Below are 72089 nucleotides of genomic sequence, written 5' to 3' on the forward strand. Positions count from 1 at the left end.
ACCCGTAACCACCGCAGGTTGCCCGTAACCACCGCACGTTGCCCATAACCACCCCAGGTTGTCCGTAATCACGTCAGATTGCACGCAACCCCCCAGATTACCCGTAACCACCGCACGTTGCCCATAACCACCGCACGTTGCCCGTAACCACCGCACGTTGCCCGTAACCACCACACGTTGCCCGTAACCACCGCACGTTGCCAGTGACCCCCTCCAGATTGTCCGTAATCACCCCAGATTGCCTGTAACCACCCCAAATTACATGTAACCACCCCAGATTAGCTATAAGCACTTCACTCTATCCGTAACAATTCTAGATTGTCTGTAACCCCCCCAGGTTGCCCGTAACCACCCCAGGTTGCCCGTAATCATGCCAGATTACATGTAACCCCCCAGATTGCACGCAACCACCGCAGGTTGCCTCTGACCACCGCACCTTGCCTCTAACCACCGCACGTCGCCTCTGACCACCGCACGTCGCCTCTGACCACCGCACGTCGCCTCTGACCACCGCACGTCGCCTCTGACCACCGCACGTCGCCTTTGACCACCGCACGTCGCCTATGACCACCGCACGTCGCCTATGACCACCGCACGTCGCCTATGACCACCGCACGTCGCCTATGACCACCGCACCTTGCATCTGACCACCGCACCTTGCCTCTGAACACTGCACCTTGCCTCTAACCACCCCAAATTGCCAGTGACCCCCTCCAGATTGCCCGTAACCACGCCAGATTACAGGTACCCACCTCAGATTACCTATTAGCACTTCAGTTTATCCGTAACCACAGCAGGTTGCCTGTAACCACCCCAGATTGTCTGTAACCACCCCAGATTGTCCGTAACCACCCCAGATTGTCCGTAACCTCCCCAGATTGTCCGTAACCACCCCAAATTGTCCATAACCACCCCAGATTGCCCGTAACCACAGCAGGTTTCCTGTAACCACCCTAGATTGTCTCTAACCACAGCAGGTTGCCCGTAACCACCCCAGGTTGCCCGTAACCACCCCAGATTGTCCGTAACCACCCCAGATTGTCCGTAACCAACCCAGATTGTCCGCAACCACCCCAGATTGTCCGCAACCACCCCAGATTGTCCGTAACCACAGCAGGTTGCCTGTAACCATACCAGATTGTCTGTAACCACAGCAGGTTGTCCGTATTCACCCCACGTTGCCCGTAACCACCCCAGGTTGCCTCTAACCACCCCAGGTTGCCTCTAACCACACCAGTTTGCCTGTAACCACCCCAGGTTGCCGTAACCACAGCAGGTTGCCTGTGACCACCCCATGTTGACCGTATCCACCCCAGATTATCCGTAACCACCCCAGATTACCCGTAACCACCTCAGACTGCCCGTAACCACCCCAGATTACCCGTAACCACCCCAGACTGCCCGTAACCACCTCAGACTGCCCGTAACCACCTCAGACTGCCCGTAACCACCTCTACATTACCCGGAACCACCCCAGACTGTCCGTAACCACCTCACATTACCTGTAATCTAATTTTTTTTATTGTATTTTAGTAACTGCGCTATTCTAATAACTGTTACTAGCTGCGGTTTTGCTCCAGCAAATTGGCGCTCCTTCCCTTCTGAGCCCTGCTGTGTGCCCATACAGTGGTTTATGCCCACATATGGGGTACTCAGGAGAACCTGCGTTACAGATTTTGGGGTACATTTTTTCTCCTGTTCCTTGTGAAATTTAGAAATTTCAAACTAAACCAACATATTTTTGGAAAAAGTTTTTCATTTTTACTGGCCAATTTTGAATACTTTCCTCTAATACCTGTGGGGCCAAAATGCTCATCCTACCCCAAGATGAATTCTTTGAGGGGTGTACTTTCCGAAATGGGGTGACTTTTGGGGGGATTCTATTCTGTAGACATTACAGGGGCGCTGCAAACGCACCTGGTGCTCAGAAACTTCTTCAGAAAAATCTGCAGAGAAAATGCTAATTGGCGCTCCTTCCCTTCTGAGCCCGGCTGTGTGCCCATACAGTGGTTTATGCCCACATATGGGGTACCGTTCTACTCAGGAGAACCTGCGTTACAGATTTTGGGGTGAATTTTCTCTCCTGTTCCTCGTGAAATTGAGAAATTTCAAACCAAAGGAACATATTATTGGAAAAATTCGAGTTTTTCATTTTTACTGTCTACTTTTGAATACTTTCCTCTAATACCTGTGGGGTCAAAATGCTCACCACACCCCAAAATGAATTCTTTGAGGGGTGCACTTTCCAAAATGGGGTGACTTATGGCGAGATTTTACTCCGCTGGCACTACAGGGGCACTGCAAACACACCTGGCGCTCAGAAACTTCTTCAGCAAAATCTGCATTGAAAAAGCTAATTGGCGCTCCTTTCCTTCTGAGCCCTGCTGTGTGCCCATGCAGTGGTTTATGCTCACATATGAGGTACCTTTTTACTCAGGAGAACCTGCGTTACAAATTTTGGGGTACTTTTTTTCTCTTGTTCCTCGTGAAATTGAGAAATTTCAAACTAAAGGAACATATTATTGGAAAAATTCGAGTTTTTCATTTTTACTGTCTAATTTTGAATACTTTCCTCTAACACCTGTGGGGTCAAATTGCTCATCCTACCCGAAGATGAATTCTTTGAGGGGTGTACTTTCCAAAATGGGGTGACTTATGGGGTTTTTTCTCTCTGCTGACACTTCAGCAAAATCTGCAATGGAAAAGCTAATTGGCGCTCCTTCCCTTCTGAGCCCCGCTGTGTGCCCATGCAGTGGTTTACGCCCACATATGGGGTACCGTAGTACTCAAGAGAACCCGAGTTACAAATTTTGGGGTGCTTTTTCTCTCATGTTCCTTTTGAAAATGAGAAACTTTAATCTAAATGTATATATTATTGGAAAATTTTAATTTTTCATTTTTTTACGGCCTAATGGTGAATACTTTCCTTCAGCCCCTGTAGGGTTAAAATGCTCATTATACCCCTAGATTAATTCTTTAAGGTGTCTAGTTTCCAAAATGGGGTCACTTATGGGGGTTTCCAGTATACAAACCTCCTAAATCAACTTAAAATAAGAACTGGTCCCTAAAAAAATCAGTTTTGGAAACTTTCACGAAAATGTGGTAATTTGCTGATAAATTTCTAAGCCCTGTAACACCCTAAAAAAGTAAAATATGTTTATGAAATGAAGCCAGAATAAAGAGGACATATTGGTTATGTGACTTAGTAACTAATTTATGTAATACAACTTTCTTTTTTTAGAAGCAGAGAATTTCAAAGTTCATAAAATGCAAATTTTTAAAATTTTTCATGATATTTTGATGTTTTTCACAAAAAACACACAAAGTAGTGACCAAATTTTGCCACTAATATAAAGTGCCATATGTGACGAAAAAACAATCTCAGAATCGCTAGCATACGTTAAAGCATCACTGAGCTATGAGCGCATAAAGTGAGACAGGTCAGATTTTGAAAAATGAGCCTGGTCTTTTAGGTGCAAATAGGCTTGGTCTTGAAGGGGTTAAATGAACTATCTGACATAAACACAGTTAGGGTATATTCACACGAACGGGCTCGCAGCGGGATTCTCGCTCCGAGTCCGGCAGGTCCTGGCAGTTCCCATACACTCCATACTTGCTGCGGTCTAAAGGACCGCAGCGAGCATGTAATTCTGCCGCCCTTAACCCCTACTGCTCCCGGCCGGCTCCCCCGCTGCAAGCATACTTTACCTCTCCTCACTGCATGGGTCCGGCGTCCTGCTCTCCCGTCCGGCCAATCAGTATGTTGCCCAGCCGCAGCCACTGATTGGCCGGACGGGAGAGCAGGACGCCGGACCCGTGCAGCAAGGACAGGTAATGTATGCTTACAGTGGGGGAGCCGGGAGGGAGCAGAAGAGGTTAAGGGCGGCAGAATTACATACTCGCTGCGGTCCTTTAGACCGCAGCAAGTATGGAGTGTATGGGATCTGCCAGGACCTGCCGGACTCGCAGCGAGAATCTCGCTGTGAGCCCGTTCGTGTGAATATACCCTAAAGGAACATTTTATCGTATATAGAAATGTAGACACAACAGGAAAGCGATTGTCTAATTCCATTCTTTAGTTTCTGAGTGAGAGAGATTTAGATATTAATGACTATAATGGTCAAGGCTATTACAACGGTGCAAACATGGCCGGTAAACATAACGGCGTTCAAGTTCACATTTTAGAGTGCGCATGTGCGCGCGACTCGAGACGGACGTGCGCCGCTGAGCTCCGGGCCGCACCTGCCCCCGACAGCCATCTGAAGCTACAATAAGCGGGCCACCCGGTCTCTGCAGCTGTAGGAAGGTACCCTGATACCCAGGGGAGAATGTGGCAGCCCGAATGGCCTCAAGAACGGGCAGGAGAGGTGGCGGACAGTCCCAGGTTGGTGTGGGCCCGGTGACGTCACAGAGGAGGACGGAGCAGAAGCAGAGGGAGACGGCTGCCGCCATTACAAAGAGTAAGAGCCGCATGTCACAATTCCGCTCCCCGCAGCTACAGTCAGCCCTCACCCCAGAACCCCCAGCCTCAGTCTGATATTTTTGGAGACAATTCACAGACACACAGACATCCTCCATGGAAGAAGATTTGAGGCCATTGAACACAAAGTTGACTCCACTATTGCTACGGTGAATTATCATTCTGCTGAGATGGATAACTTTGTGGATCAACTGGAAGTTACAAACTCCAAGATAGAGGACCTTGAAAAGGCCTAGAAGAGAAAACATTCGCATAAGAGGCCTGCCAGAGACGGTCACTGATCTAGATGAGGCGACTAGGGAGCTGCTGCGTAGTCTGCTACCTGACATGTCTGACCGTTATTACAACCTTGATCGAGTGCATCATGCCCTAATGGCCCCTAGAGCGGATGGCCTCCCCAGGGATATTATCGTAAAACCACATTATTATTCTACGAAGGAGAAACTACTGCGGGCTGCCTGTGATACGCCGCAATTGCAGCTCTGAGACATCCCTATACAAATATATGCGGATTTGGCACCATCCAGAGGAGACGAGAATTGAAACCGCTACTGCAAATCCTCCAACAACGGGACATACACTATTGCTGGGCATTTCCCTTTCGTCTGGTGCTTCTCTATAAGAATCGCAATCACAGCTTCACTACCTTTTCTGAGGGAGAGACGGTGCTAGAGTCGCTGGGACTTCTAACTAGAGATCCGCCCTCGTCACCTAAAGAATCCTCTGTAGATGCTATCCATCTCGCCGCTATGGAAAGAAGCGGCAGACCAGTTCCCCCATGACTCTCTAACCACTGGATTAAGATTGGTCAGTTGTGTAATTGACGCCAATTGACGCTGATTGTTGAAGATACCTTTCCAAGGCCTTCCTGGGACGTGTCCGACATATGTTTTTGCTAGACTTCAGGGTTACCTGTACGGAAGTTTACTTAGTTTTAGTTGACCGGGACTGCCACTTTAAGCAGGGCTGCGGCGAGCCGGTGCGGATGTGCGCCTGTGCTCTCCACAACTCCAAGAACGGGTTCCCTTCTGAGTAGCTGGGTGAGCCCTGACCCGGGATCCTGTCAAGGGGCTCTGGCCCTTTTGGTCCACTGGGACCGTAATGAGTGTGTCTGTATGGTGGTTGTCTTGTTTGGTGTGTTATGTGTTTTTGTCTTTGTCCTTCCCCTTCCCTCTTGTGTTTTGCTGGTTTGCCCCTTGCTCCTTTCAAGGGCTATGTCTGATAAACGACCTCTTGATTAGTTATGATGGCGGATAAATCTATATTTAAAATAGTTTCTCATAATGTGTAAGGACAGAATAGTCTGGTAAAAAGGAAAAAAGCGTTCCAATTATTTAAGTCCATGAGAGCGGATGTGGTGTGTCTACAGGAGCTGCATTTTTCTAAAAATTCTGCCCCAAAGTATATGTATAATCAGTTCCCTTTGTTTTTTCTTTCTTTACCAGAGGAGAAGAAGAGAGGAGTGGGTATCTTTTTCTCTAAGACGTTGGACTTAGTGTCGTCTGGCATGCATTGTGATCCAGATGGCCGATACTTATTGGTAACGGGTACGCTCCAGGGCTCACCGGTCTCCTTTCTATCATACTATGCTCCTAATACAGGACAGGTAAAATTCTTTCAGGATATGCTCAAGACACTTGCCCCTCACTTTGTGGGCCAGCTCATATTTGCTGGTGACTCTAATTTAGTGTTGGACTCCACTTTGGATAAAAAAGCTGGAGAACTTCCTAAAAGTAGAGCCCCCACCAAAGCAGGATTGTGCTTGGCCAAATTATTTCATGCATACGACCTGATTGATGCTTGGCGGTCAGCTAATCCGACATCTAGAGATTACACATATTTTTCTGTAGCACACTCTTCGTATTCCCGCATTGATCATGTTCTCCTCTCTTCCCAACTTGCTTTTAACTTAACTTCTGCCAAAATTATCCCGACGACCCAATATTAGTGACCTTGGAGTCCTTTTGGGTCACGCCCACTCGCTTACCATGTCGCCTTAAAGGGGTGCTCCAGCGTGGGGGCACTTTTTCCGGGGACCACTTACCTTCCCGGTTCCAACGTCGGGTCCCGCATCACTGCGCTCCAGTGCCCGGTTCCCGGCCGCTTTCGGGTGTCTGAGGCGGGCCAGAGACGTGACGTCTCAGGTCCGCTGAGCCACTCAGTGAAGGAGGCGGGATCCGTTTGAAGTCCGCTCGGATCCCGCCTCCTTTACTGAGTGGCTGAGCGGCCCTGAGACGTAGCATCTCGGGCGTCGTCAGACACCCGGAAGCGACCGGGCACCGGGCACCGGAGCGCCGTGATGCGGGACCCGCCGCTGGAACCGGAGAGGTAAGTGGACGTCTTTTATTTCAGCTACCTCCTCCCCGGTCCCCCCAAAAAAGTGCCCCCATGCTGGAGCACCCCTTTAATGAAACGTTACTAACTAATCCTGTGCTCTGCTCAGAAATCCTAACTGAATTGAAGATCTTCTTTCAGGTTAATCTAGCTTCTGACACGTCCCCATTTATAAATTGGGAAGCTCATAAAGCATGTCTTAGGGGAAAATTAATCAGCATTGCTTCTAGGTTGAAGAGGGACAGGGAGGCCACTCTGATTAAAAAACATGCTTAATACGCAGCCATTTTTTTGCGGCATAAACGGGATCCTCAGGCCAATGTGTTATCGGCTCTAGAGGCCGCCAAGACGGAGTTAAATATGTTTGACTTCGGTGGCGGAACGCAGTCTGAGATGGACGCAATTTAGATTTTTTAGTCAGAGTGACAAACATGGAACTCTTTTGGCTCGTAGGCGGACCCCTAGATTAAAAGCCTCTGCTATACCCTCCCTTAGGTTAGGAGATGGGTCACATTCCCAGCACCCTCGTCAGGTTTTGGAAGAGTTTTGCTCATTTTATACCACTTTATATGCCAATACGCACACTTTCAATAGACAGAAAGCAGATGAATTGTTTAGAGACATAAATCTGCCAACTCTTTCACCAGCCCATAGTGATCTGATGGACAAACCTATCTCTTTAGAAGAGGTCCTTTCGACAATAAAAGTACTTAAAGGGGTCTCTGCCCCTTCTCTAGCCTATATTATAAAAAATTTGCTGATGAGCTTGCCCCACATTTGAAGGACATGTTCAATGCACTACGGGAAGGGAGTCTGCCGTGCCCGGAGACTTTGAAGGCTTTTATTTCAGTTATTCTGAAACCTGACAGAGATCATACCCTGTGTGAGAATTTTCGCCCCATCTCACTGATTAACATAGATTGAACTCGGTTGAACTCTTTCTTAGGAACATATATTCATCCAGATCAGGTAGGGTTCGTTGCTAATAGGCAAGCGCCTGACCAAACAAGGAGGGTTATAGACTTGATCTCTCTAGTGCAATCCCAATGGGCCCGTCTTCCTCCAAACAAGCTTTATGTTTGTCTTTGGATTTACATAAAGCTTTCGATTCTCTGAACTGGGATTACTTATTTTATGTTCTTGAGCGATGGGGATTTGGCTCTAGGTTTGTCACGATTTTACGTGGACTTTACTCTGCTCCCTTCGCCCACGTTAACATAAAAAGCCATCTGTCTCAGTCGATCTTGGTAGCTCGGGGCACGAGGCAGGGATGCCCGCTGTCGCCGGCACTGTTCATACTAGCAATTGAGCCACTGGCACATTTATTTAGAGCAAATGGTGGCATCAAAGGGATCGAGGTCAATGGGGCCCAACATAAATGCATGTTATACGCGGATGATATATTGCTGATGCTAACCTCCCCATTGACCTTTCCTCCTAATGTATATGATGTTTTAGACAAGTTTTCCCAGATTTCTGGCCTCAAAGTGAACCACAATAAATCTGAAATTCTTAATATCAATATCCCAGTAGAGGATGCTAAATTTGCTAAAATTAAATTTTGATGTACAATGGAAGGAAGATAAACTTAAATATCTGGTAATCTTTCTTACCCCCTCTTTGGCCACTCTCTTTCCTGCTAATTATGGGTGGATGAGACGGAAGTTGAAGCCGGAATTAACCTTGTGGTCACCCCTCAATTTGTCCTGGTTAGGTCGTATAGCTGCCATAAAAATGACCCTGTTGTCCAAAATTTTATATTTATTTAGAACTATTCAAATTGACGCGACGGTCGCGTTTCTACAAGCCTTTCAAAAGGAGATACTTGCATTTGTATGGGGCCCACGGCGCTCTCGGGTGGCTAGGAGGACCCTATACACCAGCAAGACTAATGGAGGGCTGGGATTGCCCAACCTCACAAAATATTATTATGCTGCACGCCTAGCATCAGTCATTGTTTTGCATAGAAGATTTGCCCGTCCATTATGGGCTGACATTGAGCAGCAAGCTTGTCCAAAGACTCCCATAGATTTATTGCCGTGGATGCCTATGCGTAATAGACCTCCAATTCTCTGCCCGCTCCTCTCTTCTTCACTGGCACTCTGGGATGGGCTGGGCAAACCATTTGGTCTCAGCCCTAAACACACGCCAGCTGCTCCGATTTTTGGTAATCCAAATTTCTGCCGGGGATACAGTCTAGACAGTTTCAGTGGTGGGTGGATAAGGTTTATATAGGATTGGAAACTTTTTTTGCCAAAAGGGGGTTCGACCTAAAGAGCATTTTATTTCTCTATATAAGATGCCATGGGAAGAGTATTTTAGATTCAACCAGATCTTTCATTTCCTGTCAGCAGTGCAAGATAGGACAGATGATGTGTCAATCTCCACGTTATTTGAAACTTTATGTATGAAGTATGCTTCTGGGGGACAACTGTTGCCCAATATATATAATATTCTCATAGCCCCTCCAGATAAGCTGAGTTATATGGCCCAGTGGGAACGCGATCTCTCCTTATCCTTCTCCACGCGAGAATGGCAAGATATGCCTATGAATACAGCCAAGGTTTCCATCAATGCCGCCCTGGTTAAAGCTAATTATAAAGTATTCATGAGATGGTACCTACTCCCTGCTTGGATAGCAAAAATGGTTCCTAATTATTCAGCTAATTGTTTTCGGAACTGTGGTTTCGAGGGGACAATGTATCACACATGGTGGACCTGTGTGAAGGTTAAAAGGTTCTGGAGAAGGATTTTTAACATGTTATTCTCGCTATCTCAATGTAATGTGAAAATGTTACCCTCTTATGCATTGCTAAATGTGAAAATTCTAGGGCTTTCCAAACCTTCTCAACAGTTTGCTTCCTTTTTGTTTTTAGCGGCCAAGATTGCTATCGCAACCTCTTGGAAAAAGGCACTGGTGCCCTTAGATCTAGTCAAGTCTAAACTGAATTGGATCATGGTCAATGATCGACTCCAGGCGATCCTCAATGATAAAGAAAAAATGTTCCTTAAAGTTTGGCGGCCCTGGATGTCATATTTAGATCCGACATCTGATATTGAGAGAGTTGCTTGATTGGTATGAGGGATAGGGGACAGGCTGACTGGTCTTTGTCCCACCTCCTTCCCCTGCCCCTTCCCCCCCCCCCCGTCCCTGTCTCGTGGGTGTGTGTGTGGTGTATTTGTGGTTGTTCTATGTGGTTTGTCTTTAAATTTCTATAGTTATGAGGTTGAAGTTGAAGTTAGTAGAAGTCTATAATACTGCATCTGAGATTAAAGATTGTAGTTTGGGATTGGGACTTCTCATAAGAGCGATTGAGTGCTGATGTTTACTGTGTGAACATTGTTAATACTTCTAAGTTGTATTCGCATAATTGGCCTCCGTTGGGCCTTATTTTACAGCCTATGTTGGGCTTCTGTGCTGTATGTCCTTAATCTGAAAAAATTTAATAAAATTCTTTGAAAACCAAGTTCACATTTTACAGAAAAATGCTTTGCTGTCTTTGTGCCAAGTGGATGTCACTGTCTTCAAGGAGAAGTTTGGCCAAAAGTATTTTTTTAATATGTAATTACATAAGGAAAGTTAGACCAATTTCTAATATACACTTATAATGGGAAATGCACATTTACTGCTTTTTTCCTCAATTTAGTAGATAATGCAGACTTCAATTTCTCCCAAAAAAACGTGACATCACGAATCATTGCAGAGCTGGGTGTAATTCCTATGAAGCTACGAGCAGGGGGCGTAGTATATGGAGAATTTACATTGTAATTCCGCCACAGGTTTCAGTCATTCATAGCAGCTTGTGCACTGACTATCCCCCCCAAGGTCCCCCCCACACCGGTCCATGCCGCCCTTCCTTAGCCCCCCTGCTCCCATTCATGCTGCTGGCCAACCCCCCCCCCCCCCCGCACCTATTCATGCTACTGGCCGCCCCCCCCTCCTGCTCATGCCTAGCTGCCGCCCCCCCGTACCTGTTCATGCCTGGCCCCCTCCCATACCTGTCCATGCCTGGCAGCCCCACCGCACCTGTTCGTGCCTGGCCGCGCCCCCGTACCTGTCCATGGCTCCGCGCCCCCCCCCACACCTGTCTATTACTCTGCCCCCCCGGACCTTTCCATGGCTCCGGACACCTCGGGGAGGTGGCAGCTAGGCATGAACAGGTACGGGGGGCGGCCAGGCATGAACAGGTGCGGGGGGGGGGGGGGGCAGCCAGCAGCATGAATGGGAGCAGGGGGGCTAGGGGAGGGTGGCTGGCGGCATGGACCGGTGTGGGAGGGACCTTGGGGGGATAGGGGAGCCTCTTCCTGCCACCCAGTCAGTGCACAAGCTGCTATGAATGACTAAAACCTGTGGCCGAATTACAATGTAAATTCTCCATATACTGCACCCCCTGCTGGTAGCTTCATAGGAATTACACCCAGCTCTGCCCTGATTCGTGACTTCACTTTTTATTTGGAGAAATTAAAGTCTGCATGATCTAATAAATTAAGGAAAAAAGCAGTAAATGTGCATTTCACATAATAAGTGTACATTAGAAATTTGTCTAATTTTCCTTATGTAATAACATATAAAAATATACTTTTGGCCGAACTTCTCCTTTAATCTTGTGGTTGGAGATGCAGCAAGGTCAAGTAAAGACTCAAAGGATCTTTTTGGCCTAATACAATGTATTTATGTTCTTTTCTCTGGTTCCGTTTAAAGGTGGAAAATCTTGACTGACCATGTTACAGGTCTAACTTTAAAACCCTTGTCTACTACAATGTGGGAATGCAGGATTGACTGCCTTCGCTATCAGTTAGGAGAAATAAACAAGGCATCTGAGGAAAATAACATTGAGCCAAATGTGTCTTTTGAAGCCGGGACCCTTTCTCAGAAGATCACTGATCTTAACTTTATTATGTCATTTATTATATGGTATGATATATTGTTTCAGATAAACATTGTTAATAAAGCCATGCAAAGACAAACTTCTGATCTCACTACAGTGACAGAAGTAATTCATAAGTGTCTCAATTATGTAAGGAATTTCCAGGAAAATGGATTTAACATGGACTGCAGAATGCAAAAGAGATTGCTGACAACTTGAATTTGGAGCCGGTGTTTAGGTCACACACCCGCATCCGACTGAAGAAGTCTTCCTTTAAATTATGAAGGACGGGATGAAGCAATAACTGTCCCTCAGACTAAATTCAAGGTAGATTTTTTTTGCCTTTAGTAGACACAGCATTGACATCTTTGGCAGAGCAGTTAAAAAAATTAGAAAGCCACAACAAAATATGGGGATTTTTATACGACATCAAAAGTAATAGTTTTTCTAGAGAAGACCTGAGACGGAGTTGCTTAGATCTACAGGCTGCGCTGGTAAATGGAACCAAATCTGATGTCAATGGAGAAGAGTTGGCCCAGGAATTCTTCCACATTCTAAGTATTCTACCTCATGATACCAAAACTCCTCTTAATGTGCTAAACTTCATAAGCAAAAATTGTCTGACTGACACCTTTCCTTATCTGTGGGTAGCACTTCGTATCTTATTGACAATTCCTGTCACTGTGCCTTCAGGGGAACATAGTTTTTCCAAATTAAAACTGATTAAAACTTACTTGAGGTCATCAATGTCAGACAACAGACTAACAGCTTTAGCAGTGCTGTCCATTGAGAATGAAATTCTCCGAACTCTGGACATGAATACCACTATTTATTAATTTGCAAGAGCGAAACCACGTAAAGTTATATTCTGAGCAGCCAGGGAGTTCATTTATGAGTACTAAATGTGTACAGTTGAAATTGATTGCTGCAGTTTGGTTGTTATTATTTAATTATTATTATTTATTTAATAAATAAAAAATGCTGTTTGTGGAAGAATTACTTGCATTTTTTTTACAACTATACATAAATGCCCTTAGTCTTTTAAACATGTGAACCCCACCATTAGCACCTAAAAATAATGATATAACTTGATCAGCTGTGGATTTGCTGTGGCATATATATGCATTCATTTCAACTGATTAAATCAGAAGCATCAAAACCGCAATGGATTAGATATGAACGTGCCCTTAAAGGGAACCTGTGAGGTCCATACCAGGTACACAGCTGTAGATCCCAGGGACTGGACCTCTAGTCCAGTGTAAACTTTTATAATAATTCTTTTCATTACCTGCTGAAATGTCACAGAGGCGGAGCCAAGCCACAGCAGCACCTTCTGCCCCCGCCCCCTTCCTGCTTTGACAGATTGACATATAGGATGGTGCTGCTGCTGCGGCTGCTGTTGTTAAACTTTAGTTGGTGATAAAAAGGACAATTATAAAAGTTTACACTGGACTAAAGATTCTGTCAGTGATATCTCCCTCACACCTGTCTGCTGAGATCTACAGCCCTAGACCTGGTATGGACAGGGCAGTATTTACCACTAGGCACCCGTTGTTCGGTGCCTAGGGCAGCACCTTGCAGGGGGGCAGCACCAGGGAGCAGGGGAAGGAAAAAACTATTTTTTTTTTATTTTTATTTTTTTAGTCTCCCACCTCCTGTTCAGACTTGCCAGTAAATCTGGTGTCTTTTCCAGGGGGGTGGGGGGCATGGCGGTATTGGTCAGGTCTGGTAAGGCCAATCGGTGTGTGAAGATGGGGCGTCTTCAGGTTTAGTGCCTAGGGCAGCAGCAGTTGTTAATACGGCCCTGGGTATGGACCACACAGAATCCCTTTAAAGGACAAAAACATGGCCACTTTCTTCCAGAAACCACACTGCCACACTCTTATTCAGTTTGTGTGAGGTATTTGCAGCTCAGTTCCATTGAAGTGAAGGACAGGGTGGTGCTGTTTTTGGACAAAAGTTACTATATTTTTTAAATCCCTTTTATCCTGACTATGTCTGCACTCCATATAATAGCGGTATAAGTAGTAAGGTTTTAATTGTTAAAATGTGTCTGCTGGTTGTGATCTCATGCGTAATCAAAGCTACATAATGAGCTGCTAGATAGCCATTTCCTACAGGATATCTATCTATCTGTCTATCTATCTCAGGTATAAGTAGGGCCCCAGGACAAATTTTAGGATATATAATGGTTACATAGGTAAGAATTCTCTGTGCATGATAATACGATCATAGTTACGAAATAACACCAGTATACAGGAAGGAAATATTATCGCCATACTGTACACTTTACTGCCATACTGTTACTAAGCAAACACACCAATATTGCCAATACTACCAGTATATAAGTAACAAATAATATCACCACACCATGACCACGGCCATTATCACCACATAATGACTAATACCGCTACACTGTGACTGAATACAATCCACCATATAAAACACTAATATTACCAATAATACCAGAATACACAGGACAAGTAATACCATCACACCATGCCCACTGAGTAGTGACTGAATAATACCACTATACTGTCACCATATAACAGCCACTATATAAAGACCAATATTCTCCCATAGCAGTGACAATAGAACACAGGTGTCAAACTCAAGCCCTCCAGCTGTTACCAAACTACAATCCCCATCCTGCCTGGACAGCTAAAGCATGACGGGAATTGTAGTTTTGCAACATCTGGAGGGCCTAAGTTTGACACCGCTGATACAGAGGTAGATCCCATCTGTATAAAGGTTCTGCAGACGTTATAAGTTATTATAGTGCACTTACATCCAGTAACTCACAGTAGGCGTCTTCTCTGCATGACGAGAGATGTTCACTTTTTCCTTTCTTCTCCATCTGGCTCTGGCCATCATGAAGACTTCTTTGGCCATGACTCATCTCCACAGGATCTGCCAGACAAACATTTTAGGCTCCAGCAACATCCTCATTTATACATCCCTCCATATAGAATAGCCCCCCGCCCTGCTGCACTTCTCTCCATATAGAATAGCCCCCCTGCTGTACATCGCCCCATATAGAATAGCCCCCCGTTGTACATTCCTCCATATAGAATATCCTCCTCCTCTACATGTACATCCTCCCCATATAGAATAACCCACCTGCTGTACATCCCCCCATATAGAATAGCCTCCCGCTGTACATCCCCACCATTATAGAACAGCCCCCCTGCTGTACATCCCCTATATAGAATAGCCCCATTCCTGTACATGTACATCCCTCCCATATAGAATAGCCCCCCCAAGCATCCAACCGTTCCGGGACTGTGCTTGTAATTTAAATCCACTCTTAAACCAAAGCAAATTTTCCCATAAGAAATCATTGAAATGCAGACAACTGGTTCCACACCCCAAAAATAATGATTTTATATTCTGAATAACATGTAAAACAAATGAAACTAACATTTATAAACAGCTGAATATGTCATACTATAAGTTACTGTACAGTATAGCCACCAGCATGAGGAGTATAATGTATAGTAACTGCATAACCCTGATAACACAGCAGCAGTTTGTAGATGGAGGATGGGACTGCAGATCCCCATAATGCAGTAGCGTATTATAACAGGCTAGAATAGAGAAGCAGGACTGCTGTCAGAGGTCTGTGTGGTCACATGACAGCAATGGAGAAGGGGTGCGTGTTCATCAGGACTGACAAAGACTGCAGTGAGCATGAAGGAATGAGCAGGACATATGTAGGCACATGTGGGCATATGTCCGGAGAGAGAGGGGTTACAGCTATGAATAGATTAGCTTCACAGTCCTGTCCCCTGATATAAGCCCCAGCCTGAAGTGGATCTGCTATGATTTGGAAGGTAAGGGAGACTTCCTGAGTCAGAGTACGGTGCTGTAGACCATTTTATGCAGACCCTGCCCCTCAACAACTCGCGCTCCCACCCAGTACAGGGAGCTCTTAAACCAAAACAATGCTCTTAAACCAAGTCACAATTCTGAAAAACTGTGAGCTCTTAAACCAAAACACTCTTAAATCAAGTTACTCTTAAACCAAGGTACCACTGTATAGAATAGCCCCATTGCTGTACATGTACATCCCCCCATATAGAATAGCCCCCCCGTGCATCGCCCCATATAGAATAGCATCCCCTTGTGCATCCCCCCATATAAAAATAGCCCCCTGAACATTCTGCCATATAGAATAACATTCCCCTGTGCATCCCCCATATAGAATAGCCCCCCTGTGCATCTTCCTATATAGAATAGCCCCCCTGCTGTACATCCCCCCATATAGAATAGCCCCATTGCTGTATCTGTACATCTCCCCATATAGAATAGCCTCCATGCTGTACATCCCCCCATATAGAATAGCCCCCCGTGCACCCCCATATAGAATAGCCCCCCTGTGCATCCCCCTATATAGAATAGCATCCCCCTGTGGATCCCCCCATATAGAATAGCATCCCCCTGTGCATCCCCCCATATAAAATAGCCCCCTGAACATCCCGCCATATAGAATAACATTCCCCTGTGCATCCCCCCATATAGAATAGCCCCCCCATGCATCCCCCATATAGAATAGCCCCTGTGCATCTTCCCATATACAATAGCCCCCCTGCTGTACATCCCCCCATATAGAATAGCCCCATTGCTGTATCTGTACATCCCCCATATAGAATAGTCCCCCTGCTGTACATCCCCCATATACAATAGCCCCCCAAGCATCCCCCTATATAGAATAGCCCCATTGCTGTACATGTACATCCCCTCATATAGAATACCCCCCCGTGCATCCCCCATATAGAATAGCCCCCCTGTGCATCCCCCTATATAGAATAGCATCCCCCTGTGCATCCCCCCATATAGAATAGCCCCCTGAACATCCCGCCATATAGAATAGCATTCCCCTGTGCATCCCCCCATATAGAATAGTCCCCCGTGCATCCCCCCATATAGAATAGCCCCCTGAAAATCCCGCCATATAGAATAGCATCCCCCTGTGCATCCCCCCCATAAAGAATAGCCCCCCTGTGCATCCCCCCATAGAGAATATCCCCCCTGCTGCACATCCCCCCATATAGAATAGCCCCATTGCTGTATATGTACATCTCCCCATATAGAATAGCCCCCAGTGCATCCCCCCATATAGAATAGCCCCCCATGCATCCCCCATATAGAATAGCCCCCCTGTGCATCCCCTCCATATAGAATAGCCTGCCCTGAACATCCCCCATAAAGAATAGCCCCTCTGCATCCCCCCATATAGAATAGTCCCCCCCCTGTGCATGCTCCCATATAGAATAGCCCCCCTGCATCCCCCCTTATAGAATAGCCCCCCGTGCATGCTCCCATATAGAATAGCCCCCCTGCACCCCCCTTATAGAAAAGCCACCCCGTGCATGCTCCCATATAGAATAGCCCCCCCTGAACATCCCCCCCATATAGAATAGCTCCCCCCCCCCCCGTGCATCCATCCCCCCCCATATAGTCCCCTGCTGTTCATCCCCATATAGCCATCCCCCCCCTTGCCGCTGTGTGGCCACATGTGAAGGGGTTAAAAAAAAAATTCTCAGCTCTCACCTCGCTCCCCAGAAGCTTCTTCCTCAGCCCAAATCTTTAGTCCACTGCAGCTGTTTCCTGCTGCAGCGCGGCAGCGCCTCTCCTCTCTCTCCTCCCAGGTTCTCAGCGGCACGCCAGGGAAGTGCGTCAACCGCTGGAAGCAAGGTGTAGGTTCCTGCAGACGTGCTGGGGGCCTGCTGTAGGTTCCTGCAGACGTGCCTGCGCGCGGCACTTCTGCAGCCGCGGCTCTGACACCTTCCAGCTGTGCCCGCTGCTGGAGGGGGCTGGAGGTTGGAGTCAGCGCCAGAAATCATCATCATCCTCCTCCTCCAGCCCGATGCCTCATAAGCAGCTGCTGCGTGGCCCTGTGACATGGTGGTGAAGACCAGCCCGGCTAAGCCCGCCCCTGCTTACAGTGAATAAGGATAAAGAGCAGTGTAAAAGGCTTATACATTTCACATATAGAACCACAAAAAATTAAGGGGTTATCTAAGGGCCCTATTACACCAACAGATTATCTGACAGATTTTTTGAAGCCAAAGTCAGGGATGGATTTGATAAGAGGAGAAATCTCAGTCTTTCCATTATCACCTGTTCTCTGTTTATAGTCTGTTCCTTGCTTTGGCAGAATTTTTTTTTCCAGATAATCTGTTGGTGAAATAGGGCCCTAAGATTAAAAAAATATAGCTGCTTTCTTTCAGAAACAGCACCACTTTTGTCCTTAGTTTGGGTGAGGTATTGCCACTCAGTTCCACTGAAGTGAATGGAGCCAAGTTGTAATACCACACACAACCTTAGGGCAGGGGTGGCGCTTTTTTGGAAGAAAGCAGCTTTTTTAAATTATTTTTTTCTAGAGAACCCTTTTAATCAGATTATCTTTGCCTACAAATAATAGCCGTTTAAGTAATAAGCTTTTAGGGTGGGTTCACACGTGAGACCCGCTGCGGATCCCTGCCCTGTACACCCTATGGGCAGACAAACTCACAGCAGGATGGACATCCCGCTGCGAGTTTGTCAGCAGCCCGCCCCGTTAACACCCGGCCACCGGAGCCTATACTTCACCTGGCCCCCGCTACAGCTTGCTTCGGGGGTTCCCGACACATCCCGTTCGGCCAATCAGTGTGCTGCCCCGCCGGAGCCTATACTTCACCTAGTCTCAGCTCCGGCTTGCTTCGGGGGTTCCCGGCAAGTCCTGCTCGGCCAATCAGTGCGCTGCCCCGCTGCAGCGCACTGACTGGCTGAGCGGTACGTGAAGATACCGGGAGCCCCGAAGCAAGCCGAAGCTGGACCCAGGTGATGTATAGGCTCCAGCGGCGGAGGGTTAACTAACAAACTCACAGCAGGATGGACATCCCGCTGCGAGGGCAGGGCAGGGATCCGCAGCAGGTCTCTCTGCGGATCTGTTACGTGTGAACCCGACCTTAGACATTAAAAGGGGTCAACTGGTTGTAAACATACATGTATGTACAATCCAAGATATGTGATGAGCTGTTAGATATCCATTTCCTTCCTATCTATCTATCTATCTATCTATCTATCTATCTATCTATCTATCTCCATAGCTGATAAGTACTGGAAGTAATTTACAAATCTATATAAGTTTCTGAAACCAGTTGATTTGGAAAAAAAATTGCTAGGGTACCCCTTTAACTGACTTTAGCGTAAGGTGTATAGGTATCTGCAACTGCAACTACATGATGCAAGGGGGACAAATGTGTTGGGGCGCTTGTGAAAATGTGGCAAGGGCTAAGCAGTAGAGGAAGGGAGAGCATTCAACATGGTAGGAGCTCTCTAAAGGGACACAAGCAGTGGCTTAGCTATAGGGGGTCGCCACGGTCGCCATGGCGACCGGGCCTCTAGCTACAGGGGGCCCGCTGGGCTCCCTTGCCACTTCCTGCCTCTCTGTTCTCCTGCATCAGCTGTGATATCAGCAGCCGATTTAGGTGAAGTGCACTGTTATCCTGCAGGCAGCCTAGGCTGCAGTGTGGGGTCCTGATTCCTCCCGATCACCTGTTTCCTGCTCCTCTCTGCTGTCCGTGTGGAGGAGGGGGAGGGGCGGGAGAGCATGGTCCGGCACCAGGAGGAGGGAGGCCAGGAGCTGCTGACAAAGTGAAGTTTCCTCATAATAAGTAAGAGTCTGTGCTGTGTGCTGTGTGTCAGTGCTCTGTGTGTGTCTGTGCTCTGTGTGTCTGTCTGTGCTCTGTATGTGTCTGTGCTCTGTGTGTGTCTGTACTCTGTGTGTCTGTGTGTGTGTCTGTGCTCTGTGTGTCTCTTTGTGCTGTGTGTCTGTCTGTGCTCTGTGTGTGCTGTGTGTGTCTGCTCTGTGTGTGTCTGCTCTGTGTGCCGCGTGTCTGTGTGCCACGTGTCTGTGTGCCGCGTGTCTTTGTGCTGCATGTGTGGGGCGGTGGGGGCCCAAGCTAAAATTTTGCACCAGGGCCCATCAGCCTGTAGCTATGCCCCTGGACACAAGTTAGCATGGCCTCTGAAAGAGTGTAGATGCTGCATGAAGAAGAAGGCTAGGGATCAGAGTGGATGTGGTTGGCCTTTGGATTTGTGACCCATTAAGATACCTTACCCCCACTGCAGCATGATCCATACATACCTGCAATGAATAATGGCTGTGTGTCTCCTGTGCAGGCACTCTGACAGGGAAAGGGAGTGCAGTGTCCCAGAACAGCCCTTCTCATGCTCGCACTTGTATTATAACCAGTTCTGTTCTGGAAAGCTATGGCCCACTTCAAACTGCGTGTATTGTGTTACCCTTCTCAGTATTCAGGTCTGCTATTCCATTCATTTCTTGTATATCTATTCAGGTATCAGTGCCTAATGATATTATGTCGCCCCCCAGTGTTCAAGTATGGTACTTCTCATGTATATTTCTCTGTATGTGCCTAATGGTGTGATGATGCAATGGCTGGATGTCACGTGACTGCCCCTGCTTCCATGGTAACTCCAATGGTCATCGAGCTTTGGCTGGGGTTACCATGTGACTTCCTGTTCTACCTCAGTCTTGTCCTCCACCTTCAGGAGACAAGTTCTGTGTCTATTCCTTACCACAGAGGGTATGGGTTGTGTGTCCGTCCTCTCTCTCTGCTAAGAGAGAGGCCTGCGTGTGCTCTGCTGCTCCAGTCCACTGTTCCTGTCTCAAGATTCTCATCTGGGTGCCGATTCTTTAGTCATTCCTCTCATCATCTTCTCTAATCATCAACAGCAAGTATTTCCTTCAAGTCTCATTCCACCCAGCATCTCAGCCTCAGTTTCACTACTACTCCCATCATTCAGCACGCTACTCTCACAGCCTATTGCAGCATCACTCATTACTCTGCTTTATGCAAGTCTGCCTTATATCCGGTTGCATCCGGAGAGACTGTTGCTACCAGTTACCCCCTTTACAATAAATATACAACTACCGTTGTTTCTGAACCTTGGCATTGGTGTGATAATTGGTGCCCTGACTAAGGACAACGAGTAATAGCATGCCCAGTATTCCCGCATGGTTAGGAGTCCGGTTTCCATCTGTATCACCCTTGTGCCTTCACCGTGACAATGCTATACCCTACAGCTGCCCCGGTTCCTGCCTGTTAGCACCATCTACACTGCGGAGTGGCCCCTAGGGGCCTGGGGCATCGCAGGAGCTGAACTCATTAGAATTTATAGCCCATTGCTTTCTATTGGGCTATTCACGAATTCCATTTTTTCACGGATCTTAAATCCGATCTGTGAAAAAATATTCACAGGGCGACTAGAAGGCTCAGCATGTCATATAAAGGGGATTACAAGGCTTAGCATGTCATGTACAGGGGTCTACAAGGCTCAGCATGTCATTTACAGGGGTCTGCAAGGCTCAGCATGTCATATAAAGGGGATTACAAGGTTTAGCATGTCATGTACAGGGGTCTACAAGGCTCAGCATGTCATTTACAGGGGTCTGCAAGGCTCAGCATGTCATATAAAGGGGATTACAAGGCTCAGCATGTCATGTACAGGGGTCCTGCTGGTCACTGCTGTATACATGTATATGGCTCCTGCTGGTCACTGCTATTTACATGTATATGGCTCCTGCTGGTCACTGCTATATCTATCTATCTATACAGTATATATATATATATTTATATTATATATATATATATATATATTTATATTTATATGGCTCCTGCTGGTCACTGCTATATACATGTATATGGCTCCTGCTCGTCACTGCTATATACATGTATATGGCTCCTGCTGGTCATTGCTATATATATCTATATGGCTCCTGCTGGCCACAGCTATATATATCTATATGGTTCCTGCTGGTCACTGCTATATACATGTATATGGCTCCTGCTGGGTCACTGCTGTACGTATATAAAGCTCCTGCTGGTCACTGCTATATACATGTATATGGCTCCTGCTCAGGGCCGGCGTCAGCACCCTCAGGGGGCCCCCGACACTTGCCCGAGCAGTGAGCCAGACGCCCGCCTCATCACCAACCTCCGGACACCTGTGGGGGGGAGGGTGCTGCCGACCCTGAGTCCGGGGGTGTGTGTGTGTGTGTGTGTGTGTGTGTGTGTGTGTGTGTGTGTGTGTGTGTGTGTGGGGGGGGGGGGGGGGGGGTTGCTAGAAAGACCTGCTGTGTTTGCTGCAAAGCAATGGGGAAGGACCTGTGGTGACATCATAAGGGGGCGGGGCTGAAAACGGGAGAGGCTGCATATGGATGAAGGACCTGTGATCATTGTCATGTGACATGAGGGGTCGGGGTTCTTTTATACCTTCTTTCTGTATGCTGTGAGTTGTAGGCCTCCTCTTATACCTCCTCCTGTAATGGCCTCTGATCTCCCATAATAACAGGCTGGACATGCTGGGAGTTGTATTCCTCCTCTTATACCTCCTCCTGTGATGTCCTCTGATTTCCCATGATAACAGGCTGGACATGATGGGAGTTGTAGTTCCCCCGGTATACCTCATGTAATGAGGACCCGTCCCCCACCCGGATTAGTGAGTATGTGTGATGGAAATGGACAGCCCAGTCCCTATTGTGTGTACAGTTATATTATATGTGGTATGAAAGTGTTTGACTCATTCAAACACTATAGACTGTTATGTGTATTCCACTCACTATACCTTGGCTTGTCCAAAGATCATAAACTCTGGGCAGTTTATTGAGGGTCGCTGGTCAGGAAACACCATGTCTGGTTTATTGAGGGTCTCAGGAAACCTGGAGTTCTTATCTACTTCAAAGAATGGATAGACCCACTCAAACACAACACCCCCCAACCATACGACAATGGTTTAATTACAGGACTTATGCAATGAGGTGTCCCTGGTCCTTCTCCATTATCACCTAATGAGCCAATTAGGGACAACTCATTATCCTAATCGCCTGTTGGGTGGCTCGGAAATCTGAGCTGAGTTTTGACTGTATAAAACATTGTGCCAACAGCAAAACTTGGTGGCATTGGAGGGGGTCAGTCTGACTGAGCTGCGATCCATGATTTCTCCTACCCCCTGGAAGGCAACAACTATTGTAAGTGTTAGATAGTTTCTGCTTATTTCTCCCTTTTATTTTATACTGTTATTGTTAGGAACAGCAGGACAAGACAAGACAGTGAGCTCTAAGCTCAGTCCCGCCCACTGTCCTCTACCTACTTGCCACAATCCGCCCTAAGATGGCGGCGAGCAACTGGGCGGCAGTCCCTGCACTGGCTAGGTGGGACACAAAGACAAGACAGACAGACAGACAAAACACAATGAAGAATAGTCGACAGTCCGGGTCAAAACAATCGGGCAGCACAGTACAAAATCACAATCCTATAATCAGAGTCAACAAACAAGCGATATGGTCAGGGGCAGGCAGCTAGCAAGGATAGTCAGAAGGGAGAAGGGTCAGAGAAAGACAGATAATAGCAGAACCACTAGCAGGCAGAGACAAGCTCAATAACCAGCAATAAGTGCACAGACTGAGGTTGGTTATATAGGAGGCCAGGGTTCTGGTCCAGAACGTAATTGGACCATCCCCCTTATCTCCATGCACAGACAGCTGAGAACAAAACAGATCCACTGGCAGGATGACCTGTCAGTTACAGCAGAACCAAGACACAGGTTAACCCTGACATGGCCAGACAGAACTAAGCAGGTGAATTCGGGTGTGTCTTCCAACAAAGGTGAGCATATAAACCAGTGTTCACACACTGCAAACAAAAACACAGAAACAGAATACAGGAATATCAGCGCCTTCTCGAGCTGCACAGCACGAGCTGAGGGGCGCATAATGCTCTGCAAAGATACCATCCTGACAGTTATTGCATGTATATATGTCATCTTATTTACCTTTATTTTTGTAAGCACTGTACCTTTTGTCTATTAAAGCTTAAAACTTTAATAAGTTTAGTCCTTGTATGCTCTAAGAATCCATAGCCTTTGGACGTAGTGCTTTAATCCTGTGAGTGCCAGTGAGTGGTGTTGTGGGTTGACAGGGTCCTTTCACACTTAATTTGAAGGTGGTGGCAGCGTGTTTGTTGAGGTGCTGGAACTGGGTTGGGGTGTGATTTATGCTCAATTTGCCACCTGAAGGGTAGGTGAGTGCAAGATTGAGTGAGTGGAAATACATTAACCCCTTGCAGTGGCATCCACGTCACGTGCTAGTAAGTGTGTACGTGACAATTTGGTGGCAGAGCGGAGGGATATTTTTACTTCTATTAGAGCATTAGTGCTTGGTTTAAGCAATTATTCCCTGCACTAAAGGACTGGCAGTATCCTTGCGAGGAGTACACCAGTTCTACAAGGACTAACTCAGTGCTTACTTGTGACATACGTGCAAACAATTTTCCCTTCCCCATTTTTCTTTTCTATCTTTTATTTGGCAAAGGGTGCTGTGTGATATGGCAACCCAGTACAAGAAACAGAACAAGGAGGCTTTCATTAACCTCTGTGAGCAAAGAGGGATCGATCCTGCTGATAAGACAAAGGAACAGCTGATCTGTGACCTGATGGAGCCCCTGGGATAGCTTCCCCTAAAAATCCTCACAGCAACAGTTCCAAGGAGGGCATGAGCTTATCATTTGAAACGGCTTTAGAGCAGTTGGGTGACTGTGAACCTAATCTGCGCCTGCAACTGATCCTGCAGTATAAACAGGCGGAGAGAGAGGCTGCAGAACGCCAGGATAAGGCTGCCGAAGCAGACAGACAGTTCCAGCTGCAGATGGCACAACTTGCAAAGGATAGCAATTCCCCACAACCCCCAGACGAGAAAACTTTCCTGTAATGGAACCGAATGGGGACTTGGACATTTTTCTACGGGGATTTGAAAAAACCTGTAGGCAGTACCAACTACCCCGAGATCAGTGGGCACAGTATCTAACCCCAGGATTAAAGGGCAAAGCCTTGGAGTTTTTTTCTGGCCTTCCACCTGAGCAAGATGGGGACTATGATGCAATAAAGCAGGCTCTAATCCAGGGCAGTTTCTAGGTAATTTTGACTACAGGGCGAATCTTGATAGAAGCGCCCCCCCCCCCCCCCCCATCCAGTGACTCACAGGTGACGTCTTCTTTGATCTGAGGCGTCACTTTCCTTTTCCTCTCCATCTGGCCCAGACCACCGTGATGATTACTTGCAGCCACAATTCATCTCTTCTGAACCTGCCAGACAAACATCTTAGAGTCCGCACTTACAACAACTTCCTTCCACATTTTTGTGTCATGTGCAGTAGAGTCAGTAGGTATGTGGGTTGCCCCCTGTATGTAGCATCCCCTGCTGTGTCCTCATATAGTAATACTGCCCCCTGAGCCCTGTCTCCATTGTAATACTGTCCCCCGTGCTCTGTCCCCATTGTAATACTGTCCCCTGTGCTGTCCCCACTGTAACTCTGTCCCCACTGTAACTCTGTCCCCCTGTGCTGTCCCTATTGTAATACTGTCCCCATTGTAATACTGTCCCCCTGTGCTCTGTCCTCATTGTAGTACTTAACCCTGTGCTGCCCCCTGTGTAATACTGTCCCCTGTGCTGTCCCCATTGTAATACTGTCCACCAGTGCTGTCCCCATTGTATTACCGTACCCTGTGCTGTCCCCATTGTAATGCTGTCCCCCAGTGCTGTCCCCATTGTAATACCGTCCCCTGTGCTGTCCCCTGTGCTGTCCCCATTGTAATACTGTCCCCCAGTGCTGTCCCCATTGTAATATTGTCACCTGTGCTGTCCCCACTGTAACTCTGTCCCCCTGTGCTGTCCCCATTGTAATACTGACCCCATTGTAATACTGTCCCTTGTGCTGTCCCCATTGTAATACCGTCCCCCTGTGCTCTGTCCTCATTGTAGTGCTGTCCCCATTGTAATACTGTCCCCCAGTGCTGTCCCCAGTGTAATACTGTCCTCTGTGCTGTCCCCATTGTAATACTGTCCCCCAGTGCTGTCCCCAGTGTAATACTGTCCTCTGTGCTGTCCCCATTGTAATACTGTCCCCCAGTGCTGTCCCCAGTGTAATACTGTCCCCTGTGCTGTCCCCATTGTAATACCATCCCCTGTGCTGTCCCCATTGTAATGCTGTCCCCCAGTGCTGTCCCCATTGTAATACTGTCACCTGTCCTGTCCCCACTGTAACTCTGTCCCCCTGTGCTGTCGCCATTGTAATACTGACCCCATTGTAATACTGTCCCTTGTGCTGTCCCCATTGTAATACCGTCCCCCAGTGCTGTCCCCATTGTAATACTGTCCCCCAGTGCTGTCCCCATTGTAATACTGTCCCCCCCTGTACTGTCCCCATTGTAATACTGTCCCTTGTGCTGTCCCCATTGTAATACTGTCCCTTGTGCTGTCCCCATTGTAATACTGTCCCCCTGTGCTGTCCCCATTGTAATACTGTCCCCCTGTGCTGTCCCCATTGTAATACTGTCCCTTGTGCTGTCCCCATTGTAATACTGTCCCCCAGTGCTGTCCCCATTGCAATAATTACCCCCGTGCTCCGTCCCAATAGTAATACTGTCCCCCTATGCTGTGCTGTCCCCATTGTACTACTGTCCCCTTGTGTTCTGTCCCTATTGCTATACTGTCCCCTGCATGGCCCAGCACAAAAAAATAAAATTATACTCACCTAATCTTGGCATGGATCAAGTCCCTCTATCTTCGGATCTTCTCCAGCCTGTCACCGCGGGGATGGATCCTGCTGGAGTGAGAGATGACGTCCAATGGCGGCGGCGGCCTGTTTATGTGATGTGCGCAGGGGATGCTGGGCGGCCTGAGCTCAGAAGCTCGCAGCCAGGTTGCGGACGGCGGGGACGGCAGCAGATGAGAGCGGTTGCCGGCAGAAGCGGGTGATGAGCGCAGTACAGGGGGGATGCAGTCGGGAGGCGGGGGCGGGGGCTGCGGCAGCAGAAGAGCGCAGTGGGCGGCTGCCTGGCACGCTATTTACCCCGCTGGGTGAGGTCCCGTAGGATACCCACTAGCGCCCCCTAGCTGGCGGCGCCCCGTGCCGTCGCCCGGCCCGCCCAGCCCAAGAAACGGCCCTGCTCTAATCAAGAAGTACAACCTCACCCCGGAAGTGTACCGCAGGAAATTCCGGAGTTTGCAGAGAGGTCCCACTAACAGTTATGCTGATGTTGTGGGCAGTCTGAGAACCACCTTCAGGCAATGGGTGCGAGGACTATCTGTTACCAGTTTTGAGGACCTGGAAGATCTGATGATCAAGGACCAGTTTCTTTTTCTATGTCCTACGGATGTAAGGTAGTTTGTGACAGAGAGCCTAAAACTGCTGACCAAGCTGCACAGATGGCAGATTCCTATGTTGCCAACAGGATTCCAGAAACCCGAAAGATGTCCGAGTCCAGCTGGAGGAGAGGTAAGCTTGTTGGGGACCCCCCTCTCTCTCCCTACCGACTGTCCGAGAAATCTACTTTTACTCCTTCTGGGGCCCCAAGAACCACACATACTTTCACTGACAGGCGGAGGTGCTTTTCATGTAACCAGATGGGGCATGTTAGCGTTGCTTGTCCTGATAAGAAGACGAGTGCCCCTACTTCTTCAAAACCCCTTGGTGCAGTCCCTTCTGTCTTGCTTGTGGCTGGGGCTAAGGAGAAGAACAATGACAATCTTCAATCTGTTACAGTGGGCAGCAAGGTGACTGTGGGCCTCAGAGACACTGGAGCAGAGGTGACTCTGGTGTGTCCAGAGATGGTGAACCCTGAGGATATAATTACTGGAAAGACCATGTCTGTAAATGGATTTGGAGGTGTCAGTCCTGCTGTACCCATGGCCTGCGTCTATCTGGACTGGGGAGCAGGCAGAGGATTTAGAGAAGTGGGAATTTCTGACACTATTCCTACTAATGTGTTGTTGGGCAGGGTGGTGTATCAGTATGTTCCTGCCCCTCCACTGAATGACGCCCAGACAACTGAGATATGCGATTCCCCACCGGTACTGTACACTAACTCGGGGATATGCCCTGATGTGGGAGAAATCTAAGGATGGATGTACAACTAGCTGTCTCTGATGTATGTAATGTAGAGATTAAGGATGATGTGCATGTTGCAGCTGTGACCCGTAGTCAAAATGCTTGTAAGCCTCAGATCTGTATACCTGGTGATAAGTCACAAATAGAAGTGTCTTTTGAGAAAGGTTCACACCTCATGGCTGACACCGGGGAGCAAGTGTCTGTTGTAACACCCCCCTCAGCCCATGATCTGAAGGCTGATAGCCTTGGTTTTCAAGCAGCTCTGCTTTCAGATGATAGCTTAGAGAAGCTGAGATGTCTTGCAGATAAACCCCCTGCTGATTCTGGCAATGAACGAGTGTACTGGGACCAGGGAAAGCTGTATACAGAGACTGTTCCCACAGACATGCAAAATTCATGGGAGTCTGAAAAGCGACTGGTTGTCCCTTACCCATTCAGAGAGCAATTGCTGAAAATTGCTCATGAGATCCCTTTAGCAGGACATTTGGCAGTACAGAAAACAAAAGCCCGTTTGACCCATAACTTTTATTGGCCGAATATGGGGACTGACATAGCCAACTACTGTCGATCTTGTATAGTTTGCCAGCGAGTTGGAAAGGCAGGGAATATGCTTAAAGATCCGTTGATTCCTTTGCCAATCATTGATGAGCCTTTCCAACGAGTGGCTGTTGATATTATAGGTCCTCTGGCAATTCCCAGCAGTTCAGGCAAACGCTTCATTTTAACAGTAGTTGACTATGCCACCCGATATCCAGAAGCTGTAGCACTGTCTTCCATACGAGCCGATAAGGTTGCAGATGCACTGCTTACTGTATTTTCACGAGTTGGGTTTCCCCGAGAGATGTTGACTGATCAAGGAACCCAATTCATGTCCAACCTAATGGAGAGCCTGTGCCAGAAAATACAGGTGCAGCATATTGTATCTAGTCCCTATCACCCTCAGACTAATGGGCTATGTGAGCAGTTTAATGGGACACTGAAGCAAATGCTTAGGATGCTTGTAGTGACCCAGGGGAGGGACTGGGAACGTTACCTTCAACATCTGTTATTTGCATACAGAGAGGTACCCCAGGCCTCAACAGGGTTCTCACCATTTGAACTCCTTTATGGAAGAAGGGTAAGGGGGCCCCTTGATCTCATTAAAGAGTCTTGGGAGGGGAAGCTGGAGACCCAGGAAGTCTCGGTGGTGGAATATGTCATAAAGCTTCGGGAAAAAATGCAAGCACTGAGCAGTCTTGTGCATGACAACATGACCCAAGTTCAGACAAAACAAAAACTTTGGTATGATCGTAATGCCAGGCAAAGGACCTATGAAGCAGGACAGAAGGTTTGGGTGTTGGTCCCTATGCTACAGAATAAGTTACAGTCTGCATGGGAGGGCCCGTACACCGTACACAAACGCTTGAATGATGTAAACTATATAGTAGCCCTAGATGACAGACGTCGCAAGGTGTTTCATGTTAACATGTTTAAAGCCCATCACAGCAGAGAGCCATGTGTCCTGCCTGTCTGCAGCATGCCTGAGGAGGGGGAGAGGGATGTCTTGGTAGATTTATTGGCTGAGGCACAGGATACAGACACACTTGAGGGGGCAATATTTAACCCTTAGCTAACCCCCAGCCAGAAGGCTGAGCTGCTTAAAGTGTTAATGGCCTCCAAAGATACATTTACAGGCAGGCCTGGGAGAACTCAGTTAGCCATCCACAATGTGGACACTGGCATCCATCATCCTATTAGGCAGCCTGCATACCGGGTATCTGCAGAAGTTAAAGGTAACATGATGGGACAAATAGAAGAAATGTTGGCGCTGGGTGTAGTACAGAGATCTCAGAGTGCATGGGCCTCACCTGTAGTCCTCATCCCAAAGAAGGACCGGACAACCAGGTTTTGTGTGGACTATAGAAAATTAAATTCCATCACAAACTTTGATGCCTATCCCATGCCAAGGATAGATGAGCTCCTGGACCAGCTAGCTAGCGCTTCCTACCTAACCATTATGGACTTGACCAGGGATTATTGGCAGATTCCCTTAACAAAGGAGGCCCAGGAAAGATCTGCCTTTATAACACCATTTGGGCTGTATGAATTTTTAGTTATGCCATTTGGTTTAAAAAATGCCCCTGCCACATTTCAACGCCTGGTTAATCAACTGCTAGAAGGGCTAGATGGGTTTGCAGTGGCTTATCTCGATGACATAGCCATTTTTAGTAATTCCTGGGAAGAGCATCTTATTCACCTGTCCCAAGTTTTAGAGAGACTCAAACAAGCGGGTCTGACCATTAAACCAGGGAAGTGTCAGATTGCTATGTCTGAGGTTCCCTACTTAGGACACTGTGTGGGTGGTGGGGTGCTAAGACCTGAACAGGAAAAAACTGAAGCGATTACAGCCTGGCCTACTCCAAAGACTAAGAAGCAGGTAATGTCTTTTCTAGGTACAGCTGGCTACTACAAGAAGTTTGTGCAAAATTACAGTGCCCTGGCAAAACCCCTAACAGATCTCACCAAGAAAAAGCTCCCCCAAATTGTGTCTTGGACCCCCCAATGTGAGGAATCCTTTGTAGCCCTAAAGGCTGCCTTGGCAAACTCACCGGTCCTGCAAGCTCCAGATTTCTCCCGCAGGTTTGTGGTACAGACTGATGCCAGTACTTATGGGTTAGGGGCTGTTCTCAGTCAGGTAAATCAGAAAGGAGAAGAACACCCAGTTCTCTATTTGAGCAGGAAACTCCTGCCAAGGGAAGTTTCCTATGCAACTATTGAAAAGGAGTGTTTAGCGATTGTGTGGTCCCTACAAAAACTACAGCCCTATCTATACGGACGCAACTTCACAGTGGTCACCGACCACAACCCACTTAGCTGGCTTAACAGAGTAGCTGGGGACAATGGGAAACTACTAAGATGGAGCTTAGTATTACAGCAGTATGACTTCACCATACAACATAAGAAGGGCATTGAACATGGTAATGCAGATGGTCTCTCTCGCCAGGGGGGGGACAGAGGTGCAGGTGGGCTTGGGAGATGGCAGGTAAGCCAGTCCCCCATGCCCATTCTTAAAAGGGGGAGGTGTGATGGAAATGGACAGCCCAGTCCCTATTGTGTGTACAGTTATATTATATGTGGTATGAAAGTGTTTGACTCATTCAAACACTATAGACTGTTATGTGTATTCCACTCACTATACCTTGGCTTGTCCAAACATCATAAACTCTGGGCAGTTTATTGAGTGTCTCTGGTCAGGAAACACCATGTCTGGGTTATTGAGGGTCACAGGAAACCTGGAGTTCTTATCTACTTCAAAGAATGGATAGACCCACTCAAACACAACACCCCCCCAACCATAGGACAATAGTTCAATTACAGGACATATGCAATGAGGTGTCCCTGGTCCTTCCCCATTATCACCTAATGAGCCAATTATTGACAACTCATTATCCTAATCACCTGTTGGGTGGCTCGGAAATCTGAGCTGAGTTTTGACTGTATAAAACATGGTGCCAACAGCAAAACTTGGTGGCAGTGGAGGGGGTCAGTCTGACTGAGCTGCGATCCATGATTTCTCCTACCCCCTGGGAAGGCAACAACTATTGTAAGTGTTAGATAGTTTCTGCTTATTTCTCCCTTTTATTTTATACTGTTATTGCATGTATATATGTCATCTTATTTACCTTTATTTTTGTAAGCACTGTACCTTTTGTCTATTAAAGCTTAAAACTTTAATAAGTTTAGTCCTTGTATGCTCTAAGAATCCATAGCCTTTGGACGTAGTGCTTTAATCCTGTGAGTGCCAGTGAGTGGTGTTGTGGGTTGACAGGGTCCTTTCACACTTAATTTGAAAGGTGGTGGCAGTGTGTTTGTTGAGGTGCTGGAACTGGGTTGGGGTGTGATTTATGCTCAATTTGCCACCTGAAGGGTAGGTGAGTGCAAGATTGAGTGAGTGGAAATACATTAACCCCTTGCAGTGGCATCCACGTCACGTGCTAGTAAGTGTGTACGTGACAGTACGGTTTTTTTTTTTTATTTTCTTGTGTTGAGGGAGAGCAGGGGGCATTTCTATGGGGGCAGGGGGCATTACTATGTGGACAGAGCAGGGGAGATTACTATGGGGGCAGAGGACATTACTATGGGGGCAGGGGACATTACTATGGGGGCAGGGGACATTACTATGGGGACAGAGCAGGGGACATTACTATGGGGACAGAGCAGGGGACATTACTATGGGGGCAGAGCAGGGGCATTACTATGGGGACAGAGCAGGGGACATTACTATGGGGAGCAGGGGATATTACTATGGGGGAATGGCAGGGGACATTACTATGGGGACAGAGGGCATCTTTACTATATGGAGGGCACAGCATTGGGACATTATTACTATATGGAAGGCACAGCACAGGACATGACCTACAAACCTCCTTACTTTACTGCACATGACACCAAACAGTGGAGTTACTACTGTATGGGAGTCTATGGGTGGGGAAAAAGGGAAGGAAGTGGCTGGAAATGTGCGGAGCCTAACATGTTTGTCTGACAGGTCCCAAAGAGATGAATTGTAGCTTGAAGATATCATCATGGTGGTCTGGGCAAGATGGAGAGGAAACGGAGAGCGATCACCTCAGATCAAAGAAGACGTCACCTGTGAGTTACTGGATTCCTTTTTTTTTCAGTATTTTGTCAAACTTTATTTGGTAGGTGTGCCCCAAGGTGTGCTATACAAAGGGGCCCGCTGAGGCTCTCTCGCCCAAGGGCCCACAAAAACCTGGAGCCGGCCCTGCTCCTGCTGGTCACTGCTGTATACATGTATATGGCCCCTGCTGGTCAGTTTGGGGGGGCGCTCCTCTCACACAGTCCTCACTCTGTACCTGACAATCCAGCACTCAGCAGCCTGACAGACACACTAATGGTGCTCACTCACTGTGTCAGAGCTGCTGCTGGGCTTCTTCACATGGCAGCCATCAGGGCCGGACTGGGACTGAAAATCAGCCCTGGCATTTCCGAGCACACAGGCCCACTCGCCGTGCGGTGATAAGTTATGAGACGATGTTGTGAGTGCAGCGCGGCTACATGTTGTATCATCACGGCCATGACTGGAATTACAGATAATAACACAGTAAATGGGGTCAGAAGCTTCTGTCTCTGTACTGTGTAGCTGAGCTGCAGTTACAGGTTGTCACCACTACACAGTGTACAGAGACAGACTGCTTCTGCCCTCGGTCACTGTGCTCAGTTTAACACCACCAACACATACTGACTAATACCACCACACACTGACTAATACCACCACACACTGACTAATACCACCGCACACTGACTAATACCACCGCACACTGGCTAATACCACCGCACATTGACTAATACCATCACATACTGACTAACACCACCGCTGCTACTAAATAACTTCCACTGTACATATATCACTATCACCTCATACAGTCTCTTCTCCCCCTCCCTTATAGATGGCCCCCTCTCTCTTCTCCCCCTCCCTTATAGATGGCTCCCCTCACTTCTCCCCCCTCCTTTATAGATGGCCCCCTCTCTCTTCTCCCCCCCCCTCCTTTATAGATGGCCCCCTCTCTCTTCTCCCCCCTCCTTTATAGATGTCCCCCTCTCTCTTCTCCCCCCTCCTTTATAGATGTCCCCCCTCTCTCTTCTCCCCCCTCCTTTATAGATGTCCCCCCTCTCTCTTCTCCCCCCTCCTTTATAGATGTCCCCCCTCCTTTATAGATGTCCCCCCTCTCTCTTCTCCCCCCTCCTTTATAGATGTGCCCCCTCTCTCTTCTCCCCCCTCCTTTATAGATGTCCCCCCTCTCTCTTCTCCCCCCTCCTTTATAAATGTCCCCCCTCTCTCTTCTCCCCCCTCCTTTATAGATGTCCCCCCTCTCTCTTCTCCCCCCTCCTTTATAGATGGCCCCCTCTCTCTTCTCCCCCCTCCTTTATAGATGTCCCCCCTCTCTCTTCTCCCCCCTCCTTTATAGATGTCCCCCCCTCTCTTCTCCCCCCTCCTTTATAAATGCCCCCCTCTCTCTTCTCCCCCCTCCTTTATAGATGTCCCCCCTCTCTCTTCTCCCCCCTCCTTTATAGATGCCCCCCTCTCTCTTCTCCCCCCTCCTTTATAGATGTGCCCCCTCTCTCTTCTCGTCCCTCCTTTATAGATGTCCCCCCCTCTCTCTTCTCCCCCCTCCTTTATAGATGTCCCCCCTCTCTCTTCTCCCCCCTCCTTTATAGATGGCCCCCTCTCTCTTCTCCCCCCTCCTTTATAGATGTGCCCCCTCTCTTCTCGCCCCTCCTTTATAGATGTGCCCCCTCTCTCTTCTCCCCCCTCCTTTATAGATGTCCCCCCTCTCTCTTCTCCCCCCTCCTTTATAGATGTCCCCCCTCTCTCTTCTCCCCCCTCCTTTATAGAAGCCCCCCTCTCTCTTCTCCCCCCTCCTTTATAGATGGCCCCCTCTCTCTTCTCCCCCCTCCTTTATAGATGTCCCCCCTCCTTTATAGATGTCCCCCCTCTCTCTTCTCCCCCCTCCTTTATAGATGTCCCCCCTCTCTCTTCTCCCCCCTCCTTTATAGAAGCCCCCCTCTCTCTTCTCCCCCCTCCTTTATAGATGTCCCCCCTCTCTCTTCTCCCCCCTCCTTTATAGATGTCCCCCCTCTCTCTTCTCGCCCCTCCTTTATAGATGTGCCCCCTCTCTCTTCTCCCCCCTCCTTTATAGATGTCCCCCCTCTCTCTTCTCCCCCCTCCTTTATAGATGTCCCCCCTCTCTCTTCTCCCCCCTCCTTTATAGATGTCCCCCCTCTCTCTTCTCCCCCCTCCTTTATAGATGTCCCCCTCTCTCTTCTCCCCCCTCCTTTATAGATGTGCCCCCTCTCTCTTCTCGCACCTCCTTTATAGATGTCCCCCCTCTCTCTTCTCGCCCCTCCTTTATAGATGTCCCCCCTCTCTCTTCTCCCCCCTCCTTTATAGATGTCCCCCCTCTCTCTTCTCCCCCCCTCCTTTATAAATGTCCCCCTCTCTCTTCTCCCCCCTCCTTTATAGATGTCCCCCCTCTCTCTTCTCCCCCCTCCTTTATAGATGCCCCCCCTCTCTCTTCTCCCCCCTCCTTTATAGATGGGCCCCCTCTCTCTTCTCGTCCCTCCTTTATAGATGTCCCCCCTCTCTCTTCTCCCCCCTCCTTTATAGATGTGCCCCCTCTCTCTTCTCCCCCCTCCTTTATAGATGTCCCCCCTCTCTCTTCTCCCCCCTCCTTTATAGATGGCCCCCTCTCTCTTCTCCCCCCTCCTTTATAGATGTGCCCCCTCTCTCTTCTCGCCCCTCCTTTATAGATGTGCCCCCTCTCTCTTCTCGCCCCTCCTTTATAGATGTCCCCCCTCCTTTATAGATGGCCCCCGGTCACTGCAGCCCGCTCCTGTTACCTCCTATCACCGCAGCTCGCTCCTGTGGCCTCCTGTCACCGGAGCCCGCCTCTGCCCGTTCCGGTAACCGCAGCCTGCCTCTGCCCGCTCCGGTCACCGCTGCCCTCTCGGTCCGCCTTCTGTCACCGGATCACAGCCTCTGCCCGCTCCGGTCACTGCAGCCCGCTCGGCCCGCCCCTGATGTGCGCTAATCCAATCAACGTGGAGCAGCGTGGGGCCGCTGCGGTGCACGTAACGCGCGTTCCAAGGCCGGCCGCAGCGGCCACACGCTGCTCCACGTTGATTGGATTAGCGGAGCACGTCAGGGGCGGGCCGAGCGGGCTGCAGTGACCGGAGCGGGCAGAGGCTGTGATCCGGTGACAGGTGGCGGACAGAGCGGGCTGCAGTGACCGGAGCGGGCAGAAGCGGACCGGAAAGAGAAACGGGCCGCGGCGGTGATTTTTTTTTTTATGCAGCCCGGGCGGCCCACAGACTGGTAATCTGGCCAGCCCAGCGGGCATTTGCCCGGTTTGCCAGATTACCAGTCCGGGCCTGGCAGCCATAGACGCTCACGATCTCTCCACCTGCTGTCTTCCCTCCCCTCCTCACACAAGGCTCTGCAAGACAGTGGAGGAGAGGAGAAGGAGGGGGCCAGCAGCAGCAGCCTGTAGGAGGAAGAGAGCAGGGAGAAGAACCAGCCCTGGCCGGGCTCGGCATCTGGCAGATGAGCGGGCCCCTCAGGAGCAGGGGGCCTGCTATTGCCAGGTGTAGTTGCCTTCTTGGGGGCCACTACAGATGTGTTAAGGCTGTCTGCAAAAGCAATAGCTTTTGCAGACAGCATTAACTGATTGAGACCTTAGTGGGCCCCCTGCCTGAGAGGGCCCAGAAGCGATCTCTACTGATCATGTGTGTTTAAATATGTATGATATTGTAAATATATGTTTATGGGTGCACAAGTAAACCTCATTAATCAGTAGAATGTAGATCCCACCTGGATAATAATATATAATATGTATATTGTAGACATGTCACTGGAGAAGTGTTCGAGGGGGTGTACATCTCACCTAGGTTGCTACGTAGTGTGAGATGGTAAGTCCAGGATGGATCTGTTGCTCAGCAGTGTTATGCTGCTGAGTTATCTATTGTTGCCGGGCCTGGATTTACATCAAATGGCAGGTAGGTTTGGTAGTGGGACCTGCCATTCCCTCCCCCCGATCCAGTTTGGGTTTTGGGATCAGGTGAGCTCTTACCCTAATGAGCATGAGAGGGTAAAAGCTCAGCAGAGGTGCAGGTGGTTGCTCTCAGCCAGGAGTGAACAGCCTGTGTGTGTTTGGTGGAAGCTGTGAATATAGCCCCTGCTGGAGCTAAAATACATCCTGCGATATCCAGGCGAAAGACGCACTGTTATCAAGTGTCAGATAGGTGAGGAAACCTGTTAGTAAGCGCCCAGACGGGCAAGACCTTTTTGTTTGTTTTGGTTCTTAAAAGCACAGTGTTGCTGTATTTCTGTTTGCTGGACTGTTTATGCTGCAAATAAACGCCAAGCTGATCTTTTATGAATACAAGTCTTCTGTGAACTGTGTCCAAACACACCATCCCCCGGGAAGATCCCTACAATCGGTGGAGGATGCGGGCAAAACGGTTGCTAGGGGCAACGGTGTGCATCAACTTGGCTACAGCTGCTTATGTCCTGGTTGAAGGCTGCTGCTTCACTCCAAAAACAGTCAATCAACATGGAGGAGATGATGAAGCAGTTAATGCAAGTGAGTCTGCAACAGCAACAGGCTCTGACAGCTGCTAACCTGCGCCATGAACAGGCGATGGCTCAACAACAGAAACTCATTGAGAAGCTGATAGCAAAGCAAGAGGCGCCTCCAGGTGCTAATCCACAGCCGGTGGCAGCAGCCGCTCTAGAGACTTTTTATGTGAGAAGAGCTGTGCAGCGTGCGCTGCAAAAGATGACTGCTGATGACGATGTTGAGGCCTACTTAACTGTTTTTGAGCGTGTGGCTGAGCGAGAGAACTTACCATCCACTGAGTGGGCAGAAGTCATTGCTCCCTATTTAACAGGCGAACCTCAAAAGGCCTACTATGACCTCAGTGAGCAAGAGGTCAAAGACTATCCTCGGCTAAGAGCAGAGATACTTGCCCGACTAGGAGTTACTGCAGCTGTCCGTGCCCGGAGGGTACGCAACTGGAGCTACAGTCTGGACAAATCAGTGAGGTCCCAGATGTATGTCCTGATTCATTTTGCAAGAAAGTGGTTGGAGCCAGACACCTCTACTCCTGCACAGATCCTAGAGAGGGTCGTGATGGATCGCTACCTCCGAGCACTTCCTGCTGATCTGCAATGCTGGGTGGGACAAGGCAACCCTAAGAATGCAGACGAACTTGTCAAACTTGTGGAGAGGTTCCAGGTGACTGAGGACTACCTCCGTGATGTTCCTGCAGCACCTTCACCTCCCTGGAGTGCCAGATCTATGCCACCAGCTGGTAAGAGACTTCCATCTATTGGGGGAGTGTGAAAGGGGGCTGATAGAGCGAAGAGCGCTCAGGAGGTGTCTCAGGGGCAAAAGACTGGTGATGATCCCAGGTGGCTAAGTGGCCCTAAAAAGGACTCCCTGTCAAGGAGACCAGGCCCTATCCAGTGCTGGAGATGCCAAGAGACGGGACATGTGTCTGCCCATTGCCCCCTTACCAATGAGCCCATGGAGTGTGACGCTAGCTGACGTCAGTCGCTATTTGCGGAACCGTCCTGTGTTGCAGTCCCTGGACTAGAGACTAGACCACAAATCTGAAACATTACAGTCAATGACTTCCCTGTTAAGGCGTTGCTGGACTCAGGAAGCCTTGTCACCTTGGTTCATGCCAGCCTGGTGACTGGGGACTTTGTGTCAGAAAAACATATGAGTGTGGTGTGCATACATGGTGATACAAAAGTTTACCCTATAGTGCTGGCTAAAGTCGGGACTGAACTAGGCGCTGTACAATATGAAGTGGGTGTGGTTAAAAACCTTATGCATAATGTGATATTAGGGCGTGATTTTCCATTGTTCTGGGCTCTATGGGGAAAAAGAAAATCCCCTGAAAGGAGTGAGGATACCCCTAGGTCTATTGCATTACCCACTGTAAATGATAAAAATGTACAGGATGAAAATGATAATTTTCCTTTGCAGGTCCTGGCTGGTGAGGAAGAGGCTCCTCCCACTGACCAGAATGTACCAGACTTAGAGGTGTCTAGGGATAATTTTGGTACTGCACAGGTACAGGACCCCACTCTCAAAAATGCGAGAGAGCAGGTCGCTGTTATGAATGAGGTACCTCAGGAACCAGATGCTGAGAAAAGATTTCCACATTTTTCTGTGACTAACAATCTCTTCTATAGAGTCACTAAGATTAATGACGAGGTTGTGGAACAGCTTCTGGTTCCTAAACCGTACCGGCGTCAGGTATTGGACATGGCCCATAATCATGTGCTTGCTCACTGTGCTTGCTCACTGTGCTTGCTGACAAGTGGTTGAAAATAAGTGGAGTTTAAAAAAGGAGTTGTTGGTGATTCTGTGGGTTTGGAGTGACTGATATATTGTTGTTTTTGTGCAATTGTGTGGTGTGCATTGCTGCAGTGCATAGATAGCTAGTGCCATAGTTGCTTAGTTAAACAGGTCCAAACAGTTTTTTTTTTCTCTGGTCTGCTCTGCACCTGGGGGTGGGGTTAATTGATCTCAGGTGCTTAAATCAAGGCTCAGCACTCACTGTGTGTGCTGACAAGTGGTTGAAAATAAGTGGAGTTTAAAAAAGGAGTTGAAAGAAGGAGTTACAAGTTCTGGTAAGTGCTGAATCTCTTTCTTTTTCACTGTTTTTGTTGCACTGAGGATGATGGCTAGCGAGATGGAAGGATTCATTCAGTGCGCAGTCTGCCGCATGTACGCACAACTGGAGCAGGTGTTCCAGGGTGAGTACCGCTGTGACAGATGTGAGCATGTTGCCCATCTAGAAGCTCGAGTTAGAGATCTGGAGAAGCATAATGCAACACTGAGGGAACTTGGCCATCTTGAGAGGGAACTTCGGCTCACTGAGCAGGAAGTTAGTGGGTTAGAGATGGAGGGTGGTGATATAGATCAGGAGGCCCAAGTAAGTAGCTGGGTTAATGTAGTTAGAGGGACCAGTAAGGGATCCAAGAAAAGGAAGGCCACTTCTCCTACTATATGCCCAAGCAAAATTGCCAAGTTAGGTGATGATGCAAGGGCATCCGTGTCAGAAATGGCAGCTCTAGTGGAACCTGTTCTCCCTAACAGCCGGGGAACAGTCCAACTAGTAGTGGGCGGGATGGTATTGTAGGTAGGCCTAGACAGCTAGTGGTTGTAGGGGATTCTATAATCAGGAAGACGGATAGAATAATTTGTCGCCAAGACCGCCCCAACCGAATGGTTTGCTGTCTCCCTGGTGCCAGGGTTCGGCATGTGGTGGAAAGGGTGGATAAATTACTTGGGGGGGCTGGGGATGACCCAGCTGTCGTGGTCCATGTGGGAACCAATGACAGGATACAAGGTAGGTGGAGGTCTATTAAAACTAATTTTAGAGAACTAGGTGCTAAGTTGAAGGGAAGGACCTCCAAGGTGGTATTCTCTGGAATACTGCCTGTGCCATGCGCATCGCAGGAAAGACAGCGGGAGCTTAGGGAGTTAAATGCATGGCTCAAGTCGTGGTGTAGAGGAGAAGGGTTTGGGTTTTTAGAGCACTGGGCTGACTTTTCATTGGGGTACAATCTGTTTTCCGCAGATAATTTGCACCTTAATGGAAGGGGGTCCGCTGTGCTGGGGGAGAGAATCCTAGAAGGGGTGGAGGGGTTTTTAAACTAGGGATGTGGAGGGAGGACAATGTAGTGTGTCATGTAGTGGCAGATAGGTTAGAGAGGGGACAGAACAATGAGGAGGGAGGAGAAGGGTCCTGTGGGGGGAGGATAAGAGCAGTGCATAGGGAGATCCATATGTTGCGGATGAACAGTGAGGATGATTGTAGCCACAGCACAGTAATAAATCCCATTTCTTATAATGAAGCGGTTAAACTCAATGGTAATATAAAGTGTATGGTTACTAATGCCAGAAGTCTAGCCAGCAAGATGGGGGAGCTAGAGGCCTTGGTTCTGGTGGAGTCCATTGATGTGGTTGGTGTGACTGAGACATGGCTGGACTCCTCACATGACTGGGATGTCAATATTCAGGGATTTACGTTGTTCAGAAGGGACCGGGTGGGCAGAAGGGGAGGAGGAGTATGTCTGTATGTCAGAAATGATATTAAAGTAAGTGTAAAAGATGCAATAGTGGGAGATGACTGTGATGATGTGGAAGCATTATGGGTAGAACTACAGAAGGAGGTAAAGAGTGAAAAAATTATTCTTGGTGTAATCTATAGACCCCCAACATTACTGAGGAGGTAGATGGCCAGTTGAATAGACAAATAGAGCGGGCTGCCCGGGAGGGAACAGTAGTGATAATGGGGGACCTCAACTACCCAGATATAGATTGGGGTCACGGTTCAGCTAAAACCACAAAGGGGAGGGAATTTCTTAACCTCCTGCAGGATAATTTTCTGGGCCAGTTTGTGGAGGAGCCAACTAGAAGTGATGCCTTGTTGGATCTGGTTATTTCTAACAACGCTGAGCTGGTTGGGGATGTCACTGTCCATGAACACCTGGGTAATAGTGACCATAATATAGTGACTTTTAGCTTAAAGTGTAGAAAAGAAAAACATGTTGGGAGGGCAAAAACTCTTAATTTTAAAAGGGCCAATTTTCCTGGGTTAAGGGCAGAACTTCAGGGCATAGACTGGGAGCGGCTGCTGTCACATACGGATACAGCTAATAAATGGGAAATCTTCAAATCCACATTAAATAACTGTACTGCCAAATATATTCCTATGGGTAACAAATATAAACGGTTAAAATCCAATCCCACATGGCTTACAACCGAGGTTAGAAGGGCTATAAATGAGAAAAAAGGGGCATTCAAAAAATATAAATCAGAGGGGTCAGCTGTAGCATTTAAACATTACAAAGAAGTCAACAAAACCTGTAAAAATTTAATAAAAGCAGCAAAAATTCACAATGAAAGGCAGGTAGCTATAGAAAGCAAAAGAAACCCCAAAAAATTCTTCAAATATATTAATGCAAAAAAACCAAGGTCAGAGCATGTAGGACCCCTAAATAATGGTGACGGGGAATTAATAACTGGGGATCAGGAGAAAGCTGAGTTACTTAATGGGTTCTTCAGTTCTGTATATACAAAAGAGGATGGAGCTGTGGTGGGTGGGGCCAGTACTGAGGTGGGTGGGGCCAGTGCTGCTAACACATGTAATGTACTGAACTGGTTTACTATAGATATGGTCCAAGATAAATTAAACAAACTCAATGTAACCAAAGCTCCAGGGCCTGATGGATTGCACCCCAGAGTTCTTAGGGAACTCAGTTCTGTAATTTCACTACCCTTGTATGAAATATTCCGTGATTCTTTGCTTACTGGTATTGTGCCGAGGGACTGGCGTAAGGCAAATGTAATGCCGATCTTCAAAAAGGGCTCTCGAACTTCCCCAGGTAACTATAGACCCGTAAGCTTAACGTCCATTGTGGGGAAACTATTTGAGGGGCTTATAAGGGACTACATCCAGGAATATGTAGTGGCTAATAGTATTATAAGTGATAACCAGCATGGTTTTACTAAGGACAGAAGCTGTCAAACCAACCTAATATGTTTCTATGAAGAGGTAAGTAGAAGCCTGGATGGCGGCGCGGCTGTGGATATAGTGTACCTGGATTTTGCAAAAGCGTTTGACCCAGTTCCTCATGGACGTCTGATGGGTAAGTTAAAGTCTATTGGTTTGGAAAATTTAATGTGTAACTGGATTGAAAACTGGCTTAATAATCGTACCCAGAGAGTGGTGGTCAATGATTCCTACTCCGAATGGTCCCCGGTAATAAGTGGTGTACCCCAAGGGTCAGTACTGGGCCCTCTTCTGTTTAACTCGTTTATTAATGATATTGAGAATGGAATTAACAGCAATGTTTCTATCTTTGCAGATGACACCAAGCTTTGTAGTACAGTACAGTCTATGGAGGATGTGCAGATGTTACAGGATGACTTAGACACACTGAGTGTTTGGGCGTCCACTTGGCAAATGAGGTTCAATGTGGATAAATGTAAAGTTATGCACCTGGGTACTAATAACCCGCATGCATCATATGTCCTGGGGGGAGTTACTCTGGGAGAGTCACTAATAGAGAAGGATCTGGGTGTACTTGTAGATAATAGACTACAGAATAGCACACAATGTCAGTCAGCTGCTTCTAAGGCCAGTAGGATATTGTCATGCATTAAAACAGGCATGGACTCACGGGACAGGGATATAATATTACCGCTTTATAAAGCTTTGGTGCGGCCTCATCTGGAGTATGCCGTCCAGTTTTGGAACCCGATTCATAAAAAGGATGTTCTAGAGCTGGAGAGGGTACAAAGACGGGCAACTAAACTAATAAGGGGAATGGAGCATCTTAGTTATGAGGAGAGATTAAAAGAATTACATTTGTTTAGTCTGGAGAAGAGACGTTTAAGGGGAGATATGATTAACTTATTTAAATATATAAATGGCCCCTACAAGAGATATGGGGAAAAGATGTTCCAGGTAAAACCCCCTCAAAGGACAAGAGGGCACTGCCTCCGCCTGGAGAAAAAAAGGTTCAATCTCTGGAGGCGACAAGTCTTCTTTACCATGAGAACTGTGAATCTGTGGAACAGTCTACCACAGGATCTGGTCACAGCAAAAACAGTAGAGGGCTTCAAAACAGGGCTAGACAAGTTCTTAGACCAAAATAATATAGATGCATATGTATAGAACATATCACCCCTCCCCCTTCCCTGTATCCATCCCCTCCTTGGTTGAACTTGATGGACATGTGTCTTTTTTCAACCGTATTAACTATGTAACTATGTTCTTGGGGGCCACTTGGGGACTGACAAAACACAGGAGTAACAAAATCCATTGACAGGTGGGACCACGGACGAGAAGGCAAAGGCATAGGTTGCAGCAACCCTTCTGGTAGACATCTCGGGGTTTTAGCCCGAGCACATATCTCACAAGCTTTAACATACTCAGATACATCTTTTTGCCACTTGGGCCACCAGTAGGAGCGAGACAGCAGGTACCCCGTTCCTGCAATCCCTGGGTGACCTGCCAGATTAGACGCATGAAGCTCTCTAAGAACCTCTAATCTCAAGTTCAAAGGTACAAACAATTTACCAGGAGGACCACCAGGAGGTGCACTCACCTGAGTGTTAAGGATGGCCTTGGTAATATTCACAGTCATGCCCGCAACAACTGTCCCAGGGGCAGGGCCGTCTTAACAGCATTATGGGCCCCTGGGCAGAGGTGCGAATTAACCCCCCCCCCTAGCGGCCGCCGCCCCTCTTATCTGGTAAGGTACAGTGGTACCTTGGTTTAAGAGTAACTTGGTTTAAGAGCTCACAGTTTTTCAAAACTGTGACTTGGTTTAAGAGCATTGTTTTGGTTTAAGAGCTCCCTGTATTGGGTGGGAGGGCGGGTGGAGGAGGGACATGGTCTCAATAGCGGGGTCTACAGCTCTGTACTCTGACCCAGGAAGTCTCCCTCACCTGCCAAATCATAGCAGATCCACTTCAGGCTGGGGCCTACATCAGGGGACAGGACTGTAGAGGTAATCTCTCCATAGCTGTAACCCCTCTCTCCCCGGACAGAGAGTGCTGCATGTATTTGCCCACATCTGTCCTGCTCATTCCTTCATACTCCCTGCAGTCTCTGTCAAGCCCTTGTGTTTCCCATCCGCTCCATTACTGTACAGTAACTTATAATATCACAATATGTTTGTTTCATCTGTTTTACGTGTTATTCAGAATAATAAATCATTATTTTTTGGGTGTGGAACCAATTGTCTGCATTTCTATAATTTCTTATGGGAAAATTTGCTTTGGTTTAAGAGTGATTTGGATTACAAGCACGGTCCTGGAACGAATTATGCTCGTAATCCAAGGCACCACTGTATATTGCCTATAATAGTGATTGTCATATATGTTGCACACATACAGTATATCACTATTACAGGCAATATACCTTACCACCTATTTATCTACCATATAGATACAGGTATAAGGGTGGAGCAGTAGGTAGGTGGTTATATAGCCTATAATAGTGATATATGTGTACAAATATATATATGGGGGGTACAGGTATATGTGGGGTATACAGGTGGTGGGTAAAAGCCTAATTAATATATATTGGTGCCCCTCTCTATATATGAGACATGTTGCTGTCCCTCTGCATATACGCCATGTTGTCTCCCTGTATACTGTATAATACAGGGAGTCTGTGTATACTGTATTATACAGTATACAGGGAAACAACACGGCTTATATATAGAGAAGGGCAAAACAACATGTCTTATATATACAGAGGGGCAACAACATGACTATTATAGATTAGAACCATGTTGTTTCCCTGTATGTATACTGTATAATACAATATACAGGGAAACAACATGGTTCATATATAGAGAAGGGCAAAACAACATGCCTCATATATACAGAGGGGCAACAACATGACTATTATATATGAGAACCATGTTGTTTTGCCCTTCTCTATATATGAACCATGTTGTTTCCCTGTATATTGTATTATACAGTATACATACAGGGAGACAACAATGGAGTGATAGGTGAAGGATAAGTATATAATACACTGCTGTATACACTGAATGGAGATATATATACACACTAAGGAGGAGGATAAGTATATAATACATTGCTGTATACACTGAATGGAGATATATATACACACTCAGGAGGAGGATAAGTATATAATACATTGCTGTATACACTGAATGGAGATATATATACACACTCAGGAGGAGGATAAGTATATAATACACTGCTGTATACACTGAATGGAGATATATATACACACTCAGGAGGAGGATAAGTATATAATACATTGCTGTATACACTGAATGGAGATATATATACACTCAGAGGAGTTACACCCCCGATCCCTCCCCCTCCCTGTTTACCAGTTCACCCAGGGCCCTGTCTGCATCCCTGCAGAGAGCACTCCCATGATTAACACCTTCCCTGCCAGCTAGCCTCCCCCCTCTGGTATCAGCACATACTCACTCAGGCTTTGTGCTTCAGGCCTCCAGCTTCTCCTTCCTCTAAGGGCTCTGCTGGTGACGTCACTCTCCTGCTCCGCACGGGAATGCAGGGGGTGAGAGAGACCTCTAGTGACCGGAAGCAGAATGCAGCTTCCGGCCACAAGAGCGAGCTGTGCACAGCCCCTATCTACCAGCGCAGATCAGGAGCACTCCCAGTTAAAGGGCCAGGGAATATGACACAGGGCAGGGGCCCCCTAGGACGCATGGGCCCCCGGGCAGCCGCCTACCATGCCCAATGGGTAAGACGGCCCTGCCCAGGGGGCAAGATAATTTCAGGTTTTTCCCCAGCAATTTTACCATCACCAAAACTTCTGGACAAGGCCAGGGGCATAGCTAGGATTCATGGGCCCCATAGCAAAAAACTGTATGGGGCCCCATGAATCCTGTATGCCCACCATTTATGGCCAACTCCCAAACACTCACAATGGCGCACATATATACACACACAGAGGCACCATTAACATATATACAGATACACCACTGACATACACACATTCACACTAGAATGTGATTACACTAGTGCAGATGTATACACAATGAATAGACTGTACACAGGGAAATCATCTCAGTGTAATAAGAAATACTGAACTAGAAATAATATCAGCTGTATTTTCTTTTAATGGTGGGTTCTTTTATTAGAGCCCAGCATTAATAGAAGCCACTGCAGAATATCTTTTGGAACCTGTCAATCACTAGTAACATACACAAACACACACATATACACCAGTGTTACAGACACTACTGACATATACACATATACACCCGTCACAGATACTGCATATACACACATATACACCTCTGTCGCAGACACTACTGACATATACACGACTGTCACAGATACTACTGACATATACACACATATATACCCCTGTCACAGACACTACTGACATATACACCACTGTCACAGACACTACTGACATATACACACACATATACACCCGTCACAGACACTACTGACATAGACACCACTGTCTCAGATTCTACTGACATATACACACATATACACCCGTCACAGATACTACTGACGTATACACCCCTGTCACAGACACTACTGACATATACACCACTGTCACAGATCCTACTGACATATACACCACTGTCACAGACACTACTGACATAAACACACACAAAAATACATAGCTACAGTAGATACACTCACTAACATATACACATATAGCCACAGATACAAACGTACACACACTCACTGATACACATACATACATACATACATAAATACATACATAGACTCAGCACTTACAGCTCCCAGGCTTCCCCTTCCTCCTCCTGTAGTCGGCTGATCTTCACACAGAAGTATTAAGGACCTTTAGGTCATGTGATACGGTCCTTCGTCCTCTCCTTCTGTGCGGTGCAGGACCTGGCAGGCAGGACCTGGACATCTTAGCACAAAAAGAATTTTTTCGTAACCTGGACAAGACTTCACGTACATGTTTTACATGGGATTCCCAATCAGACGAGTAAATCAAAATATCATCAAGGTATACTACCACATACTGACCAAATAAGTCTCGAAAAATGTAATTGACAAATCTCCAGGTACTCAGGAGTCCCTCAGGAGTATTAAATGCCATCTTCCATTCATCCCCCTCCATGATCCAGATCAAGTTGTAGTCACCCCGTAAATTAATTTTGGAGAACCAGTGAGGGCCCACCACCTGATTGAGCAAATCTGCGATTAGAGGGATGGGGTGCATATCCTTGATGGTTATCTTGTTGAGTTCTCTGTAATCGATACAGGGGCGTAGCCCACCATCTTTCTTTTTTTACGAAAAAGAATCCTGCACCCATAGGGGACGCAGTGGGTCTAACGTGTCCTTTTTTCAGGCTGTCTTGAACGTATGTGCACATTGACTCTCGCTCTGGGGGGGACAGGTTAAAAATGCGACTCCTGGGGTCAGCGCCCGCTACTGAAAATGGATAAGATAATGGCACCATTTGTATGCCCAAAGAATGGGCCACCGAGACCCGAATAAAACTTAGAGCTGCCCCTGAGTCCACCATGGCAGTACCCTCAACAGAAAAACCATTGTAACACAAGGTAATGGGTATCAAAAAATTTTCAACATTTTTAGGAGGTATCTGGGTGCCTGAGTGACCCTCCGGACCATCACTCAGGCACTGGAGTTTTCCGACCTCCGAGGTGGTTTCACCAGACAGGATTTCAGGAAGTGGCCAGATTTTCCGCAATACAGGCATAAGAAATTCTCCAGTCAGTATTTTCTTCTGGCAGTCGTGTTACCTGGTAACCTGGTAACTAGAGGGAAAAAGGAAAAAATAATATATTTTTTTGGGCCTGTGAAAATGTCTGGGAATGTTCTGGGAAAACAGTAGACAAGTGCAGCCCTGCAACTGACACCCACCCAGCTCACCCTACCTACTTGCCTCAGCAGTCCTAGGTAACTGTGGACAACTTGTCGACGTTCCCTATACTGAATAAGGTGCAACACAGGACAAGACAAAACGAACAAACACAATATAGAATAGTCAGAAAAGCAATGTCAGCTACAACCGGGAATCAGAATCAGAATCAGTAGCAAAGTCAGGGTACAAAATCCAAGGTCAGAAAATAGCCAGCATACAATCAGAGAAACGCTAGATCCAGGCACAAAGGCTCTGTCACAGGCACTGGACTGAGACCAGGGGCTGAGATTTATAGTGGACAGGAACCTAGGTGCTGACAGCTAACTGGCTAGTTCAGCTGTCAGTCAGAACACAGCAGAGACAATTAGTGAGTGAGCCACAGCAAGAAAGTGCAGGGAGAACTAACAAAACATGGACCGGATAACAGAAGACATAAGCAAAGAACATGATAAAACCAGGAACGGACTTAAGGTCAAAAGCGCCCTCTTTGGCACAGCACTTGGACCTTCACAGCAGAGGGTGGCACTGATGTCTTTTCAGGCAAGATCATGACATTTTTTGTCACTTTTGCATTTTGTCATTGCTCTCACCCATAGAAGTAACATGAGGCAGTGTCTAAAACCCACAGAAGGTGCTCAGGTAGTGCTGCTCATTCAGAATGGCACATCAATGTGAGCTGTGGCAAGAAGGTTTGCTGTGTCTGTCAGCGTAGTGTCCAGAGGCTGGAGACGCTACCAGGAGACAGGCCAGTACACAAGGAGATGTGGAAGAGGCCGTAGAAGGACAACAACCCAGCAGCAGGACAGACAAAAAACAAAAGGTGCAACAGCAACCCACAGGTGCAAGGGCCTACCGCAGTGGCGTAGCTACCATAGAGGCAGGGAAGGCAGTTGCTATAAGGCCCGTTGAGGGAGGGGGCCCAGGGAAGATAAGAGCCTCCTGTGTCCTTTTGCTTAACCCTTTTTTTTACTGCAGTGTGTAAGTGACCCAGTGTTCTCTTACATGCTACAACACAAAAAAGGGTTAACAATTAGCTCTCTGCCTCACTACTCGGATAACCTCTGACCTCTGTTCTCTGAGCTCCTGCAGAGGACAGGGGCTATCAGTGCAGGAGTAGTGATGGAGAGAGCTAATTGTCTTCTGCATTAACCAGGGGTTCCCAAACTTTTCACACAGGGGGCCAGTTCACTGTCCCTAAGACCATCGGAGGGCCGGACTATAAAAAAGAAAAAATCCCAGTGCAAAATGCCACAACGCCCCCCCCCCCCCCAAAAAAAAAAGTAAAAGCATCCCTCTCTTTCCACCCCTCACCCAGCCCACACTCAACCCCTTACTCCCCCCTTAACCAGCCTCCCCTAACTCCCCCTTCACACCATCAACCAGCCCCCTCACCCCATATACTAATAATGTATCCCTGCATTGTCCCCCATATAGTTATATTGTCCCCCTGCAATGTCCCCCATATAGTTATATTGCCCCCCTGCAATGTCCCCCATATAGTTATAATGACCCCCATATAGTTAAATTGACCCCCTGCAATGTCCATCATATAGTAATAATGCCCCCCATATAGTTATAATGACCCCCTGCAATGTCCCCCATATAGTTATATTGTCCCCCTGCAATGTCCCCATATAGTTATATTGTCCCCTGCAATGTCCCCCATATAGTTATAATGCCCCCCTGCAATGTCCCCCATATAGTTATATTGTCCCCTGCAATGTCCCCCATATAGTTATAATGCCCCCCTGCAATGTTCCCCATATAATTATAATGACCCCCTGCAATGTCCCCATATAGTAATAATGTCCCCCATATAGTTATAATGACCCCCTGCAATGTCCCCAATATAGTTATATTGTCCCCCTGCAATGTCCCCCATATAGTTATATTGTCCCCCTGCAATGTCCCCCATATAGTTATTATGCCCCCCTGCATTGCTACAAAAAAAAATAAATGTTATACTCACCTAATACTGTGTTCATCTCTTCTAGCCTCTTCAGCCGGTCAGTCGCCGGAGGGATCCCCCATCAGGAGCAGCGATGTCATCACTGCCCCTGCCGGAGGATCCCTCAGAGATCATGTCCAGGTTACATCCCAGGCGGGGGGGGGGGGGTTGGTGGTCTGTGCGGCGCGGAGGAGGCTGGCGGCAGGGATAACATCTGACACTGCTCCAGGATCTGCGGTCCGTTGCACCAGACCACAGATCCCGGAGCAGGACCGCAGATCTCGGAGCAGTGTGAGATGTCAGCCCTGCCACCAGCCTCCTCCGCGCCGCACAGACCACCAACCCCCCCGCCTTGGATGTAACCTGGACATGATCTCTGAGGCATCCTCCGGCAGGGGCAGTGATGACGTCACTGTACCTGCTGGGGGATCCCTTCGGGGGGGATGTCGGCAGCAGTGTGGATGCGGGGCAGGGGCTGACGTGATCCGTAAGGGGGAACTTCTCACTGACCACCAATGAAAGAGTTGTCCCTTCCGGAAGTAAAAGGATAAAAGGCCTCGGGGGGCCGCAGTTTGGGGACCCCTGGCATTAACCCTTTGTTTGTGTTGCAGCATGTAAGAGAACACTGGGTCACTTACACACTGCAGTAAATAAAGGGTTAAGCAAAAGGTAGTCTGCTCCTGCATCTATGTATATATCCATGTGGCTCTTAATAGCTGTTATAGGTAAATACAGTGGATGGACAGAACAAGCAGACATTGGCTTTGGGCCCTATTACATGGGACGATTATCGTGCAAAAAATCGTTATATCGTTCAAATTTAAATGATAATCGTTGTTTCATTCGCAGGCAACGATCGAAAAATCGTTCGTATGTCGTTGATCGCAGATTTAGATCTGAACCTAAAATTATAGTTTATCGTTCGCTAATCGTTCGCTGTAATTACACATTTGTTTGCTCAAGTTCCGCATTTTTTTACTAATCGTTCAGTGTTAATAGCACATTGCCCATTGTTTTGCTGGGATCTAATGGATTAAATGATCCTAGTAACGATTGCAATAACGATCGTAACTAACGATTATCGTTCTGTGTAATATGGTGAACGATTTCAGAATAACAATAAACAATCTCGTTTGCGATCGTTTATCGTTACAAATCGCTCCGTGTAATAGGACCCTTTCTCCTCTGCCAGTCACTGTTGTGGCTGCACGCACTGCACGTGGGATTCTGCCTCTGGCCACAAGAGATTTTTTTATTTTTTTTGCCACATCATCGAATATATATATATATATATATGCAAATGAAATCTTTAGTGCAGCACTCTTTGAGATAAATAGGTTCGGTGCCTTCCAGCATGCACCCTTGCGACCACAGGTGCTAGGTATATATAAGCAAAAAAAGCCGTGGCACTCGAAAATATAGTGAAAAAAATAAGTGGTTTATTTGCCTAAACCCGCAACGTTTCGACCTAACAATAAGGTCTTTTTCAAGCAGTGTCTATAGTACATATGGCATAGTGTTTCAATTTATACACAGCACGCAAAATTAGTATCAGTGGTTACAAATCATTAATCAGTGTATCACAGCAACGGCTAGTAAACAAAACAAGTGGTGGCCATAGCAAATCAGGTATTGTGCTTTCTCAATGTGCACATCTCGTAGTGAATGAAGTGATCTGAGAGTGATCGCCCAACAGTATATAGATAGTGTCCATAGAAAAGTCCGTGCAAAGTCCAATAAAGTCCTATTTACAAAATACATAAGGAGATTCAAGGATCCTCACTCACCATGATGACAATATCGCCCCAAATACGGAGTAGTAAGCGTGGTGTATGACCTGGTGCTCATGCGCGGAAAAGACCAATAGGAGTCAGTAGAAGTCAGTGACGTACACGTTACCCCACGTGATCGGGTTAACTCTATGTGCGTCCGTACACTGACACAGAATAATACTGTTAGGCTGGGTTCACACTATGTATATTTGAGGCTGTATTTGTGAGGCTGTATAGCAACCAAAACCAGGAGTGGATTGAAAACACAGAAAGGCTCTGTTCACATAATGTTGTAATTGAGTGGATGGCCATCATTTAATGGCAAATATTTGCTGTTATTTTAAAACAACGGCTGTGGTATTGAAATAATGGCCGTTATTTACTGTTATATGGCGGCCATCCACTCAATTTCAACATTGTGTGAACAGATCCTTTCTGTGTTTTCAATCCACTCCTGGTTTTGGTTGCTATGAGGACCTGACATGAGGACCAAATACTGCCTGAAATATACATAGTGTGAACCCAGCCTAAAACTGTATAGAGATGCGTATATTAGAAAAAGAACAAACTGATACTAGAGTCCATGTACACGGCGGGTGTATGCACACCCCATCAGCCTCCTCGGGACATGTTCACCGTACTTCACCATATGTTCGGGTTGCCAGGAAACGAGTGACCCTCGGGCCGCTGAAAGCCGCACGTATGATCCCTCGGTGTTCAGAGACTCCTAATTCACACTGCAGTGAAACCGGAATCTCTTACACTTAATCCACGGCGTGCCTCACTTAGGTGTTCTGGTTACAATCCCGGCCGAAATGAAAACCGTGTGGACCTTTTCTCAGAAGTTCCATAAACGCACCAAAACCGCAGGTATTGTAGTTAAGAAACAAGATTGATCCTCAAGTGGGCGTAGTCATCATGTGGTGATGTTTCCTCGATTCCACAAAAATGCTTGATTTTCTACAGAAATACAAAGAATGGTAAGTATAATGCAATCAAATTGTAAGCCATATATGTACTATGGACAATTGAAGAAAGAAAGCTGGACACTGTAATACAGCGCACACCACTAAATCCAAAGATATACAAAGTTTATTAGGACAAACACAAAAAACACCACAAAAAGCAACAATAAAATCAATTAAAAAACCACAAAGGTATATGAAAAACTAGGCAGGAGGACAATATACTCTCCTACTTTACCAAGGAAACAAACATATTAGTAATGCTCCACATGATTAAATATAAAATTCATAGAGTGCATAAGAATGGCCGGCAACATGAAAGGAAAACAAATCTATAAATACAACGCAATATACCATATAAAGGATCCAAAGTGCTATAGTGCAAGTGAATAAATAAGTCATATAATTATTGTAAACACCAATATGAACCACTAATATAACAAACGATGCCCAACCATATATGCCATATGAAATAAATTACATAGGAGCAGAAACCCTGGTACAGACCCAACGCGTGTCGTCACACACAGTGACTTCGTCAGGGGTAAAGCTGCAAAGGAAGTGGTGTCCTTTTATAGCCAGAGTAAATTACATAACACATGATTATCAGATTTTGCAATTACCTGTGGGGCCCCTGAGTGTGGAGAGAGCACATAAGTGTGGACATAAGCACATGAAAGATGGCGTAGCCGGCGTCTGTCATATCTCACTGCGCATGCGCCAAAAAATCCCCGTCATATAACTATAACGCGCATGCGTGACTAAAGCGCCTCACGTGACCACCGCCCATCACGCGCACATCACGTGACCGTGTGCGTCCCACACCATATGTCGTCAGAATGCTAATGCTCTCACAGATCACCTGATACACACCATGTGACCATATGCGTGCCACACTGCGTGTCATCCACATCATTTCAGTATAGCGCCTGCGCGACTGACGCGCGTCATGTGACCGCGTGCGTTCCACTGCGTGTCACAGGGATGCCAGTGTCCTCACAGATCACATGATGTATATAAGTCATGTGACTACATGTATTCCATACTAAAAATCAGGTCATATATTATAAAGATACGAGAACATCAGAAAGGTAACACACCTCAATCATACTCAGTATTAAGACGCATATGATGTATATTGGTGTATTATCAGATCCCGAGCAACAACTGGCACGTGTGCACTCCCAAACATTCATACATTCCCATAAATCAGAGCGCATACTGTCAGGTATATCAGCACATACCAGTCCCTGTTAGCATAATATGAACATAATATCCGTATACCTACGAGCATACATAATATCACTCATCATATATGGGATATAATCATGGAATCATAACCTCGACGCATATCTGTAGCCAAAATATATAAAATACGAATCATGACGACTACACACAAGCGATCAAATAAGATAAGTTCAGATTAGATTAGATATTATAAGCAAATCCACTGTTCACAGTGAATAGATGTATACTATGTTATAAGTTATGACGACTACACATGAGCACTTGGTTAAAATAAATCAATGTATGCCATAGTGCGAATTATGACGACTGTACACAGGCACTCAATCACAGTAAATAAATATATACCATGGTACGGGTTGTAGTGACTGCACACTAGCACTTAGTCCCAATGAATAACTATACACTACAGTACGGGTTATGACGACTGCACACAAACACTCAATCAACTTAGGCTTAAGTATGCATACCCCATTTATCTCACAAGATACTATTAGCAGATCGACTACTCCCAATGTGTAGATATACACCATAGTGCGAGGCTGCCACCCAAGCATTCCTGACTTGCCCATGTCTAGAGAATGCACGCATGCATAGCAATACACAAAGGCAGAATCAACTGCAGTCTAATGCGCATGCGTGCACTCTCCACACCACGTAACCATATCTGGTCCTTTCACTCTAAATGATCCCAACTATAGTAGGGTAGTGACATGCTCTCTCCAACACGAGGGCCCCACAGGGCAAACTGCCTTAACATAAAGTATTGTCCCAATAAAAGGATATAAACTAAATTATACATACTTATTATTACACGAACAAATTATTACACATTTTATTAATAATATATACATCTTTAAAGGTCAGGGAAGTCCATAAATATGGCTTCCAGGTTAAGCCAAAGGGCAGTGGAGGTTTCCAGAGGCCAACAGGAGCATCCGTCGCGCCCGGGCCGAACAAGTTCCACCCAAGTCCAGAAATGGGGAAGCAGGGGAAGAGGGAAAGACCAATCTGCCTTAGCCCTCCTCCTCTATATTTTTCTCTCACAATTTTTTCCTTTTCATCTTGATCTCTTCTTCTCTTCTTCTCTTCTTGTCATTTTCTTCTCTTCTTCTTATCATGTCCAGAGGTACAAGTGTCCATAATCACACAATATATCCGGGAGTCATCTCTTCTTTATGTCATGTCCAGAGGTACAAATGTCCATAATCTAAACATGTGGCCGGGAGTCTATGTTTAGGATCGCAATTCCACTGTCAAGTTCTATAATCAGACTCACAGATCCATTGGCTTGTAGAAAAATCATCAATAGAATAATAATAATAATAACCTACCTAAAAAGGGAAATTTTAGAACAAAAACAAATCATAATCATGTATAATTACACCAAACTACCCCATTCCAAACAAAGAAACCAAAAAACCAATGCATATGTGTCCAAATAGTGATTATTTATAAATTAGTGATAGAATACTAAATAGTATAAAAGTGTCTACATCACAATTAAAGAAGGTGTCATATATATATGAATGTAAGTTAGAGTCCAAATGTGTAAAGAATGAATCAAGTGATACGTATGATATGTGGTGAAAAAAGATGATAAAAGATGAGAAAAAAAACAAAACAAAAAAAACCCTCATTAGGAAAATAAAAAATATATATGTAATAAATAAATAAAAATAAAATTAATAAAAATAATAATAATGAAATTAATTATTAGATATACTGCTACTCACCAATGAATCCTGTAAACAAGAGTTCTTCATTCAGACCTCGTGGAAAAACCGTCCTCAAGTCAAAAATCCATTTGGACTCCAACCTCAACAGAGCATTTTTCATCTCGCCTCCACGTATGTCGGTGTGGAGTCGTTCTAGTCCACAAACTTTTAGGCCATCTGGTCTTCCTGCATGTTCCTTTAGAAAGTGAGCAGCCACCGAGGTAAGCATCTTGCCTTGCCTCTGATCCCTTTGTGCCAAGGTAATAGTAGAGAGATGTTTTTGTATTCTCTTACGAAGTTGTTGGCTCGTTTGACCCACATAGATCTTCCCACAGGAACATGTAATGGCATAAACCACATTTCGAGTTTTACAGTTAATCCTATCTCTTAGGGTCCAATGTTCTCCGCTCTCAGGATGTGTGAATTTAGTTCTAGCCGGCATAAAGGAACATATAGAGCAATCTCCACATGAAAAGGATCCTTGGTATCCGATACCTCTATTTAACCTTCGTTTCGATCTCTGATAATGGCTCCTAGTAAGGTTATCTTTCAGGGTGGGGGCCTTTTTAGCAACCAATTTTGGATAAGGGGAGAGGAAAGATGAAACTCTCCTGTCCGCAAGTAATACATGCCAATTCTTCTTTAACACCTGGCGCAGTTCAGACCATTGGTTATTGTAGGTGGAAATAAATCTAATTTCGTCTTTTTTGTTATTGGTTTCTTTCGGTTTGGTCTGTAGGAGTACCAATCTCTCTTGCTCACATGTCCTTCGATAAGCTTTAGAGATCACCTTTTTCGGGTAGCCTCTGTCCCGAAAGCGTTTAGTCAGATGTTGTGCCTGTCTTTTAAAGTCACTTTCCTCTGTGCAATTTCTTTTGGCTCTATAGAATTGTCCCACAGGGATACCTGTAAGCGTATGTCTAGGATGGAAGGAGCTGAAATGTAGAAGATTGTTCGTGGCCGTCTTCTTACGATGAAGGTCTGTCACAATATTATTCTCCACAAGGCATATCTTCAGGTCAAGAAATTCGACTGAGGAGGTAGAGAAAGATGATGTTAGGTGAATGTTGAGATCATTGCAATTCAAAAGTCCAATAAATTCTCTGCATTCCTCCTCAGTCCCTGACCACAAAAACAGCACATCATCGATATACCTGTACCACTGAAAAACCTTTTTGAACATGGTACATGGGTACACGTGTGCCCCCTCCCACCAACCCAAAAATAGGTTGGCATAAGAGGGGGCACAACGAGCACCCATGGCCGTTCCAGACACCTGCAAATAAAATTGGTTGTCAAAGACAAAAAAGTTATGTCTCAATACAAAATTCAGCAGAGTGAAGATAAACGAATTAAAATTTTCATCTACCTCCCTTCCTTGCTGTAAAAAGTATTTGACTGCTTCCGTACCATGATTATGTCCGATATTCGAGTACAACGACTCAACGTCACAGGTTACCAATATGGTGCCGTCAGGGATGAACTTATCCTCCAGGAGCTGTATCAGGTGGCTGGAGTCTCTCACATAAGATGGTAATTTGTTGACCAATGGCTGTAAAAAATGGTCGATGAAGGTACAAGCTTTCTCACACAGCCCCCCGATCCCAGAGATAATAGGTCTCCCTGGTGGTTCTACCTTGTTTTTGTGCACCTTCGGTAACATGTAGAAAGTTGGAGTTCGGGGATCTGTGATTTGCATGAATCTAAACTCACTTCGCGTGATGACTCCTTCCTCCAGAGCTGTGTCCAAAAGATCATGTAATCGCCTGGAAAAAACCACAGTGGGATCAGACGGTAATTTCTGGTAGTACTGGTTATTATTCAATTGCCTCAAGGCTTCACGAACATACATCTCACGTGGCCACAGGACGATGTTCCCCCCTTTGTCCGCTTCTTTGATAATAAACAAATCGTTGTTTTTTAATTTCCTTAAAGCATTTCTTTCTGGTAAGCTTAAATTTTGGCCTGAAATTGAATTTTTAGGCAAGGTTTCAATATCCTTTTTCACTAATTCAAAGAAGAATTGGACAGCTGGAAAGAGAGAAAATGGTGGTGCAGTTTTGGATTTGGCTTTACCTGGGAAACGTGTTATTCTGATATCATCTTCATTTTCTTCAAGTAGGGACAGAAGATCCGACAGTATCCGACGATCATTTTCTTCCAGGGAATCGACAGAGGAGGGCTGCAAGTGCAATAACTTCAAAGTCAACCTCCTGCAAAAAAGGTATAGATCTTTAACGATTTCAAACTTATTCATAGTGCACATGGGGGAAAACGATAAACCACGTCTTAACACTCTTATTTCTGTTTCTGACAATACATACGTGGATAGATTAATAATCTGTAAATCTTGGCCCATAGTCTCCTCCTCATCAGGTCCCAATACGGGAGTCCCACTTAATTGGATTTTTTCGAACGACTGGGAGGCCCCCGATGTTGTGGGGATCTTTTCTTTGGGTTTCTTCGTTCCACGTTTTCCCCTTCTGTGCCTCCGTCGGTGTCGCTGGTGCCCGACGTTAAAAAATCACTCGTGCTTGAGTATTCCATCCTCTGATCCTGATACAATGTTGTTTGTTTGCCTTTTCTCAGTCCTCCTCTCCGATTCCCCTGATGTTTCCATCTATAAGCATTTTGTTTGTCATAATCCTGTCTGTCCCTATTGAACTTCCACTTTTTTCCATCCATTACCTCTTTTTCAAATTTATCAATGACTTCCTTTAATTTCTCCTGAAACGGTTTAACCAATCTCTCCTTATCAAAACTGTACAATCGTAGTTCAAGGTTCTTCAATTTTTCTTTTGTTTCTACCAACAAATTTTTATCGTGTGTCAACAACATATCCACAATTATATGCGAGCATTTGGCCAAACCTGATTCCCATGTCTCCTTAAAGTCGGAATTAACCTCCCATGAAGGAAAAATCTGGACACGTAGACCTCTTGGAAAAATCTTACATTTCACATACTCTTCAAGACTTTTTATATTCCACCACAAACGAGTGATATGTTTATGTGTATCTATAATATCTTTACATAACTGAGAGAATTCCTGATCCCCCCCTGTTTCCTGAATAGAGCTGAAGACCTCAGACACCTGGCTGCTCCATGCCGCCTCTCTGACCTCCATGGCAAACACAATAACCACAAAAAATCACCTATATGGGAACTCAACCCCCAGAAAAAACATCCAAAGGAATGTCTATACCAACCAAGTCCAATCTAAGATATGGGGGAGCTCACCATAATGTTACATAACAAAGGGGTGCAGCTAAGTGTCCAAAAAGACAGCCTTATGAGCAATTGAAGAAAGAAAGCTGGACACTGTAATACAGCGCACACCACTAAATCCAAAGATATACAAAGTTTATTAGGACAAACACAAAAAACACCACAAAAAGCAACAATAAAATCAATTAAAAAACCACAAAGGTATATGAAAAACTAGGCAGGAGGACAATATACTCTCCTACTTTACCAAGGAAACAAACATATTAGTAATGCTCCACATGATTAAATATAAAATTCATAGAGTGCATAAGAATGGCCGGCAACATGAAAGGAAAACAAATCTATAAATACAACGCAATATACCATATAAAGGATCCAAAGTGCTATAGTGCAAGTGAATAAATAAGTCATATAATTATTGTAAACACCAATATGAACCACTAATATAACAAACGATGCCCAACCATATATGCCATATGAAATAAATTACATAGGAGCAGAAACCCTGGTACAGACCCAACGCGTGTCGTCACACACAGTGACTTCGTCAGGGGTAAAGCTGCAAAGGAAGTGGTGTCCTTTTATAGCTAGAGTAAATTACATAACACATGATTATCAGATTTTGCAATTACCTGTGGGGCCCCTGAGTGTGGAGAGAGCACATAAGTGTGGACATAAGCACATGAAAGATGGCGTCGCCGGCGTCTGTCATATCTTACTGCGCATGCGCCAAAAAAATCCCCGTCATATAACTATAACGCGCATGCGTGACTAAAGCGCATCACGTGACCACCGCCCATCACGCGCACATCACGTGACCGTGTGCGTCCCACACCATATGTCGTCAGAATGCTAATGCTCTCACAGATCACCTGATACACACCATGTGACCATATGCGTGCCACACTGCGTGTCATCCACATCATTTCAGTATAGCGCCTGCGCGACTGACGTGCGTCACGTGACCGCGTGCGTTCCACTGCGTGTCACAGGGATGCCAGTGTCCTCACAGATCACATGATGTATATAAGTCATGTGACTACATGTATTCCATACTAAAAATCAGGTCATATATTATAAAGATACGAGAACATCAGAAAGGTAACACACCTCAATCATACTCAGTATTAAGACGCATATGATGTATATTGGTGTATTATCAGATCCCGAGCAACAACTGGCACGTGTGCACTCCCAAACATTCATACATTCCCATAAATCAGAGCGCATACTGTCAGGTATATCAGCACATACCAGTCCCTGTGATCTGTGAGTCTGATTATAGAACTTGACAGTGGAATTGCGATCCTAAACATAGACTCCCGGCCACATGTTTAGATTATGGACATTTGTACCTCTGGACATGACATAAAGAAGAGATGACTCCCGGATATATTGTGTGATTATGGACACTTGTACCTCTGGACATGATAAGAAGAAGAGAAGAAAATGACAAGAAGAGAAGAAGAGAAGAAGAGATCAAGATGAAAAGGAAAAAATTGTGAGAGAAAAATATAGAGGAGGAGGGCTAAGGCAGATTGGTCTTTCCCTCTTCCCCTGCTTCCCCATTTCTGGACTTGGGTGGAACTTGTTCGGCCCGGGCGCGACGGATGCTCCTGTTGGCCTCTGGAAACCTCCACTGCCCTTTGGCTTAACCTGGAAGCCATATTTATGGACTTCCCTGACCTTTAAAGATGTATATATTATTAATAAAATGTGTAATAATTTGTTCGTGTAATAATAAGTATGTATAATTTAGTTTATATCCTTTTATTGGGACAATACTTTATGTTAAGGCAGTTTGCCCTGTGGGGCCCTCGTGTTGGAGAGAGCATGTCACTACCCTACTATAGTTGGGATCATTTAGAGTGAAAGGACCAGATATGGTTACGTGGTGTGGAGAGTGCACGCATGCGCATTAGACTGCAGTTGATTCTGCCTTTGTGTATTGCTATGCATGCGTGCATTCTCTAGACATGGGCAAGTCAGGAATGCTTGGGTGGCAGCCTCGCACTATGGTGTATATCTACACATTGGGAGTAGTCGATCTGCTAATAGTATCTTGTGAGATAAATGGGGTATGCATACTTAAGCCTAAGTTGATTGAGTGTTTGTGTGCAGTCGTCATAACCCGTACTGTAGTGTATAGTTATTCATTGGGACTAAGTGCTAGTGTGCAGTCACTACAACCCGTACCATGGTATATATTTATTTACTGTGATTGAGTGCCTGTGTACAGTCGTCATAATTCGCACTATGGCATACATTGATTTATTTTAACCAAGTGCTCATGTGTAGTCGTCATAACTTATAACATAGTATACATCTATTCACTGTGAACAGTATAATATATAGTATAATATCTAATCTAATCTGAACTTATCTTATTTGATCGCTTGTGTGTAGTCGTCATGATTCGTATTTTATATATTTTGGCTACAGATATGCGTCGAGGTTATGATTCCATGATTATATCCCATATATGATGAGTGATATTATGTATGCTCGTAGGTATACGGATATTATGTTCATATTATGCTAACAGGGACTGGTATGTGCTGATATACCTGACAGTATGCGCTCTGATTTATGGGAATGTATGAATGTTTGGGAGTGCACACGTGCCAGTTGTTGCTCGGGATCTGATAATACACCAATATACATCATATGCGTCTTAATACTGAGTATGATTGAGGTGTGTTACCTTTCTGATGTTCTCGTATCTTTATAATATATGACCTGATTTTTAGTATGGAATACATGTAGTCACATGACTTATATACATCATGTGATCTGTGAGGACACTGGCATCCCTGTGACACGCAGTGGAACGCACGCGGTCACGTGACGCGCGTCAGTCGCGCAGGCGCTATACTGAAATGATGTGGATGACACGCAGTGTGGCACGCATATGGTCACATGGTGTGTATCAGGTGATCTGTGAGAGCATTAGCATTCTGACGACATATGGTGTGGGACGCACACGGTCACGTGATGTGCGCGTGATGGGCGGTGGTCACGTGATGCGCTTTAGTCATGCATGCGCGTTATAGTTATATGACGGGGATTTTTTGGCGCATGCACAGTGAGATATGACAGACGCCGGCGACGCCATCTTTCATGTGCTTATGTCCACACTTATGTGCTCTCTCCACACTCAGGGGCCCCACAGGTAATTGCAAAATCTGATAATCATGTGTTATGTAATTTACTCTGGCTATAAAAGGACACCACTTCCTTTGCAGCTTTACCCCTGACGAAGTCACTGTGTGTGACGACACGCGTTGGGTCTGTACCAGGGTTTCTGCTCCTATGTAATTTATTTCATATGGCATATATGGTTGGGCATCGTTTGTTATATTAGTGGTTCATATTGGTGTTTACAATAATTATATGACTTATTTATTCACTTGCACTATAGCACTTTGGATCCTTTATATGGTATATTGCGTTGTATTTATAGATTTGTTTTCCTTTCATGTTGCCGGCCATTCTTATGCACTCTATGAATTTTATATTTAATCATGTGGAGCATTACTAATATGTTTGTTTCCTTGGTAAAGTAGGAGAGTATATTGTCCTCCTGCCTAGTTTTTCATATACCTTTGTGGTTTTTTAATTGATTTTATTGTTGCTTTTTGTGGTGTTTTTTGTGTTTGTCCTAATAAACTTTGTATATCTTTGGATTTAGTGGTGTGCGCTGTATTACAGTGTCCAGCTTTCTTTCTTCAATTGTTCATAAGGCTGTCTTTTTGGACACTTAGCTGCACCCCTTTGTTATGTAACATTATGGTGAGCTCCCCATATCTTAGATTGGATATATGTACTATGGTTCAACATACTGAGGAGAGGAGAAAGCAATCCCATAAGGCTAGATATAACATTATTTACAAAATCTTGGAGTAATCTTAAAGTCCACATTTAGACCATTTGGTTTAAGACTATTCAGTTCATATATCCAAAAAAGTTCTCTTTTCTTGAGTTTGGCCTGTCTATCCCCACCTCTGAGGGGGGCTGGAATATGTTCAATGAAAATGATCCGAAGATCCTGTTCTTGATGGTTGTGTTCGGTGAAGTGTTTTGACACTGGTAAATCAGGTCTGTTCTTGCGGATCGTATACCTATGTTGTGTCAGACGGGTCTTTACATCCAGGGAGGTTTCACCTACATAGAGCAATTTACAGGGACACATAATAATGTAAATCACCCAATCTGTGTCACATGTAATGTGTTGTTTAATTGAATACCTCTTTTGAGTTGTAGGATGTATAAATATATCGCTTTTAACTACATACTTGCAATTGATGCATTTCCTACATGAATTGCATCCTGGTCTTAGGGGGCCCAGTAGTAGTTGTGTAGCTTTAGGAAGAGAAACATTGGCATGTACTAAACGATCTCTTAAGTTGGGGGCCCTCTTATATGACAGGATGGGCCTATTGTGGAAGCTTACTATCTCAGGAAACCCCCTCTCTAGGACCCCCCAATGTTTTTGTATCACCCTGGCTATGCTGCCACTCATGCCATTATATTGTGTGACAAAGGGAATTCTATCCTCTGCATCAGACTTAGCTCTCTTGTGTAGGAGACTCTCACGTGGCATGTCTGATACCTCCTGTATATATTTCCGGGTTATATATTTAGGATAACCCCTATTGTGGGGCGATATTGTCATCATGGTGAGTGAGGATCCTCGAATCTCCTTATGTATTTTGTAAATAGGACTTTATTGGACTTTGCACGGACTTTTCTATGGACACTATCTATATACTGTTGGGCGATCACTCTCAGATCACTTCATTCACTACGAGATGTGCACATTGAGAAAGCACAATACCTGATTTGCTATGGCCACCACTTGTTTTGTTTACTAGCCGTTGCTGTGATACACTGATTAATGATACCACTGATGCTAATTTTGCGTGCTGTGTATAAATTGAAACACTATACCATATGTACTATAGACACTGCTTGAAAAAGACCTTATTGTTAGGTCGAAACGTTGCGGGTTTGGGCAAATAAACCACTTATTTTTTTTCACTATATTTTCGAGTGCCACGCCTTTTTTTGCTTATATATATATATATATATATATATATATATATATTAGTGTGTAGGGGGGCCCCTATAAAGTATTTTGCTATGGGGCCCCATGAATCCTAGCTACGCCCCTGGCCTACCGTATATACTCTTCCCAGCGTACACTCGGCAAACACCTGCTCTGTACATATTAAAAATTAAAATATTACAAATTTTTGTTTAGAAAAGTGAGGATCATAGCAAACGATTTGATCAAACAGAGTGTACCATGTCGCCACATTAAGGCGCCCTCAGAGACACTGTCCCTACTCTAGCATTTTCACACTAGCAATAGCCTCTCCTGGGCTGAATAAGCCTAGAACTGGGCAGATAGGAGCCAAATGATCTCTTTTATAGCAGCCTTGGGACATAGGTGGAGTGCAAGCCAACAGGAGGTAGCCACCCCCCCCCACATTCAACAGAAAAAAAGGGAAATTTTGGCAGCACATCTGTGACTCTGTTATAGGACCGCTACCTCCACCTTTGTGCAAGGAGAAGTGCCAGAGCCCTGTAAAATTACCTCCAACAGGCCATTAATATCCATGTGTCTGCTCAAACTGTCAGAAACAGACTCCATGAGGGTGGAATGAGTGCCCAACCTCCACAAATTGGTGTCATACAAGCATGTAGGGATGTGGAGGGTAACAATAGGTAAGGGCCAGAGAGGTCCTTAAAGGATCGGCCACTAGCCTGCTACTCATGGGCTAGGACTATGTGCTTGTTTCCCAGGCTAAAATTTGCCAGCCAGCCTGAGTGTACATCTGCTGGCTAATCAGCATTCATCTTCACTAGGCTAACCGACATCGCTTTCTGCATTTCGTTTCTTTTTTGCTGTAACTAAAGACCAAATCGCCTTAGTGATGGCGCTTGGACTGCAGTTTTCCAGTCAGAGAGACACATATTGGCCAAATGTATAGCATTGTTTCTCATACAGAACACAGGCAAAACAATAAATGAAGTACATTGCAAAGATCACCTTACCTGCTGAAATAAAACTATTTATTTGTAAGGACAGTGCCCACTTCCTGGAAATTTTATAGGGCCTGACAAGCACATAATAATTCTTGCTTGCATCCACTGTCACTGTGACCATTGGCTCCAGAACCCACAAAACTCTCATCCAGAGCTGTGGAGTTGGTAAACTGCAGCTCTGACACCAACTCTGACTCCTGATCCTGAATTTTATAAAGACCGACTCCAACTCCAGCTCCTTCATAAATGGCCAACCAGACACCAAGTGACTTTTCCCCCTCGCCCTATGACGGCACCCACGTTGAGAACCACCTCCCACTCCTCTGGACAGGAAACAGTCAACTGGATCCATAAAAAGAAGAGACCGCCTTCATCACCAGTTCTGTTTCCTGTCCTTTGGAGCAGGAGGCAGATCTCCACCTCTCCAAAGGATCCGACTAAAGAAGAGGAAACTGGGCAACCGTCTCTCTGACCTTATTGCTGGCATCCTGGTGGTGTAACCCTCCTCTTGGAGCAGCTGCCAAGTCTGGATCTTCTCCCCCACCACCTGTTAGATGGCGACCTCCAGACCTCTCCTGTCTCCTTGGTCTCCTCTCTCTCCGTAGAGTCCTTCTTTAAACCTACGCGCTGACGATGTGCTTTTGTGCATACGCTCTGGTATGCAGGCCGCCGTTCCGGCGTACGAGCTGCCGCTTTGACGTGCATCACGTGGTTCGTATACGCGCCGACGCACAGTGATGCGCTCCGGCTGCTTTCAGAGAGAGGATTCGGTGGGGCCGTGCCTTTTCATCCACAGGCCCAGATGTGCCAGGAGATCTCCGTCCTCTCGGGAGAGTTCTGGTCTCGGACGAGGTGTGCCAAAGCGCGGCAGAAGGGGGAGGGGCCAGCCAGTTTCAGGCGCTAGATTCAAAAAGAAGACCACTTAGTGCAGTGATGGCATCAGCTGAGACAGGTACTTCGGCAGGCTTCTGGCTGAGTACACTGCATTTTCAGAAAGCTTTAGCTGCCAAGTTCTGCGTACAGCACGCTCTGACTTCAGGCTCTGCATATCTGATAACAGATGGATAATATGGAGGGCCAGCAAGCAGAAAACCCTGAGAACCCTTCTGAAGACTGCTCCGGTAGGAAGGTTAGTATGGGGCCCCTTAAAGTTTGACATATGTTACTGCGGTAGGAATATATATACATATATATGTTTTCTCTAGGCATCCAAGAGCTTCCGTTCTAGGACCCGAGAATGCCCTGTTTGTGACAGAAAGTTGAGCAGCAATAAAACTTTTTGCAGCTCATGTAGAAATAGGTTCCTGGAGGAAGAGACCCCTGCATTTATGAAGGACATTAGGAATTTGATTAGAGAGGAGATTAACTCCGCCCTCCCCTCCTAGAACCTGGATCCCAAGGAATTAGGGGAATCTTCCAGGTTGAAACCTATACCAGGTCCCTGCACTGTGAGAGACTAGGAGGAGGTCTTATCTGGATTGGAGGACTCTGGAGAAACACAGAAACAAAGAAGATTGTCGGCAGAAAAAGACCACTGGGTCAATCTAGTCTGCCCTTTAAGTATTTTCTTTCTTATTATCTTAGGATAGATGTATGTTTATCCCAGGCGTGTTTAAATTCTGTTATTGTAGATTTAGTAATTGACTCTGATGTTGAGTCCTGTCATTCTGAACCATCTGGGTTTGGGACTGAGGATGTAGACCCATTAATTAAAACCGTGAGAATGACTATGAAGTTAGACGATGATCCTGTTACAAAATCTACACAGGATAGGATGTTTCAGGGTCTCACTCCAAAGAAAAGGGGAGCCTTTCCAATTTATCAGAGCATCAAGGACTTAATTAAGAGAGAATGGGTCAATCCAGATATGAAGTTTTTTGTTTCTAGAGCTATGAAGCACAGATAACCCTATAATGAAGAGGAAACCACTGCTTGTGATAGAGCCCCTAAGATAGACACACCCGTAGCCAAGATTTCTAAGAAAGCTGCCTTACCCTTTGAGGATTCGGCTACCTTAAAAGACCCTATGGAAAAGAGAGCGGAAGTCTACCTAAAAAGGGTTGGGAAGCTGTTGCTGCCTCTTTTAAACCCCTTATTGCAGCTACATCAGTTGCTAGATCCTTAGGGCCTTATTCCACCGGACGATTATCGTTCGCATAATCGTTAACGATTAACAATCTCAAACGACCGCTGTTGCAAAAGACCTAAAAACGTTCACTCATTTCCATGGAATGATAATCGTTACTTATGATCGTATTTGCGATAGTTTTTTCTTTGCTATTTCTTTGCTATTGCGTTTGTATCTACTGCGAACGACCGAACGACGTCTTATTCAATGCAAACGATTTGCGAACGTTTTGTGAACGAGCAACGATAAAAATAGGTCCAGGTCTTATAAAGCGATCAACGATTTCTCGTTCGGTTGTTAATCGTTAACTGCATTTCAACCAAACGATTATCATTTAGATTCGAACGATTTAACAATAATCTGAACGATAATCGTCCAGTGGAATAGGGCCCTTAGAGGCTTGGATTGATGAACTGACCACCCATATTAAAAACGATACCCCGAAAGATAAGATAGTAGCCTCTATTCCCACTATTAGTAATGCAGTGAAGTTTTTGTCTGAAGCCTCACCAGATTCTTTAACCGTTAGAGGACCGGGCCAATTTTAATTTTTGCGTTTTCGTTTTTTCCTCCTTGTGCTTAAAAGGCCATAGCACTTGCATTTTTTCACCTAAAGACCCACAGACCCACATGAGCCCTTATTTTTTTGCGCCACTAATTGTACTTTGCAATGACAGGCTGATTTTTTTCATAAAGTACACTGCAAAACCAGAAAAAATTTCAATGTGTGGTGAAAATGTAAAAAAAGAAAAATGCATTTCTTTTATTTGGAAGGTTTTTGTTTTTACGCCGCTCGTCCAGGGGTAAAACTGGCTTGTTATATATGTTTCTCAAGTTGTTACGATTACAACGATATGTAACAAGTATAACTTTTATATTATCTGGTGGCTTGTAAAAAATTCAAACCATTGTTAACAAATATATGTTCCTTAAAATCCCTCTATTCCCAGGCTTATAGCGCTTTTATCCTTTGGTCTATGGGACTGTGTGAGGTGTCATTTTTTGTGCCATGACCTTTACTTTCGATCGGTACTTTGATTGCGAATATGCAACTTTTTGATCGCTTTTTATTACATGTTTTCTGGATTTGATGTGACCAAAAAAACACAATTTTGCACTTTGGGATTTTTTGGTGCTTACGCCGTTTACTGTGCAAGATCAGGACTATAATAAATTAATAGTTTAGGCGATTATGCACGCGGCGATACCAAACATGTTTATTTATTTATTTTTATTTATAAGATGGGAAAAGGGGGGGTGATTCAAACTTTTATTAGGCAAGGTTTTTTTTTTTTCTTAATAATAACACTTTTTTTTACTTTTACACTTATACTAGAAGCCCCCCTTGGGGACTTCTAGTATAAGTACACTGATCTCTCATTGAGATCTATGCTGTATAGTTATACAGCATAGATCAATGAGATAGGCACTTGATTGCTTCCAGCTGCTGCAGCCGGAAGCAATTGAGTGCCGAGCCGGGATCAGCGCCTTTACCCCCGCTGGAGCCGGATGTGTGGATCGCTCCTCCAGGACAACGTCCTGGGGGGCGATCCTCCCCACTAGACACCAGGGATGGGTTGCAGTAAGTAATCGGATGCAGCTGTCAACTTTGACAGCTGTATCCAATTACTTAATTAGCGGGCAGAGGCTACGAGCGGCATCCGGGACTGCGGCACCGCTCTGAACAACCCTAGGTGGCCCAGGACGTACGGGTACACCCAGGGTCGCCTAGGGGTTAAAGCTGTCCGCTAGAGTTGCCGCCTTATCTAATTCTGCAAGGCAAATAGTTTGACTGAAAGACTGAAGGGGGCGACATTACATCTAAGGCTAAATTGTGTGCCGCTCCCTGTGAAGGAGAATTTCTATTTGGCTTAACCCTTGATTCTGTTCTAGAGAAGGCTTCGGACAAGAAGCAGGGGTTCCCAGTGATTCCTCAGCCACCTAAGAGGAATTACAGGGGCAGAGGTAGGGGTTGTCAGAGAGGAGTTTCCTTCAAGCAGAAGAGAGTGGAGGCCCTCTAAAAAGAATAAGGGATTTCGCTTTTCATCTTCTGATTCTGTCAAAAAGCCCAATCCCCAATGACACCAGGCCCCGGGGGTGGATGTCTTACCTTGTATAATGAGGAGTGGGAGAAGATTTCTGCTAGTACTAATGTACTCAGCACAATAAAACATGGTTTAAAAATGTCTTTTGTGTCCCCTTAAGGTACTAGGTTTGTTACCACTCATTTTCAGGATCCCAAGCATGGCCATGGAATTGGAGGTACAATTTGGTTCCTGTTCCAATAAAAGAGGGGAGAAGGCTTTTACTCCACTCTCTTTCTGGTCAAGAAACCAAATGGTACCTTCTGTACCATAATTAATTTAAAACCTCTAAATACGTTTCTTACTTATGAAAAGATCAGAATGAAGTCCATTTCCTCAGCCATTCTGAACCTTTTCCTGGAGATTGCTCCATGGTCACCCTTGACCTCCGGGATGCATCCTACCATATACCGGTGCATCCCGAACATCTAAAATTTCTTAGGGTGGCAGTTTGATCCAAGGGATCCCTCCTTCACCTTCAGTTTAGAGCCATGCCATTCGGTATTTCACAGGCCCCCAGAATTTTTACAAAGGTTATGGCAGATTTTATGGCCCATGTGAGAGAACAAGATATTGTCATCGTACCATACTTTGAAGACTTCCTCTTGGTAGCAGCCTCTTCTGAGATCCTACAGATACAGGTCAAGCAGGTGGAGGATATTTTCCAGAATTTGGGCTGGGAGGAGAAGTCAGTTAAGATACCTTCCTACACTTGCCACTTTTTAGGAATCCTCCTTAATTCTAGGGTTCAGAAAATTTTCTCCCCCCCTAATAAGGTGACCCAGATGCTGTCTAGGATAGAACACATTAGGTATAGTCAGAGTACCACACTGAGAGATGCCATGTCAGTTCTAGGGCTTATGACTTCCTGCATACCTGCAGTTCCCTGGGCCCAATACCACTCTAGAACACTACAGTCCCAGATTCTTACTCAGTGGGATAGATCTGCAGATTCCTTAGATACTTTGTGTTCTCTCGCCACAGACATAATCCCTAATTTGGTGGACCCAGAGGAAAAATCTGGAGATGGGGGTTCCCTTGGTTCATTCAAAGTCATCCTTACAACAGACGCCAGTCCTCTGGGCTGGGGAGCTCACACAGGAGACCTTATACTTCAGGGGTTATGGAGGCCAAAGGAAGCTGTTCTATCTATGAACGTCAGAGAGTTGAAAGCAGTTTTTATATCCTTATTCAAGCCTTGCCTCTCATAAACGACAAGGACGTAAAGATCCGAATAGACAATTCCTCTGTAGAAGCCTACATAAACCACCAGGGGGACACAAGGTCCAAAGATCTAATGCAAATCTGTCATTTCATTTTCAGACTCGTAGAACCCCACCTATCAACTCTCACAGCACTACACCTAAAGGGCTCTGAAAACATCAGGGCAGACTACTTGAACAGACATCAATAAAATCAGGGGGAATGGAGTAAATATGAGTAAATGTATTTCAACAGATTTATGCCAGATGGGGCCATCCAGAGATAGATCTGTTCGCTTCCAGATTGAACAGAAAGGTAGAGAGGTTCTTCTCCCTGAGCCCATCAGACAGCCCGACAGGAGTGGACGCTCTAGCTCATCCATGGAGTCAGGGACTACTGTATGCATTTCCTCCAATCAGGTTGATTCCCAGAGTACTCAGGAAAGTCAGATGGGACAGAGCACTGGTGATCATGATAGCTCCATTCTGGCCCAGGAGGGTGTGGTTGTATCTGCCTATTTGCTACTTTTTAATGGAATAAGAAATGAAGACAAAGCTTTTATTGTGGACGTGCTGACCCTCATTCGTGATTTCTACATTATCCGTTTTTTTCTGGTCGTGCACAGACTGGGTGAGCCGAGCCTACTAATTGCCTTATTCTCTACAGTAATGTACACTAGTGTAAAAGTAAAAAAAAGTGAAAAAAAATGTGCACCAAACACAACACAGCCCCCCCCAGTCCCCCCCCCCAATAATAAAGATGCATTACATTCCCTATACCCAATAAAACGTGACATAAAAGTGATGAAAAACACAAATCCTATACATATTTGGTATCGTTACGTCCGTAACGACCCAATCTATAAAACTATGTCAATAATTAGCAGGAGACACCTGAGTGCTCATGGTTTTATCCCTCCTGTCTTTCCCATTCTATCTTTGATAGCTATGGTGAGTGCAATACCTTATCCAGACTTGTGCTGTTTGGGGGCAGCTTCCTCTGCCGGTGGTGCTGGCTGGGTTTTGGTGTGGCATTTTTGGGTTTGGTCCTGTGGCATGGGGGTTGCAGGGCCATTCCATGGCCACCCTTCCCTGACTGTGCACGCCTGCGGGGGTGGTGGTCACTGACTGGCACAGTGTGGACTTAGTGTAGAGACCCATGTGTATCAGATACCTGCACGCGGTACATGGGGCAGTGTAGCTTGATCAATTCACATACAGAATTCTGATGTTTTTTATGCAGCCGAGAGGTACTAGTATCAGCCATAGGTGTGAGGTGCAGCACTCTTTTTCTTCCCTGAACCGTATTTTGTTTCTCTCTTTTCTCCGTGTTTTGCACTCCTCCTGGTGAGACCCACATGACCACAATTAGCAGGAGACACCTGAGTGCTCATGGTTTTATCCCTCCTGTCTTTCCCATTCTATCTTTGATAGCTATGGTGAGTGCAATACCTTATCCAGACTTGTGCTGTTTGGGGGCAGCTTCCTCTGCCGGTGGTGCTGGCTGGGTTTTGGTGTGGCATTTTTGGGTTTGGTCCTGTGGCATGGGGGTTGCAGGGCCATTCCATGGCCACCCTTCCCTGACTGTGCACGCCTGCGGGGGTGGTGGTTGCTGACTGGCACAGTGTGGACTTAGTGTAGAGACCCATGTGTATCAGATACCTGCACGCGGTACATGGGGCAGTGTGGCTTGATCAATTCACATACAGAATTCTGATGTTTTTTATGCAGCCGAGAGGTACTAGTATCAGCCATAGGTGTGAGGTGCAGCACTCTTTTTCTTCCCTGAACCGTATGTCAATAATTATATCGCACGACACACGCTGTAAAAACAAAACAAAACAAAAAAAAAAAACAGTACCAGAATAGCTGTATTTTATCAATCCACTTTAGAAAATACGTCATAAAAGAGATCAAAAAGTCGTATACATATAAAACTTATCAATAGAAACTACAGATCTTTCCGCAAAAAATAAGCCCCAAACCAGCTCTGTCAGCGCAAACCAGCGCAAAAGATAAGAATGCTATGGATCTTGCAATGCGGCGACAGTTTTTGTGGGTTTTTGCTAGGAAGATAGTTTCTATTGCGCCAAAGTGGTAATAGTTAAAAAAAAACCTACACAAATGTGGT

At 46.0% G+C, this 72089-nt stretch overlaps 1 pseudogene; it reads left to right on the forward strand.

Moving 5' to 3' along the window:
* The first annotated feature begins 24074 nt into the window (after positions 1 to 24074).
* On the forward strand, positions 24075 to 27645 carry LOC138795209 (uncharacterized; annotated as a pseudogene).
* The last annotated feature ends 44444 nt before the right edge of the window (positions 27646 to 72089 follow it).

This window comes from Dendropsophus ebraccatus, chromosome 6 (assembly GCF_027789765.1).
Source record: "Dendropsophus ebraccatus isolate aDenEbr1 chromosome 6, aDenEbr1.pat, whole genome shotgun sequence".
NCBI classification, from domain to species: Eukaryota; Metazoa; Chordata; class Amphibia; order Anura; family Hylidae; genus Dendropsophus; species Dendropsophus ebraccatus.